Source organism: Sciurus carolinensis (assembly GCF_902686445.1).
Source record: "Sciurus carolinensis chromosome 14 unlocalized genomic scaffold, mSciCar1.2 scaffold_124_arrow_ctg1, whole genome shotgun sequence".
Taxonomy (NCBI): Eukaryota; Metazoa; Chordata; class Mammalia; order Rodentia; family Sciuridae; genus Sciurus; species Sciurus carolinensis.
In genome coordinates this window covers 864888-936976 of record NW_025920109.1, presented here as the reverse complement: position 1 = coordinate 936976, position 72089 = coordinate 864888, and the positions used below count along the sequence as shown (strand labels likewise).

At 39.7% G+C, this 72089-nt stretch overlaps 1 pseudogene; it reads left to right on the top strand.

Annotated features, from left to right (window-relative positions):
• The first annotated feature begins 26934 nt into the window (after positions 1 to 26934).
• Positions 26935 to 68369, top strand: LOC124973321 (inhibitor of growth protein 1-like; annotated as a pseudogene).
• The last annotated feature ends 3720 nt before the right edge of the window (positions 68370 to 72089 follow it).

Below are 72089 nucleotides of genomic sequence, written 5' to 3'. Positions count from 1 at the left end.
AGATAAGCCAATCTCAAAAAACCAAAGGACGAATATTATCGCTAATAAGTGGATGATGATACATAATGGGGGTGGGAGGGGCAGTGTTAGGTTTAGAGTTAGGGTTAGGGAGGGGGGCATGAATGGAGGAAGGAAGGACTGTATAGAGGGAAAAGAGGGGTGGGAGGGGTGGGGGGAAGGGAAAAATAACAGAATGAATCAAACAACATTACCCTATGTAAATTTATGATTACACAAATGGTATGCCTTTACGCCATGTGCAAACAGAGAAACAACATGTATCCCATTTGTTTACAATAAAAAAAGTAATATGCATAAATGAACTTTTAGATTTTAGAGTGTTGATAAACTTTTTAAATTTATCATATAGAGTTTTTATGATAAAATATGTAATTAAAAATTACCTGAAAAACTTTATCTCTACCTTCTACATCACACAATTACCTCTGGCCTCCTGTCCAGTTATCTGGTCTAACATGTAGCATTATGGGCCACCATAATTTTTGGAATTGGAGAATAATTACATATATATCAGTGGAATTAGGTTCTCACACGTATTTGAACTTACCACTGTTCCTTGATGCATATAGCTTGAGAGAGTTTGTTTTCTAAATTTTCTTACGGGTGTATAGTACTTGGGTTTTAGTTACAAATGTGTTCCTATTATCAAAGATATATAGTAGACTTTATAATGTCAAATATAAATGGTAGTTGGCTCCTTTAATGTATTTTGAGTATAGACCAACCATCTGCCTGTGGCCAACATAGAGTATTTCTTTAGACAATCCTTGTCTGTTAGGAAAGACCGACACATCCAGAGGCACTCCACATGGTACCAAGAATGCCATGAGCATGCGATGAACAAAGTGCAGTGGAAGGCAGAGGGGAGGGAGAAGTACATTTTTAATTTTTTTACCAAAGGAGGTCAGTGAGATGCAAGATTCTTTTATAGTGTGATGACTCTTCAGCAGGATTCCAGAAAATAGACAAAATTTTTTGCCAGGAGGAAGGAAAAAATGAAAAGCATTAACAAAAAGATAATTATAGAAGTAGAGGATATGTTCAGAATCCACTGAAAGATTTTAGACAAGGATATGACATGATCTGTTTTGTGCTTTTGAAAGAAAATTGAGGTCAATGTGGAGAATGATTGTAACAGAAAAGTGATTCTCAACTCTTCACTTTTGTTGTGGGCTCTCCAGTGTGACAATGAAGTAAACATCCCCAGATTTTAGATTGCAACATAGATAACCTTTATATTATGCACAGTTCTAGCCAGTCAACTTTGTGACCTCATTATAGCTGTACATCAGAGTGTCTCTTCTGAAATTCTGAGAATGAGATCAGCTAAGAGGCCATTGCAATGTTCCTCTATATTTGACTGTATAGCTTTTGTGTCAGAGTTGACGTATAGGGGAAGGGAAAAAAGAAATTACAGAACAGTGTTTCTCAGATTTTTATGTTAATATGAATTGCCTAGGGAATTAAATGTAGATTCTGATGCAGCAGGTCTGGGGCAGGGCCTGAGATTCAACATTTCTATAAGTTCACAGTGATGCCAATACTCTTTTTCTATGGATCATATTTAAGTAGAAGAGTGAGATAACTTGACTGTGAGTCTCCAATGATTGGATGGTTATGTCATCATTTGAACTGTGGAACATAAGAATAAAGCAAGGTAGGGGAGAATTTGAGGAATCTGAGTCCTTGTGGGATATTTAGGTCAAAAGCTAATGATAACTGGAAATTTGAATATTATGCATAAGGGAAAAATGAGGCCTAGAGGTACAAATTTGGGAATCAGCATTTCATAGCTGGTACTAAAGACTGTGAGAATCAATGGTATGACCTACAAGGAGGAGGTGAAATAATATTAGAAAATATACTTATTCCTGTTTGCTAGAATTTTAATGCTTCATTCAAGTGACTATAAACTACCAATGGGGAAGAAATCAGACAGCTTCTTCCCTGTGAATATTTTTGGCGTAAATTCAGGAATGGGGAATTCTTCTTTGGAAAACAGCTTTCTTCCTTGGTAATGACCCTAAATGAAGTTAAATATTCCATGGATCAGTTTAAGAATGCATTGAAGTGTCTTTTCTTATGAAAATCCATTCATATAAAAATACATAGTAAGCATTGTCAATATGCCAAGCATTCTTTTTGAAGCTCTGACTTAAAATAATAGGAATTAAAATGAATCCCTGATACAGTGGAGTTTATGGGGAGATGGACAAAAGTAATTATAATAAAGTATGGTGAATGCTGTGATAGGGAATGTAGGGTGATATGAGACCTCCTACATCAGGGGCACATGACTCAATGGGAGACATGGGGTTGACCTTCCTAAGGAAGTAGCATTTAAACTGAGACCAGAAGGTTTGAATGGAGGTGACCTACAAAAACAGGAAAAGATGGACTTGCAAGCAATGTCCTATAGGGGATAAGGGCCTGCAGGTTGGTGGAATTCAGTATATCTGACCCATGGGTATGTGGGGTGAGATTGATGAGAGATTATCTTGGAGAAGTGATCAGAGTCCATGCCTGGCAGTGACCCCTGGGACATGGGATGGGAAAGAAAATGATGTAGAAGGAAAAACTATTTTTCTACCTTGGTGTAAAGCAAACAGTAGTCTTATGCATATGATTTTACAAGACTTTTGTGGGCTGACCTAATAATGAAATGGTTACATTGTTTCTATAGGGAAAATGTTCTGGGCTTCAAAATCTGTATTGTAATTTATCTTTCAAACAGTTTTTTTTAAACCATTTGGGAACTGGATAAATGCATGACTAGTGCTTTTTTCTATTTGTGCTAAAAATGATGTGCTTTTACTGGTATTTTAAAATGAGGCTACAGTGTTGATTTTCTCACTCTCTGATGTGGTTGATGTGATTTTATTTTCTTGATAAGATTTAGAAAATATATGAAATATATTTATAAATATTTATAAATTGTTTTTCAAAGTGTTCTAAAAAGTTAAGGATTCTCTCTGTGAACTATATTGTGGGATGTGTTATGTACCAAGAAAGCTGACATTTTTAATCAATAGAAAGTAAAAGATTAGTATGGTTTCACCACTGAAGTCAAGTGTAATGCAGAAAGTAGACAATAAAATGATAAAGTGTCTTGCTTTTTTAAAATACTGAACCATAGGTATTGTTAGCAATATATATTACTTGAATTTTTTAATCAGGAAGACGCTGGTAAGGTCAGTTACTTTGTAAAATAAGTTTATATGAGCTGCATTTTGTTTAAGAAAAATGTAGACTGAAACTGAAACTTTCAAATTCCCATGTCTGCAACATGCAAAGTTAATTTCATCCACATACTTCTCAGGAAAAAAATATGTTTCCATATCAGTTAGAAATGCTCTCAGGGGCAGGTTTAAAAAGAACCAACTGAAAATGAATTCAGTAATAAACATATTTTATTATTTAACTAGATAGATAACTAGAAGATCTGGTTTTATAGTTGTTTCATGCAGCAACTAACTGCTGTCATCAGACTGTGGTACTTTCTGTCTTTCCATTATACAGTCATGGATGAGGTTGCTTTTTGTCTTCAGACTTCTCCCTTCCTGGTCTACAGATAGCAGCTTGAGTTCTAAGAAATTCACTTATATATGAAACTAATCAATATTTTAAGAAAAGAGTATATCTTTTTTTGTTCTTAAAATAGCATTTATTTTTAAAATGTTAATGTGTACATTACAGGAAAAGTAAAAACAGAAGCAAAGAACAAAGTCATCCAGTCACAAGCAGCTTAGTTGGATGTGTCCCTCCAGATTATGCGTATACATACACAATATCCCATTTTGTGTGGTTGAGATTGTAGTGTGTATCATGTTTTCCACACATCATGAATATTCACCAATTTAAAATCCCAAAGCTACATGAGTATTTTTGATAACCAAGAACATGCTATACCAGCTCAATCTGTTATCCTTTCTTGGGGACAAAAATTTCACTGAAGACAGAAATGGCAACTGGCCTCTAGATAGACATATTGGCACAATTACAACTAAAATAATGCATTCCCTTAATGCTCAATTTAAAATGAGACAAAGCAACAGGATACACCAAGCTTCTTTCATTACCAGATTTCTACTACTAAAGTATTAGCAAGAATGCATGTTCCCAATGAATTAAATTATTCCTATAGTACAGCCAGAAAATGCACACACACCAGTGACTCACATGGGAATGTCAATCCTTGAGCACTTGCTCCCATCTTTGAAAAGGGTGTATCTTTGATTTCTTTTTTTTTTTTTTTTTTTTGAGTAAAGACTTTCTTAGAAGCCTTCTAGAAGACTTGATCTCCCTAGCCAAAATTGCATCTCATATGCATCAGTTGCATCTCAGGGACCTGCAAGTCCTGTTTAGCTGAGTCTAGTCAAAATTCATGGCACTCCACCCCTGCCAGTGTGAGCACAGTTAGGTTTCTGTTATTCTAATTCCTCCCAAGGCCAAATTATTTATGCCTGGGCTCTTAATTGCTTTCAGTCTCTTAGAAGATCCTACTCTGTTAATCATTCTTCTTGCCTGAATTTTCAAGTTCTTTTCTTACTCTTTTAAATTCAGTTTTATTAGAAGAAAAATCTACAGATGCCATCTCCATTTTCCTTTCCCATTTTTTCTTAAACTCCCTGCAATTTGGATTCTGCTCTTAATAGAGAATCTCCTTTTCCATAATTTTCTTTTCTTTTTTATTTTCTTTTATTTTTATTTTTCAATTCTACAGAAACTTTAGTGTCAAAGTCAAAGTTCACAATTCCACTTTGGAACATACACAAAGATCAAACAAACCCCCTCCTGCCCATCAATCAAGAAGAACAAACACTGCACGCATATTGACCATAGATGTGTCCACTATTATATTTGACATTAATCACAAAACCATTATTTCTCACAAAAAATTAATCCAAACTATTCTTCATTGTTATAATGAGTAAATATAATTAATGATTCATTTGTTCAGCAAAATAAAGCACATCATCTTTATAATTTTACAAGAACAAAGACTGGTATTAGTTATCAACCATACATGAAAACCTGGCACCTGAAATTCAAAAATAGGTAGTAATATAGCATGGTGATTCATTCTAAATTCTCAGTTGTAATAAGACACAAGATACCAATCCTGTTTGAAATGTACATAAACTATACAAATTACCTCAAAATATTTAAGACTTTTTGAATATAACCTAAAGACACTTCCCTATAAATCCAACACATCTTCCCCCAATATTAAGACAATGAGACATCAGTTTAATTTAGATATTTAAATGGATATTCTATTGCAAGACATTTTATTTGTAATATTAAAAAGCAAAGATAAAAGGAACCATTTCAATCAACACAAGATAATTCAGAGAGAAATTATTTCTCCTCCTGAGTTTGCAGGCAACAAACATTGTTTTAAAAGTTTAGTAAAATACCAGGGTACACTAAAGATTCTATGATTATCCATTGATTAACTTGTTAAGCAAGTTGTTTTTAAAAATAGAAACTCAAGGAAATTCATTCAAAACAAAACAAAAAAAAAATGAAATCACATTTTAATCAAATGATCATCCTAAAGAACAGATAAATTTCCACAGCTTGGTCAAAAACATTAAATATTAATCAGCCAAGTAAAACACTTTCCAGCACACCATTTTCTATTTACTAGCTTTATTTAGGATACTTTACTGCTGGGCAACTGTAAAGGTCAAAGGATTAATAAGGCGGCAACTAAACATATGAGAATTCTTTAAAAAAATTAAAAAGGAACAGAGTGAGAAATTTTTAAGTGTTAGAAATTTTATTAAGCATTTCACGAGGTATACTCAAAACAAATCAAACTGCAAAAAATTCCAAGCATACAAACTACCGTGCTGTCTTCTCCAAAGGTTAAAAATGCACTGGTTTTAATAATACAAAACTCTTTAGAAAATTAAATCCACTGTCCATTTGTGTCAGGTAAGAAACCTATATCTTCATTCATTCATTTCATGGAATCCATGTTAAAAGAACCCTGTCTTGGTTGTATATTAGCACAACACTTCTGTATTAATCCACTTTCATCATTTCCCCATAGTTGCATTACCATCTTGATTTCTCAGTGGTAGGGTCCATTTGAGACTCTTCAAGTTGACTGGGTGCAAATGTTTCCACCAATGTCTACTATATTATATGGGCCCTTTAGATTTTTCAGTCAGGGGAGTCATACTTTAGATTGACTAAAGATTTCCTTAATCCTCAAATATGAAACTGCAATGTCAGTCTTCAAAATGACACACCTGGGATAAAAGAACTGTATATGCTCAGAACCACCAGCAAATTAATTTTAAACTCGTAAGTCACCGGGTATGAGCACAGTCAGTGGCACATTCTGTTCTCCCACCTTAGAGACCCAAAACTGACCTTCTGCACCCGCCCACGCTGGGCCCAAGTGGCTGGGACCCCAGGCGCCTCCACAGCTGCTACAGCAGCCTGACGTTCGGCTTCCTGGGCCCGGCGGTCCTGGGAGCCTTGGCCATGAGCTCCTGCACCGGTGCAAGGCCCGCCTCCTCTCAGCCACGGCCACCCAGCTCCTGCGGGCTTCTGGGCCACCCGAGTACAGCTCCCCGCCAGCCAGTGGGCACCTTGGCCGCAGCAAAACGTCTGACAGCTCGGAGTTCTGCTGCCTCTCTGGCCATCTTGTGCCTTGCGTGTGGTGTCTCTCCCGTCTCCTCTCTGGGGTTTATCCCTCCTCCTCCCCCGCCCCACACACCACACAACGTGGCCTCTTCGCTGCAGCGGTGGCCAGAGCTCCATGGAGCTCCAGCACGCTCCTCTCCCCCACCTTCCCCGCCTCCTGTCTCCATAAGTTTCAGTGAACATCTGATGACCTAATCCTTTGCCACTTTATGTTTTTTCATCAGTTTTCTTCACTTTTGTCTTTCTGTTCTGTATTTCACTTCTTTGTACTATATGCCTTATTATTGCCTTTCTTCTTCTTGCTTAGAGTTAATTTGTTCTTTTTCTAGAATTTTCTCTTCTTTAGATAGCACGATTGGGTTATTAATTTAAATCATTTTTATGGATGTTATTTTGCCTCTGTTTACTCTTTTATTTAGCTGTACCCTATAAATTTTGGTATGTTGCATTTTAGTTTTCATTTTTTGAAGGATATTTTCCCACTTACTTGGTGAATTTCTTCTTTAAAGATGTGGTTATTTAGGTGTATATTGTTTTATTTCTCCTTCTTTGTGAACTTCCCCAATTTCCTTCTGGTATTGATTTCCAGGAGAAAATCATTCCATTCCTTTCCATTCCATTCTTTTATATTATTTAGGATTGTTCTTTATTTAGTGTTCATGGTCCACCACATGGTCTATTTTGGAGAATATTTAATGTGCACTTTAAAAGAATGTCCAATGGATTTGGACACAAAGTATTGTATAAATGTCTAAAGGTCTGTTATCTTACAGTGTTGTTCAAAACATCTTTGTTATTGCTATTTTCCTTATTGATTTTTCTATCTAGTATTGATTGAGGTAAGTTGAAGTCCCTAATTAATACTTTTAATTATTTATCCTTTTACCTTTTTTGCCCCTCTGATGTTAGGTGCAAATTTATTTTTATTTGAAGAAATGACTTGGATCTTTATTGAATTGTATATTTTTCAATTCAAAATCAGAAGTTCATGAGTTGAAGGCTTATCCCCAATACAGCAGAGTTCAGAGTCAGGACCTTTGGGGGTGATTGGATCATGAGGGTTCTTGCCTTATGAGTGAATCAATACATTTGTTGATTAATATCTTAATGGGTTATGTGGAATGGGTTTGTTATAAAAGTGAACTCTTTTCTGTGTCCTGGCTACCACAAGGTCAGCATCTTTCCTTCATCATGGGCTTCTCATTATACAGTGCCTTGCTATTTGCCTAAAGCAGTCAAGTCATGTAACCATGAACTGAAACCATGAACCAAAATAAATCTTTCCTCTTAATACTTTTTGAAATATTTTTCAGTGTTTATTTGGTTGAGTCCATGTACATAGAAATCTGAATAGAGAGGACTTCCTGTATATTTTATAAGAACTTACTTCTGACATATTTATTTTTTGGCAAAAGAGACATTTTCCTCATTTTTCTTTTCATTTCTTCTCTTTTTTGTGCTATTGCTCTATATATGTATGTCAGTAACTCAAAAGTATAAATAATTTTTACTTTATAGAATCATTCCTTTTAAAGAAACTGGGAGAAGAAAGGGGAGCATTTTCATATTCATAGGTAGTTGTATTGATCTTTTTATGTTTCATTCTTTATTCTTTCAGATTTGAGTAAGCTCTGGTATCATTTCCTTTCCCCCATATAACTTATTCACACTTGCTTTTTCTGTCATAATTTATTACTTTCAGCATGTTGAATATTTAATTCCATCACCATCTGACCTTTGTTTCTTACAAGTCAGTTGCTAATTTGTTGTTGGAATTTTCCTTATTTTCAAGAAGTCATTTTTTTCTCAGTCCTATCAGATTTTCTCTTTGATTTTTTCAAAATTTTTAATTTAATGTCTTTGGGTATGTATCTCTATACTTATTCTGTTTGGAGTTTTTTCAACTTCTTTATATATAAATTAATAAGTTTTTTTCAAATTTTGGAAGATTTTAGCCAAAACACTATAATCATTTCTTCACTCCCTTCTCTTTTCTCCTAATGGTATCCCACTTTTTTCCTGAGGTTCAATTCAGTTTTCTTCATTGTTTTTCTTTCAGTTCTTCAAATTATTTATCTCTATTAATCTGTCTTTAAGATCTCTTGTTATGGGTTGTGGCTCAGTGGAAGAGCACTCACCTAGGATGGGTGAGGCACTGGATTTAATTCTCAGTATCACTTATAAATAATAAAATAAAGGTTAATTAACAATTAAAAATATAAAAAAAATCTGTTTCTTTCTTCTTCATTTTATACTTCTCTGCTTTTTTCTTTCTTTATTTGGTGGATATTCACTGTGTTGCCCAGGATGGCCTTATATTAGTGATCCTTTAACCTCAAACTCTCAGGTAACTGGGGTTACAAGGGTGTACAACTGTGCCTGGCTTGATTTGTACTTCTATCATTTTAAATCTGTTATTGGTTTCCTCTAGGTAATTTTTCATTTCAAAACTTATTTTATTTTTCAATTCTAAAACTTCTATTTTTATACCATCTATGTCTCTATGGATATTCTCTGTTTGATGAGATATTGTAATCATATTTTCATTCCTTATATGTAGTTTCTTTTGGTTTTTGAACATATTTATAATAACTACTTTGTAATCTGTATCTGTTAAGTCCAACATCTGTACCCTTTAAAAACAGTTTTTATTGCTTCCCTTTTTGCCCAGTTTATGGGTCACAGTTGACTGTTTCTTTGCACATTTTTCAATTCATGTTGAAAAATTGACATATTAGATAACACAGTGAGTGTAGTTAGTGACCGTACAGATGCCCTTCTGAAAATGGAGGGGTATTGATGTTCATTGGTTGGCCACTTATTAATGAGTTAGTTGAACTGACTTTGTGAAGTCTGTTTCCCCACAGTGTACAATCTGAGATGTCCATGTTCAGATTTCTTTTCTTTTTTTTCTTTTAGCTCTGCCATCCCTTGTTTATCCCTTGATTAGCATAAACCACATATTGGTCAAAGACTATGCTTATACCCTCTGTGTCAATTATATCTTTTTCTCTTTGCTGTTGGATATGTGTGTTTCTTATCAATGTTAACAGAATTGAAGTAATTTTTGTTTTGCCCCATGTTTATATGGAAACTAGTAGCTTGGATTTTTCATTTCTGGTTATACCTGAGAGAGAGCAACCTTGGGCAAACCCATAATCCTCTAGATTGCCAGGGATGTGTGTACTTTTGTTTTAACACCCAGATTCCTAGGTATAATTCTTGCAGTACAATAGCTTCTTGTTCAGCCACTGTTTTATCAAAGGTTTTTATTCATCTCCTAGTGACAGTGAGGTGTCCTTTTATTGAAGATCTGTGTGTGGTTTGAACATATTTTCATGTGCCCCATGAACTGCTTTGATTGTTTTTGAGTTAGTGCAGTCTACCACTTGCATACAATTTTTCCAACTCCCAGGTTTTGCTGTGCCCTGGCTATTCCTTTCCTGGTTCTCTCTGTTAAACTTCTCATTTTTCTACCATTTTGTTGGGTGCTGCTTTTATCATGGAACTGTGAACAACTTCTTAATTGCTTTCCATGAAGATCTTGTTTACAGCATTGTACTTAGGTATTTATTTCCTGAGCTGTCTTGCAGATACTTAGTTCAATCACAACAGAGGAGCTGTTTCCCTTGAGTCTTGCTTCTCTAGTTTGCCTCTCCTTCTAGGCAGAACCCTGTACTACTGCACAAGAAAAAGGATAGTTGTTCACTTCTCTAAGACTGATACCCTTGCTTTACCTAAGGTGGTTGGGAACCTGGGAGCTAGGGCATCCCCTAGTATTGTTGGATTTTTTTCTCTGGTTGTGGAACATTTGCTGTATCAACAAGCTGGACCAGGAGTGATTGCAGCCTAGTATTAGACTGTTGAACCTAAGGTAGAGCTTTCACCCCTCATATGAGGAAGTTGACTGGAGGAAGAGAACTTTAATCCTCTGATTTTGTCATAAAGGTCTGGGAAAAATGAGAAGTGCCAGTGGCCTGCCTTCCCTGAGTGAAATTGTAGCCATAGACTGGGAACTTTCTGTCACCCATGGGGTATGTGTAGTAAGAGATTTCTATGTATTGAAGGTTAATCTTATCATAAAAAGGAAACCCCCTTCCATTAACAAGGAATATCTGTCCTCAGGAACTCACAGTTCACTAATGACAGTTCAAGAATGCCCAAGTCATGTGGTTATCCTGCATTAGCTCACCACTCAAGTTCAAATACAAGCATTGGATGTGGAGTGACCCTCTAGAGTTAAATGACTTGCTTACCTCCATGCCCTATTCTGTTTTTCCCAGAAGAAGCTCCTTCCATTCCCTTTTGATCTGTACTGCTATAAATAAAGCAAGTGCAGCCTCCTTATTTTGTTAGAGTCAGACCCTCTGGATGGCTCAATCAGTCATGCCCCTGCTCTTAAGATAATTTTGTGTTCTGCCTTTATTTCTCATAAATAAATTTTATAGTTTTTATTTGGAAGCCAGCCCATCCCTCTGACAGGATTCCTTTCTGTCACCCATGGGGTATGTGTAGTAAGAGATTTCTATGTATTGAAGGTTAATCTTATCATTAAACATATTAGATGGGTCTAATACATTTCAAGTATTATCATTATTGAAGCTAACATTATTACATCTTTGGTCAGTGCAAGACTCTTGAAATTGACTCCTCAGTCCTGAAATCAGTCATTTCTGTTAGAAGCCCTGTGTAAGGTGTGACATCAGCTTGGTATCTGTTTTTTCTGACAGATGTTAGAAATATGTATTTGTTTAGTCAACTTTTTTGCTGCTGTGACCAAAGGACCTGTCAAGAACAATTTTAGAGGAGGAAAAGCTTATTTGTTGCTCACAGTTTTAGAGATCTCAGTCCATAGATGGCCAACTCATTCCTCAGAGTGTGAAGCAAGGCCAGGCATCATGGCAGAAGACTGTGATGGAAGAAAGTGACTCAGGACATTGAACTAAAATGCAGAGAGCTCTGTTCAACAAGGACAAAATATAAACACCAAAGGCTTGCATGCCACCAGAGACCCATCTCCTCCAGCCACACCCTACCTGCCTTTAGTTACCACCAAGTAAACCCCTACCAGCGGATTAATGTGCTCATTAGGTTCAACCTTTCATAACCCCATCATTTAAACTCTAAACTTTCTAGCATTTTCTCACAAATGAACTTTTGGGAGCACCTAATATCTAAACCATAACAGTGCACATATTTCTAAGGAAAAATACTTCACAGGTTCTTTATTGATACTGAAATTTTGACTTGAGAATATACTGTTTAAACCTTCCATTTCCCCTCTGTACCAAAATTTCTGGTTTTCAAGGCATAAGTGATTATAGAATTAGAAAATCCAATTATTACCTATTCATTTCTATGCCATATTATGCAGGTAACAGTATAATATAGTATACTAATAGAATTGAGTGACAATACTAATACTATTGAAAATATTAAAATACATATTTTTTTAATATACTCTTACCATCTTACTGGTGTTTGTTGCTGAAGATATATTCTGACCATTTACTTCATTGAGCAGCATTCTAGAGCACATTTTTCTGTCTGACTCCTACTGGAAAGAGGATACAAAGAGGAGTAATACACATCCCTGTTCTCCTAAATCTAAAGGTCAGCATTGTTGTTTTATGCAGTATCATCTTGTATAGAAAGATGTGACCATAGAAACTGGGATTCAGTTTTCCTTTAATAGTAATGTTAAACATTTGCTTGCATGCTTCCTAAAATGAAACCCTTTCTGTCACTTTCTACTCCTACCAGGAATGACTTCCTTTTTGTGGAGCTCCTTGATTACTTTTAGTCTCCCTAGTTAGGTGCAGTTCTTCAGAATACCTAGTAAGGTAAATGGATGGATGGATAGATTGATATAACAACAAGGGGGTAGGTTATTTGAAGTAACTGACTCACATGATTGTGGGAGCTGGCAAGTCTGAAATTTGTAGGACAGGCCAGCCGACTGCAAACTCAGGCAAGATTCTTGTGTTAATAGTCTTGAGGCAGAGTTTTTCAGGAAACTTCAATCTTTTCTAATAAGGCCTCACCTTGATTTAATAATTTCCACCATTTATGGAGGGTAATCTTTATTTAAAATCAGTTGAGTGTGAGTTAACCACATCCACAGAGACTCTCATGCAACATCTAAATTAGTGTTAGACTATAGACCTGGGCACCATAACCTTAGCCAAGTTGACACATGAAATTAACCATCACCCCTAGATTGAACACTAAATTTATTGTCCAAATTGAGATTTTTTTTGAGAATAAGGAGTTATGTTATAATTAAATTTTATAATTATATACATAGAGTATTATAGTTACGTGATTTTATTCATTGACCAACTGTTCTTTATTCTTGGTGAACCTACAAAATTATCCTGCTAAGAAAATTATTCTGAAAATGTTAACATTTATCTGTGTTCATTAAAGCAAAACAAAAACTGTTCTGTTGAGTTTCTCAACATTAAAAAGTACATAAATGGAATTATCAGTAAATGGTCACATATATTTAGTATCTTAGCCATTAAATGGGGTATTTATGTATTTCTGAAAAAAATATATTTTAAGAATGTGATTGAATTATTTTTGTCTCATAAAATTGTGTATTTTTTCAAAGTTGTATTTCATGTTTGCTAAATTTGAAAACATTGAAAAAATTTTTTAAAAAATTTAGTTGCCAATTATCTTTTATTTATTTTATTTACTCATGTGGTGCTGAGTATCGAACCCAGGGTCTCACACATGCCAGGGAAATGCTCTACCACTGAGCCACAACTCCAGCCCCCATTGAAAAATTTTTTAAGATTTGTTTTGTTTTATCAACAGCTGCTATCTCTGTGAATTATGACTTTAAAATTTTAGAATAGGCTCTCAAATTATAAATACTCAGGTGCCTGTTGATTTCAAAGCAAATTCTGTCAAATTATTCTAAAATTTTGATATTTTAAAATAGTTTAATATGTAAATATTCCAGCCCAATTACTTTACAGTTATTATCTCTTTTACTCTATTTAGAAAACAAAATTTTTAGAAGGTAAAGCTTGTCACATAAGTTTTATCTATTTTATAGCTTTGGAAAAATTTACCAAATTTATACACTGCTAGTTTTTTAGTTATTCTTAGGTGTATTTTATTCTGTCATATATTATAAACTTGTTTAAGTAAAAAATATCCTCTTTAAATACTACATATTGAATGAAGATTTGGAATGCTATTATAAAATATCATATATTCAAAGACTTAATAAGAAGCAGGCTTTTATTTTTCATAGTTCTTGAGAATAAGAAGTCTGAAGATCAAGGTGCTGGAAGATTCATTGTCTGAAAAGGGCCTGCTTCCTGATTACAGAATTGCTTATATCTTATGTCCTTACATAGCCTTTCCTGTATGTTTTCACTGAGAGAAAGGGAGGATAGGAGAGATAGAGAATGATGTTGTCTCATCATTTTATGACAATAATATCATCATTAGGGATCCAAGTACATGACATAATCTAACTTTAATCATCTCCCACATGCCACATCTACACAGACCATCACATTTAGGTATTAGGACTTCAACTTAAGAAGTTTTTGGTGAGATACATATTTTTAATCTGTAGCTATTTCCAATTGACTCTGAACTGATGGAAAATCATCAGTGCTATTGATTATACCAAGTGGATATTAAAAAATTCAGTTTTCTAAGATAGGAAACAAAAAGAGAACATGCACTATTATGATGAAGTATTTTTTAATTTGACATCATCTTTGTCACCAAAATATTTTAATTCACTTTGTGTGTATAAATTTTCATAGAATTTAGTAGACTATCACAGCTTCTGTGGATGGAATTATTAAATTCCCTCCATTTTTATTAATAGTGATATATTCAAGTTTATATGCTCACAGTTGTGAATTATATGTGAAACACAACTCAAGTAAAATTTGTTTCTGTTCCATAATTGATATTTTTATTGTGATACTCTCTATGCTCCACCAAAATCTGTAGTTGTATTATCACTTTAAAAATAGAGTTAGCTCTTATTTACAGATTTTATTTTTGTGAATTTTTCTATTCTTTTAAGTTTAATTATAATTTCAAAATCCTTATTCATGGAGCTTTTGTGGTCATTCACTGAAATGAATGACTACAAATTACAAAACAGTTATAAAATTGGGATTACTAAGCACACATTTTTAGCTGGACACTTATGTTCTACTTTCTGTTAGCTCTGATGTGGTAAGTGTCCTTTATGTGGCCTGTTTTGTTTTGTTTTTTTTGGTGTTTCTTGTTAGGAATTTTTCTGTTTAATGTTTTAAGTATCAAATATAGAATTGAAGAACTATGTAATTTTCCTAAAGGCAGGAACACTGTGATGTACATTCAGAAAAAAATGTGCATTAGAAAAACTTTATTCAGGGCTGGGAAGATAACTAAGATAACTCAGTCAGTAAAGTGCTTGCCTAGCAAGCATAAGGCCACAGGTTCAATTCCTAGCACCACAAAAAAAAAAAAAAAAAAAAGAAAGGAAAAAGAAAAGTTTCATTCAGATCTGTGTTATAGTTCTGTTAACCCTGAGTTACTAGTGAATCAACAATATTTATTAAATAAGATATCTTAAAACAGAAACATACATAAAACAAGAGTACATTTGATCAGTTGATGAAATTGTGACCAAAGACTGTCAGCCTAACCTTGTATCTCCTAGAAGATGTGGTTAGGTAATGCACTAATTAAGTGGGGTAACATTATAATACTTAACTATTCTGAATAATAAGAACAAGCTATAATTTTATCTTTATTATTGAGCTTTTTAACTGTATTGAAATAGCAATTACAGCAATATCAGGTGTTTCATGTTTTACAGAATGAACATCCAAAACTTTACTATGATTTCATGAATTAAATGGAGCAATCAAGCCATTATTGGAATTGAATTTTCTATTTGACATTGATAGAAAGCTGAAATCATTAAATTGTGAATTTCTCCTGTTAATGGAGCCAACAAAATTATATTCATCACTTTACCTTGACTACTTAAAACAATTTTGAATCAGAACTGAGATTTTTTTAAGTCATTTGATTTAGATGAAAAGTCATGCTTAATAGAGTAACACATAAAACACTTCCTCTACCTTCTTTTATTCCATTGGTGTGTTTGAGCAAGTTAAAGGCAGAGGCAGCAGCATTGGTTATTTTTTCTGGGTACTCTCTTTGAGAGTCAAGTGTCAGTTTTGATACTTATAAAAGGTTGGTTACTGCTAGGTATCTTTCAGATGTAACTACATGTTGAATTGATAACTGGTTTTCTTGTCTGTACTCAAAAATGACTATGAGCTCATGTCAGAGCCTGAATGAAAATTACAGATATGTCACAGCTTATTTCAGTGGGCCCATAAAAAAATCATTGAAAAATGAAAAATCTAGGATACATGATAAATTGATTGGAATATAAGACAGTGGGCATAAGTTGGATTATTTTGGGGAAATTGATACACATGGACATTTTACTAAATGTGTTCTTTCAAAAATCTCCTAACACCAAACTCTTGATTATAGTTTTCCCTTCAAAAATGCTATGCCCCCAATATGATTCACTTGTTTGTGACTACTTAGTAATTTCCACAGCATTATACACTCAGAGAAGAATGTGAGACACATTTCTTAGTTTTATTCACTGTATCATTTATTTATGGGACATTTTCTATTCATCTTAAAACTTTTATACTAAAGTTGCATACTTTCACTTTTAAATTAATAATAATAGTAGTAGTAAGTCATGCAATAATCTTCTCTGAAATTAGTTCTTTTGTTATCTTAATATAAATGCACAATTAAAAATGAAATTTTAAATATAAGGAAAGTAATTTTTATATATATTTGATAAAACTATTATCTGACTCTGATTATATTACTTTATATTTTATTATAGAGTTAATTGACATGATTGTATCTTTTTTTTTATTTTTTTACGTTTACATAGGGTAATGATGTTTATTTTTTTTCCCTTCCCCCCCACCCCTCCCACCCTTTTCCCTTTATACAGTCCTTCTTTCCTTCATTCTTACCGCTCTCCTTAGCCTAACTCTAAACCTAACCCTAAACCTAATGCTAACCCCTCCCACCCCCATTATATGTCCTCATCCGCTTATCAGCGAGATCATTTGTCCTTTAGTTTTTTGAGATTGGCTTATCTCACTTAGCATGATATTCTCCAATTTCGACCATTTGCCTACAAATGCCATAATTTTATCATTCTTCATTGCGGAGTAATATTCCATTGTATAAATATGCCACAGTTTCTTTATCCATTCATCAACTGAAGGGCATCTAGGTTGGTTCCACAATCTGGCTATGGTGAATTGAGCAGCAATGAACATTGATGTGGCTGTATCTCTGTAGTATGCTGATTTTAAGTCCTTTGGGTATAGACCAAGGAGTGGGATAGCTGGGTCAAATGGTGGTTCCATTCCAAGCTTTCTGAGGAATCTCCACACTGCTTTCCAGAGTGGCTGCACTAATTTGCAACCCCACCAGCAATGTATGAGTGTTCCTTTTTCACCACATCCTCGCCAACACCTATTGTTGCTTGTATTCTTGATAATCGCCATTCTAATTGGGGTGAGATGAAATTAGTTCTTTTGTTATCTTAATATAAATGCACAATTAAAAATGAAAGTTTAAATATAAGGAAAGTAATTTTTATATATATTTGATAAAACTATTATCTGACTCTGATTATATTACTTTATATTTTATTATAGAGTTAATTGACATGATTGTATCTTATAAGTACAAGAACCTTGAGAAATAGGAAGTGACAAGGCTCTATTGGAGATTCATTTCTTTATGTAACTTTTCTCTAATACCCTATAATCATAATTTTCCATGGAATTTTGAGTTTATTTTCTATTATAAGTTTGTCTAGAGGTTAGTAACTACTCTTTAACTTGTACTCAACTAGAGTCATTTTGACCCATTTCCCCATCAGCTTATGATATTTGATCTCATGATGTTGGTTTGTAGTTTGAATCACAGCACCAGCCACTCATGATTAATGTGGTTTTAGACTCTAATGGTGTATTTAGCCCTTGGAGGGGGTCGAGGAGTTTAGACTTACTGTCTGCCCTCATCTTGCCAGCTGGAGAATAAAGATGATGGTTCTATCTCCTGCTTTAAGATTGACTCAGTGATTTATTGCAATCCACTTGTTTTACATTAGTAAGATAATGCTGCTTTCTTAATGAAAGCCCAGGCCAGACCTTCCAGTTCAGTTTTTATAAGCATGGAATGAGTGCACATGGACTGAGCAGCTGAGAATCAATCTTGGTGACTGAATATGTTAGGGGATTTTCTTCTAATTAGTTATCTTTGTGGGGAATGGGTGCTGATCATTTATTAACATTATGGTCCAAGAGTACATAAAATATCTTATCTGAAACAAGGCTGTCACATTTAAACCTTTAGTGAATACTACAGAGTAAGTAAGGGAGGAGGGCCCAGAGAGTACTGTGAATCATGAATATTTATGCATCATGATTCTGGAGTTAAGGCATATACATCTTCAGTTTGTTGGGACTGTTGCTTGCACATAAGGGCCTTTTTTGCATTTCAGAGGTTGCACATATGTCCCTTTTGAACTGACTGATCAGCAGAAGGTGACCTCTCTAGGCATGTGCCTCCCTTATTAGGCTGAAAAATCCCCAAGCCAGGGTACATGGTACCAGGGCATGAGTTCAGCCCCTCTCAGTCCCAGTCTGGGCACTTTTGGGCAGGGTCACATGAAGTCCACTTTAACAACTCCTACCCCACCCTCAGGTCTTCTTAGAAGACCCTTATCTCCTCAAAACCCAGAGGTACCCAGAGGCAGAGTGACTGTTGTTTGCCACCTCTAGTAGGTTTACCCTAATGATGCCTGTTTGATCACATTTTTAAATATGTTATTAAGCACTGCTTAAAATATTTTATATAATTAATAATCCAGTTTTATTTGGCAACCAATTATACAGAATTTCAATCAAAGCACTATGTGTATTTGGGGAGCAGAGAAAATGTGTGCAATATAGGATGTTTAGCTGTATACCTGACCTCTTCACCTTAGATGTCAGTAGTCTATGCATAGTCATGTGTGCATGCACATGCACACACACACACACAGAAACACACACTACTTTACTAATGCAATCAGATATATGTACAAAACTTGCCAAATGTATTCTATTGAGAAAAAATGCCTATAGCTGGGGACCACAGCATTGAAACATTTTATAAGATATTGTAGGTTACAGGCAGTATGTTCCATTTGTTCAAATTCATTCTGAATTTTCAAGATTCCATATGTTATCAAATAAATCTACCTTCTTGGAAAAAGTTAAAAATAAATATGAATATGTTTTTTTGAAAAAGGAATAATTCTTTTATGAGTAGGAAATCTTTTCTTAAATTCTCATGAGGAATTTAAATATAATAGTATTGGGTTTGCATGGGCCCACACTGTGAAGTTGTATATTATATAAGTACAATGAAAAATGCAAAGTATATATAATCAGATACATGTACATATATTCATATATATATATATATATATGTGATAGAAAACTACTCATATACATCTGCCCAGAATACTAGCCATGTCTTCTTATTGATAATAGTTTCCTGTCTGCTTACATTCATTGGGCCTCCCCTGCATTGTGGAGCAAGATCATAAAAACAGTGATAGACTTGGCTGGATGTGTCAACCTTGAGAAATGTTCAACCATCAGTGGGAACCATAAGGGTGGTGATGATAAAGTTTATGTTATTGATTGGATCTTGACCATCCCCCAAAGACTATGTGTTGCCAATGTGGTCCCCAACTGATGGCACTGTGGGGAAGTGGTAGAAACTTTACAGATTGGGGCCTGGTAGAAGAAAGACAGGTTGCTGGGGCAATGCAATACTGCATTGAGGCCTCAGATTCAGCCTCTCCCCTCATTGCTTCTCAGGCACCATAAGGAAGGCAACAAGTTTTATTCCACCACGCCCTTGCACCATGATACTCTACCTAACTATAGGGCTCAAATCAATGGGGACAGGTGACCAAGAGTTGAAATCTTAAAAACCATAATCCAAAACAATTGTTTCCTCCTTTCATATTGTTTTTCTTAGGTAATCTGTCACAGTGATGGAACACTGACTAATGCAGTTTATATATCAGAAACAATACTGACGTAAATATATAGAACTTTGCATAAATCTCCATAGGTAGCATATTTTAAGAGACATCAGATTGGGAAAGAAAATATCTGGTGAATAGTATTGCATAGAATGCAATTCGTGATGAAATAAAAAGTTTCAGAGCATGAGTGACAGTATTTTAACAATTTATGGCTAAAAGATATGATTGATTCTTCAATGAAGCATGAAAAACTAATGAAAACTCTACTTAGATACTTGTGAAAGAGTTTACAAACCAGGAGAACTGGCACACACCTGTAAATGAAACTATTCAGGAGACTGAGGCAGGATGATCTCAAGCTCAAGATTGGCTCAGAAACTTAGTGAGATCCTGCTGCCAAAATAAATATGTAAATAAATAAATAGGTCTTGGTATGTGGAGAGTGTTACAGAGGATGGGAGAGCAGTGACCATGTCTGTGGCATGCCTGGTGCCTAGAAATGTTCCTGTGCAAGGGCACAGGGTACTTAGCTGCTGTGATAATGCCCTGCATGACTAGGCTCCGTGCAAGAGTCCTATCAGCTCTGACCTTTATCTCAGACACACAGCTCCTGGGAACAGAGGAATTTCTTTGCTAGACAACCACTGTGCAAGAGTTGGTCAGCTGTGACCTTGATCTCAGGCACATAACTCCTGGGAATAGAGGAATTCCTTTGCTAGACAACAACAATGTTTCACCAGTTTCATTACTCCTGAGTCTGCTTTAAGCAATGCACTTTGCTGAGAGCTAAACAAAGCTCCTAACATCGCACTTTGCATCTGAGGATGGCAATTGCAGAAAAGGTATACAGATGTTATAGTTCCAGTAACTTTCCTGAATACAAAGAATACTGATTACATAGTCATTAACCTGATAATGAGACACATAAATATAAAGATGCTGGTGTAACTCTTTAGATTTGCATCTTCACCAGAGAGAAGCACTCCACCTGACCCCAACTTTATCTTCAAAATCTGTGACTATTTTTCTAATCCCCCTTCTCCCCTCACCAGAATGTGCAAATTTGGCAGTCCTGGTCAAGGCAGTTGGTGGCCCATATGGGAAATGACCCAATGACCTTGGAGATGTAGCTCAGTGATAGGCATAAAACAAAGAACTTACACATATTTGTTACAAGTATACTCATACAGATATGCATATGTGACACAAAGGTTTATGAAAGATAAGAAACAAACATACTCATCTTCTTTTCCCAAATGGCACTTACCTGTTATATTGCCAAGTCCATGGGCTAAATGACTCTGATAGAAAGCAATTGCACCAGAATTGTAGTAATTTTTATTATAAATTCATTTGATTTGTGAAATACTGCAATAAATAATCACTCTCAGTTTGGAAACAAGGGAAATATTTACTCAGAACCCAAGAAAGCATATACAATTGAAATTTCTCTACCTAGGCACAAGCAGAGCCTGCTGTGCTATCATTTACTCACCTTCAGATAAAAGAGAGTACAGTGCTTTCCCAGAAAGCTCCATATATTAATCCATCCATTCCTCACCATGCACCTCTAAGCCATTAATTCATTCATTTAATATTTAACAAATGTTGTCTTTGTACCAGGCATTATTTTTGAAACTTGAGATATGTTAATAAACAAAACATAGTTTTCTATTGCTTTTGAAGCTTATTTTCTAGAAGAAAGTGGTACACACAGGAGAGATACAAGAAAAGTAAAACCAACAATAATGTGCTCTATGTAGCATATATTGTGGTAGTGATAGATGGAATAAAGATACCTTGTATAAAACTCTAAAGTGGGAATATGCATGTTTCATTTTAATGTACTCAACTAAATATTGGCTACTGTATTCCTGAGAAATTAGATTTAGGGGCAATTAACAAAGTTGGTATAGAATCTTAAATGAATTAATGACTTATTTTCTTACACAAAACACATGCATTTGTGTTCTGTACAGTGTTGATGTCACACATCCACAAAACTTTAGACTACTTACTTTCTGTTCAGTTGTTCTTAGAATGTGACTGTTGTCTGGAGTGTCACAGGACAGATACAGGACCTACTTCAGGGAAGAGGAATGGGAAAAGTAAGGGGCAGGAGGACCCCAGACTGCATCCTGCATCAAGTAATCCTTTAAAGGTATTTTATGGAAATGTGATACCATGACTTTTGATATTTAAAGAATGGTTTAAAAACCATGACAGAGGTTGAGGCAGGAAAAACACAGGTTCAAATCCAGTCTCATCAACTTAGCAAGGCCCTAAGCACCTCATTGAATCCCTGTCTCTACATAAAATATTAAAAGGACTGGAGATATCTCAGTGGTTAAGTGCCCCAGGGTTTGAACCCTGGATCCAAAAATGAAGGAGGAGGAGAAGACAACAAAGAAGTAACCTTTTTAGTGAACTTTATACTGCATGCTTCAGAAAATGCTTTCTTGGGCTTCAGGTTAATATGATTGTAAATTGTCTGCAAAAGCAAATGGTTATTACTAGAACTTGGAAATACTAGAAATTAAAAGACTATAGATGCAATTTCTATCTATAGAGGAAGTTGTATTAAATATCTGCATGAAGAGATATAAGACATCAATAAGATTTAGGGAATGTTGTCTGTGCCTTTTTAAGAGTATGTAACCTATTTTTGTTTAAAAAGAGAGCTCACAAATTTGGCCCTGTCTCCTACCTGTCTTGATGACTGTTTTTCAGAGTGCATCTATGTAAAGCATGACACTATGTTGATCAACAGGGATGGATAATAACAGGACTGTAATAATTGTACTGTAAGCATAAAATTAAAATATGAATGTACTTTCTAGTAATTTTACTGTGCCTTTTCTATTGAGGTATGTGTAGGTGCACAGATGTTCAACTAGTGAGTTACCTTGGTGACCTGGTGACTGCTTTTCACAGCGTGCCATGTGGGTGGGAAATGCAGGTGCACAGAAGGCTGTCCTGGGTTTGTGGAGTGCTCCAGATGACCAAGAGGGGAACAAGTATATGGCATTGTTTTTCTCTATGACCTTGTTCTCACCACCAGCTGGCCCATGACTGCTTTCCCCACCTGGATGTGCCTGGGCTTTCCACCCAGGGTTACTGCAGTATGCTTTGCTCTGGCTGGGAATTTGCTATCACTTGTTGGGGGCTGTGCCATGTGGGCTGCCCCGGGATGGCTCCTGGCAGCCAGCTGGAGGTTGTTTTGATAACATAGGCAGTGAGGAGGTTAATTAACATAAGCACACTCAGGTGATTTATCATTGGCCTTATTCAATTAAGTCCACGCACACAACACATGCACAGGTGTTCCCGAGTGCTCCTGCTTGGGCCTGCTCCTTTTAACCTTTGCCGTGATAGGGCAGCTGGCTCCTCGCCTGATCTCAACTGGTGTGGCCCCACCCTCCACCTCCTGGAGGGAATATAAGCAGACAGTAGGCAGAAGGCAAAGCAGCAGCTAGCAGAGAAGAGCAGCAACTAGCAGAGAGAAGAAGCAGCAGTAAGCAGAAGCAGCTAGCAGAGAGAAGCAGCAGCAGTAAGCAGAAGCAAGTAGCAGAGAGAAGAAGCAGAACTCTTAAGAAGAAATAGATCTCTGATAAGTGTAGAAGCCTCTCTTTCTCTAAAACTTTCTCTATAAGCAAAGCCTATCTTTCTTTCAAAGCCTCTCTTCCTCTAAAATCAAGCAAGCTTTTCTTCCTGTATGGGCTAGAGAATAAGCAAGCAAGCAAGGAAGCAGCACAGAAATAGAAGTAGTTTATTTCCAATCCACCTCCGATAAATACCTGCGCAGTTGTTGCCTCGGGCGGCGACAGTCACTGTCCACATTATTAATTGGCTCCTATATATCTTAACCTAAACATTGGCCTAAATATTTGAAATTTTCTTTGGACCCTCAGACTGTGTAGAAACTTGATCTGAAGTTGGACATCCATTGCGGTTGCTTCAAATGATTTCCTACATTGTTAATAATTGCATAATGGTTTATTTATGTTTTCCCTGTGTGTCACACCAATTTGGGGTGAATCTGAAAGTTTGTTGTTCAGGAGACTTAGCTAGGTGGAAGTGTGTTGAGAAACTTTCAGTTCATTGTGCCCATGCAGGTGGAAGCACTGTGACCTTTCTTGTGATTGTCTTTTGCATGCTACAATGGTTCCTTAAGGCCAACAACTGTTAAAAGTGGCTTGTCTGTATTTTATTAGCTGAGTTTGACTGAATCATACTCTCAAGGACATGGGCATAAAGCTTGAGTCTTGTGCTTGTGATTAGAGAGAGTATTTGGGGGAGGTCAGAATGACATAAGATTTGCTATGTAGCTATGGGTAACATGACCTTTGCTCTTACTCTTGGAATAATGGTATAGCTCTGTAAATGTTTAAAAATATTGCTGAACAAATGAGCATTTGACTGTTCATCTAGGAAAACTTTATGGGAGAATCCAAGTTATTTTCTAACTGGAGATTAGGTAAGATAGAGGAGCAAGGCTGCTTTATGCAAACTTTGAATATCCTTTGAAGTTGACTTAACTGAAGGTACCAGGGATTTCTAGGTTCTTAGATGTTAAAGGAATTTTCTTGAAGTGTTAGTTAGTGATAGTTGTAGAATAGATTGTGTAAAAGGAAGTTCAGCAGTGATGTTCAGAATCCAGTGTGTGGAATTTGCTGGGTATTTGAAGATCCCTGGCTCTTAATCTTCCTTCCTAAAGGCTAGTCCTGTCCAATTTGATAGTCACTAGTTACAGGTGGCTCATAAGCACTTGAAATAAGCTGCAGGTGTAAAGTACCAGATTTCAAAGACTAAATGGAAAAATATAAAATATCACAATATGTTTTCTACTTGATTACAAATTGTATTACATGCATTGGATTAAAATAGAATAATTTTACTTTTCACTATTTTTAAAATATCTACCAGGACATTTAAAATGGTGCATGGGACTTGCATTCTGCTTGTTGGACAATGCTACTCTATGGTGTAGGCTGATGAGATGACATAGTTAACCAATACCTCGAGTGATTCTGAGCATACTGTATTAGTATGAAAACCCACTAGCAGCTATTACAGCAATTCTTGATGCTATAGTATGGATATTATATTACCATTAAAGGCCACAGGACAACTATTATATTAGTTTCAGGGAACACAGTATTGATATTATATTAAAATTAAAGGCCTCAGGGAAGTTATTTACTAATTTTAGATGCTATGGTGTAGATAGCATATGCTTATCATAGGCCACATGGAAGTTATTTTATTAGATTTAGATGCTACACTTTGGATATGATATTAGCACTAAACCAAAAGTCAGGCATTATATTTAACTTAGATGCTCTAGTATGGACAGTACATTATTATTAAAGTCCACAGACCAACTGTTAGGATAGGTTAAGATGCTATTATATTAGTTTTAGATTTTATATTATAGATACAATATTACTCTGAAAGGTCATGGAGCAGCTATTTTATCAAGTAAAAATGCTCTACTGTGGAGATTATATCAGTACTAAAGTCCATTGGACAAATATTACATTAGCTTTAACTGTTACAGTATGAATATTATATTAGTGTGAAATGCCACAGACAACAATTTACATTAGTTTTGATGCCACATAAGAGATATCCTCTGTATATGAAAGGTCACAGGTCAGCAAATATATATGTATAAGATGCTATAGTATGGAGATTACTTCAATATTAAAGGGTATGGAACAGTTATTATATTAAATATATTACATGCAATTGCATCGATAGTTCATTGATTGTAAGGGCCACAGTGATGCTATAAATTAGCTTTAGATGCTATACTGTGGATAATACCTTAGTCTTAAAGGCCACAGGGTAGTTATTCTTTTAAATATAATAAAAATTGTTTGTACATTGTTAATAAAATCAGCAAATATGAGAAGTATACATGACTTTGATCTGAAAACCATAGGGCACTGATATTATGATAAAACCTAGTCATGGCACTTCCTGTGACAATAGGCCCATCCCCTTGATGGCAAGGAGTAAGAGAAGAACATTCTCATGAATGTACAACTTTAGGAAGACAAATGGATACATTTTCTATGTTTGAAAATTAGAAAAGAAAATGATTTTCAGAGATTGTTTTTATAAATATATCAGAATTACAAAAAGCAACTGCTGTGTTGTCTCTTAAATAATATAATGATTTAGAGTCCTGAGGAAATTTCATGTAGAGTGGTTTTATATATCATGCCACATTTTAGCTGACATTAAATATATCATCATTCTGCTTCTATCTTCTAAAAAGGATTTGAAAATTTTTCTTAGAATAAAGTCATCCAAATTCAGAAGTTTTATTGTGGTATGCATAAGTGTGTGTGCGTGTGTGTGCGCGTGCACGCAAGCATGCACATGTATTGCTAAGATCCAAGTTAGGGTTTCTCACTTGTTAAGTAAGTGTTATGCCACACTAAAGTGCACACAGTTGACCCACCCTGGGCTGCCTCCAGTAATACCCCACCCCACCCGCCCTGCATTGCCTTGCCCTGACCAGAGGGCAGCGACCTTACCAAGAGAGGGTGCCTCACCGATGATGGTCCCTGCCACCAGGATGGGTTGAGCACGAGGTGTCTCTGGCCTCCCATCCATCTGTACCCAGCCCCCAAGGCCTCCCTGCCCTGGATCCTCGACCTCCAGACCCAGACCCCTAGGGTCAGTCTCAGATCAAGCTCCTGCAGCTACAAGACACACCAACCAGAGTCCCCCACTGAGGGCGGCCTGACCTGAGGGAGGCAGCCTTCCCCTAGGGCAGCAGCCTTACCGAGGTGGCCTTACCTGAGCACGGCGGTAGGCTACATTACCCAGGGCAGCAGCCTTACTAGAGCGAATCTGCCTTTTCCAAGGGCGGTATTCCACAAGGACAGGTGTCTGCCTGATCCAATGGAAATGACTGTGGTCCAGCGAACACAGCAGCACATGGTGCAGGCAACATTTCTCTGCCAACTCTGAAGCAGCCAGACACCAACACTGGAGGAGGCGCTGCCAAGGCCTCCAGAACACTGATGCAAGTGGAGTCGGTGGGTCCAGACCTGCGCTGTGCATTTGCCTGTTTAGCCTGGGCACCACCTGAGAGCATGGCATGCGCAAAAATCACTGGCGACCTGGGCATGCCCCTGTATGACTCCACCCACTGTGGACTAGCCTTGTTTGAGTCCCAAAGGATGCAAGATCTGCTTTGGGGTTGGAGGCGCCTGCAGGGAGGAGATTCCACAAGAGTGAAGTACTGCTTCCGGCCCTCCTGTCCACTGGCAAGCACGTGGACATGGCACCGTCTGGTGAGAGTCACTGTGGAGGTCCTGGGGATGCAGACACCTCCATGTTCCTGCCACCCCCAGGGACAGGGTCTCTGGGTGCCACATGTATTCAGTTTGCCTTCCTGGGTTGGGGACAATTCCTTGCAGGGTGAGTTTCGAGAGGATTTTTTGGATGGTGCTCGCTAAAATGTCTGAAGTGCTCAGGGCTTTAAAATGATGGGGTTGTTTTAAAGTGTCCACTGAGGGGACAAGTGCAGCTCTGCCCACGAGGCTGGGCCCCCCCCTACTCCAGTGCGGAGGCAAATGGCCCTTGACTCTTGACCCTTGACCCACTCTGAGGTGTGCACTATTAGGAGCTGCCTGCTTATCACCCCCACACTGTGCCAGGCTGGCACAGTGAGGGTTCATCTGGGAGCCCCCTCCACCCAGCACACCCGGGCCAGCAAAGTCCATCCGGGAGCCTCCTCCACTCTGCACAGTGTCTGGCCAGTGGGGGTTCATTTGGAAGCCCCCTACTCCATGGTCCACTAGTACATGCTGGGTACTGTGGCCTGGGCAGTTGCAACTGCTGGCCTGGTGAGTGGGGTTCCTGGGAGAGCCAGAGGTCATGGGAGAGAAAGAGCTCTGCATTTTGCAGATTTGATTTTAGGAGGAGGGGTGCAGGAAGCAGAAAGCCATACAGAGTGGAGGGGGCTTCAGTCTGAACCATGCTGAGTCCTGCCAACAGGAAACAGACCTGGTGAACTATGAGGAGGATTACCTGGACTCCATCTACTGTCTGTCTTTAAACCTGAAGAGAAATGTCTCAGTGATGCAGGAGATTGAAGCAAAATGCCAAGAAATCCTGAAAGAACTGGAGAAGAACTATGAGAAGAACTATGAGAAGTTTAAACGAGAGACAGATGGTGCCCAAAAATCCCGTGTTCCCCTGCATCCAGAGAGCAGAGATTTGGAGCCAGGAGCTGGGCAACGAGAAGATTCAGATCCTGAGTCAGCTGGTGGAGCTTGCAGAGTGCCAGACCAGACAAGTGGACAATCACGTGGAACTCTTGGAGGCACCTCAAGAGATCAAGGGCACCACTGGCAACAGCTGCAAAGCTGGCCAAGAGAAGGCAAAGAACAAGATAGTTGCACAGGCAGAAAAGCCAAATTACAAGTGTTCCCTGTGGCCACACAACAATGTGAATCAAGTGATGAATACATCTAATAATAATCATGACCATGATGACATCACCTCAGAAACACCCAAGGAAAAGAACTCAAAGACATCAAAGAACAGGCTTCATGACCAAAGCACAGAAGAAAGCAAACTCTGGAAACCTTTCCAGTGATTAAAATGAGCTCACATATTGTCTGTGCAATCAGGTGGCCTGTGGATAAATGATACCTTGCAGAAATAGCAAGTGCCCCCATCGGATGGTTCCACTTCTCCTACTTGGGACTCACTCACAAGCCAAAGTACAAGTGGTACTGTACCAAGTGTCAGGGCAGAAGTGAGAAAACAATGGGCAAAGCATTGCAGAAGTCCAGAATAAGAAAGCCTATAAGAGGTACTTTGTGGAGATTCTCTAGTAGAACAGAATCAGCCCATGTATGTATTGCATTGCTGCCTATGTTGAGGTATGTAAATTGTCAAATGTATATTTTCAAGAAATGTTAGAAAAGATGTAGTTCCCTTTTTTGGGAGGGCAGTGATTCTCTTGGCCTTTCATTTTCACTGGTCACATGTGAAAGACAGTGTGCAGTGAATCAACATTTTAGGAACTACAAATTATAGTTTTGAATTAAGCACTTCAAAAAAAGTGTCCACATACCTTCCGGAAGTCCTGCCCCCCATGTTAATGGTAAGTGGTTCCTGAGCCTGAGCCTCTCACCTTGGGTTCCTGAATATGGACCTTCAGCTTCCTGAGACCTTGGTCTGACTGGGGGATGGAGCTTTGGACCTATGGGCTTGAACAGCCAATGATTGCATTGCACTCAACAAACTGAAAATGCTGTGCATTCTTAGTGTGCTTAAGCATCCTGCAACACATTACCTGAAGGAAAAACTGTTGAGGAAGAGAGAAAGAATGGCATGTTAATCAGGCATCTAGGAAAGCACTGCCACTACTGATCCTGATTGAAGACTACCCTTACAGGTTTCCTAAGATACATTAGAATTAGAACACCCTCGATGCCCAGGTTACTGGTTTCCATGAAAAATGATCATGTGCAACGTGTTTAGAAAGGACATACTAGTAAGGTCAAAGCTTCAAATCATAAAATAACTTAAGAACCAAATTGCTGGTAAAGTGGCCAACCGTTCGACTCAACATCATTTTGAGTGTAAGAGAGAGCATACCCAGGACTCTGAACTATGCAGATCTCTACTCATTGACTTATTTCATCTTCTAAAATTAGAGCTCTAATTAGACTTTAATGTATATGACCCATGGATAATATTTTCCTAGAGTTCTTCATCCATTGTTAGAGCAAGTCTGGTCCGACCCATAGAGGTAACACTTGCTCTAATTCTTCATATTGAGTGACTTCAATTTTATTATTAAGAAGAAAATATTCCAAGTATGGTATACTTGTTTGGCACTCTGTTGACAGTACTGTGTAAGCAGAAGCCTTGTTATATCAGAAATACTCTTAATTAAATGCATAAGGCATTCAGCCAATGTTCAATAAACTTACCATGTTTAACATATAAATTACTGACATCCTTTGGGTTCATGACTCCTGCAGGTATGACATTAGCACTGCCATGTTTTCTTCAACCTCAAAGATTAGAGGTCTCCATGTGTTGCCAGTATTGCCATAAAACACCTAGTACTTTCCTGACATTTATTTGTTTATTTATTTATTTATTTATTTTTGTGGTGCTATGGATTGAACCCAGGGCCTTGTGCTTGCAAGGCAATCACTCTACCAACTGAACTGCACCACCAGCTTATTATTTTATTTAAAAAAAAAATTATTTAGTAATTTCCTACCACCTGTGCTATGTAGTAGGTTTCAATCCTGGTTTGTAGAGTAAAGCACAGTTTGTTTCATGTCTCTCATTTTGTCCACAATGTCTGGCAGAAACCCCAAGTTAATATCCTACTAAATGTGGAACTGGTTTATTCTGCAGTTTTATTTCTTTGTACTGTTTCATTTGGGTACATCACCTCTACCCATGCCCCAGCCCAAAAAACAAAAATGATAACAAAATGGTGAAACAAATACTACATCTTAAAGAATTATCTTTAATATACTTAATTTTTCTCTATTTGAAAACAAAAACAATATATTAGCATTTCCTTATTAATTTTTTTTATTATTTTTTCCTTATTAATTTTAAAAAACAAATTTAGTTTGTTGAGAAGATGATAATTGTATTAGGCTCTGAAGGTTGCTATAACAAGATACCAAAATCTGGGGACCTTATAAATAAATTTATTTCTAATGGCTATACAAAATAGGAAGCCCAAGATCAAGGGATTCAGTATTTGTTAGGGCTTGCTCTGGTTCACAGACAGCAGTTTCTTACTGTACTCACATGGTGGAAAGGGGCAAGACAGCTCTCCCCTAATGACCACCCAGTGAACACACCTTATACCATCACAGTGGTGATTAGGTTTCAATGTGTGTGTTTTAGGAGAAAAACACCTGCAGACCATACCAGTAAAGTTTTCTACAGTACAATGAGATTGAAAATGAAGGACTAAGTGTAAGACCCCAGATTCCAAAAAAATGATAATTCACCAGGCATCACCTGCCTTTTAGCCCAGTGAATCAGGAGACCCAGGCAGGAGGATTACAATTTTGAGACCAGCCTCAACAACTTAGCTAAAACATAAAAATGACCTGGCTATAGCTCAGTAATAAAGTGCCCCTGGGTTTTATTCCTATTACCAAAATAAACAAGCAATAACCATATGTCTCTATAATTTATAAATTGGGGAAATTAAAAGTGATATTGGGTCAGGCACAGTAGTACATGCCTGTAATTCCATCTACTTGAGAGAGACAGAAGGATCACAAGTTCAAGGCCATCCTGGAAAATTTAGTGAGACCCTATCTCAAAAAAAAAAAAAAAAAATGAGCGTATATCTTGGAGATAGATTGTCCTTGGGTTCACTCCCCATTGCCACACACAAAAAATCTTGGAGTTGACAAAGGCAACAGATAATCTTCTAATTCTTTGCCTATTGTAATTTAATTTTAAATTATAAATGTCTGTTTGGTACTGTTTCATTGTTTTCATTTAAGTGATTACATATTGAGAAACCCTGCAGTCAAAACTAAAGATCAGGAGCTAATGGGATAAGAGTAGATTATTCTCTAGAGAAAAGTGAAAAAGATAACTAAGGCTTTAAACCAAGGTTCTAAGAAATGTGATCTGGGACCAGTGACATCAAATTTCAAAGGAACTAACTAGTACAAATTCTCAGGGCCAAAGTAGCAAACCTGCACGATTCTTATAACATGTTAAAGACCGAGATCCATTAGTTCAAACCACAAAATGTCAAGGGTTTTATTTTTATATAAAATGTGTAATTCACAGATAAGTGTCTGAGTAGAAAATAGGCTTACTTTTGCAAAAATACTCCATTTCAAATATTGTCAATGTCTGTAATGACTGAGGAAATTGTGCTCATTGTTCAGGGACATACTGCAGTATTTCTTGCTCTGTGAACCTTTCTTAACCCTCTGGGTCACAGTATACTGTTGTATTGTTGCACATGTTTCCTGGTGACAGGTGCCTTGTGTGTTTGTGGATGTGACTGAGAAGACTACAGAAGCAGTCCTTTCCCACAGGAAGACTGCCCTGAACTGTGCATCACAGCTGCTGTCCTGGGTCTTGACTGTTAGTAGGTGTTCTTTGATTTTTTCCTTCTGAAACTGCTCAACTGAAATATCAAGTGGATAGCAGACTTTTGTGGTTTCCAAGTATTTTGTAATTATATTATCAGAAACTCCCTAACACTTTCAGAAAATGTGACAAAGTTTATTTAATGTTATTTTACAAAAAGTCTTCAGAAATAGTAACCTGAACTCTAAGTGAATATCACCCTTGGAAGACACCTAACAAGTGCAAATATATACGCTTTGCTGTAACCTACTGCTTCACCCATGACAAGTATTCACTACAAAATGCTGAAGAGCAAAAAAGTTTAATCCAAAGGTTGTTTTTAGCTGCTTAAATTCAGTAACTATTGGAATCTAAGAGATTGCATTGCAATTGAAAATAAATTGTCATTATACTTTTCTAAAATTATTTCATCTTAAATGAGTACTTCAGAAATTTCTGACTTGTTTAATGTTAAAAATAAACATTGGTCTGGAGAGATAGCTCAATTGGTAGAGTGCTTGCCTCACAAGCACAAGGCCCTGGGTTCAATCCCCAGCACTGCAGAAAATAAATTAAATGATAAATAAATAAATAAAATGTATTTGTACAGTTTATATACTATTGGAAATTAACTCAAATATAATCTCTAATAACTTTAAGCCATAGTATATTTGCATATATGGTAAGTATACATAATGTATGTCCTCCTTATTACTTCATCTGACAATACATTATCAAAGACATTTATATGGTTGTTTTCATTCTTGTTCCTCAGTTTGTGAGAATTCAGTTTAAAATACCTTGCCTGATAAAGGATGTTAGCCACTTCTGATGCCTACATCTGCTTTCCCCTCTTCAGCTGCCTAAGTCATTTTAATAAAGAAAGTGTACAGATAATCCCTTTGCTCACTGAAGTCACCAGTTCCTGATTGTATGTTACTGTGGTATTAAATTAGACAAATTATATTTAAAGTGTACAAAATTCATTCTTTTTAAATTTATTTTTCAAATAGTCTAAGAGCTGGGAGGACATGAAGAAGAGAAAGAAAAATTTAAGGCATCTATAACACTTATTCTTCATTTATTCAAATACACATAGGCTAAATTAACCAGTTCTTTTTCTTCTTCTTCTTCTTTTTTGTTTTTGATAGTGCTGGAGATAGGACCCAGGGCTTCACCTTTGCTAGATGATCACCCTATGCCTGGACTACATCTCCAGCCTATTTTTAATTTTGAAACAGGATCTCACTAAGTTGCCTAGCTGACCTCAAACTTGTGATGGTCAGTCCTTCTTATTCTTTGGTATCACCTGCCTGTACTATCTTGTTATTGCTACTCTGACAGCTGTGTTCACATTTAATTTGTGTTGACATTTCTGTCCCAGTAGGTTTTGAGAAGGTTATCAGGAGCATAAAACCTAGGACAGGCACCTGCTGGTGGTGGCTTCTCAGTTGAAAAGTAGTGGGTGGAATTTCCACAATTCATGAACATTCAGGTGAAGAAGGAAAAAGTATAGTTGATTGATTCTGTGTATTACATTGTAGAATGTACTGGGCATGAGGAGAAACAGCAGGTAGTGAGTCTGAAAAGACCCATGTCTTGGAAGCCATATTTTAATAAGCTATATTCAAAATGCAAGATGCAATTAAGGAATACTAATAGAAACTTTGAATTCATTTGGTTAACCCATTATGTTTTATAGGGAGGTTATTCATTGTAACTTGGAAATTATACAAGATTTAAAATTGATGGACTAAATCTTTTTTTTTTTTTTTGCGGTGTTGGGTATTTGAACCCAGGGTCTTGTGCTTTTGAGGCAAGCACTCTACCAACTGAGCTATATCCCCAGCCCACTGGGCTAAATCTTAAATAACTAAAATATCAACAAATTAACCTTTTTACATAACAATAACCATTTCTAATATAATGCCTATGATAAAGAAAATGATGACTCCTACTAAAATTTTGATTGCCCTTCTATGGTTTTAAAAGTATAGATATTCTTTATTATAAACTAAATTTATCAAAACCATAGTAAGGAGGTTGGGATGTAGCTTAGGGTTAGAGTGCTTAGCTGGCATTTGCAGGTCCTGGTTTCAATTCCTAGCACTACCAAATATATACATATAAATGCTTTTTATTTATATAAATTTTAATTTTTGTTTTCTGTATTACTAGGTTATGAACACACTTTGCCACCAAGCTATATCTACAGCATTATTTGTTTTTATTGAGTCAGGGTCTCACTTACTTGCCCCCACTGACCTTGAATTTGTAACCCTCATGCCTCAGTTTTCCCAGTTGCTAGGATTACAGACACACACCACCATACCCAGTTTAAATTAATATTTTAAAAGCAACTCAATTTCAGTAAACATCTCCTGACACTAGATAACAATTAGTGTTTTATATTAATCTCTGAGATAGTTCCTGTCTTCATAAATTAGTATTCAAAAAATGCATGGAGGAAAGTCACTCATGATATAATACTAAGGATATAGATAATATGTGTTGAGAGCAGGGTGGTATCTGTGCTGCTAACTGTCTCAAGGACAAACAGGACTGCTGGGCCCCTGTGCTTACCAAGGTTGTTAAGAGACATTTGTCCGAGGAATGTGCAGTTGCCTGGAGACCTTATCCGTCAAGGACGAGAGCAGGGCCTAGCCCCAACTCAGCTCCTGAATAGTTCACCCCTTCCCTCCCCCCAAACTCAGCTCCTGAATAGTTCACCCCTTCCCTCCCCCCTTCTTCCTCTAGGACCGTCCAGTTCTGGCCCGACCCAATGAAAATCAAATAGATTGACTGGACCCAACCAGGGGAGGTTTAGCTGTTCGAATGTTAGCCAATTAGAAGAACACTGTAAAACTGCTTGCTTTTCCTTATAAAAACCCTGCTGACGAGGGCTCGGGGCCTCTCTCCTAGCGTCGTTGATTAAGGATGCAGAGGACCGAGTTCGAACTCGCTAATAAATGACTCTTTGCTGCTTGCATTGATCGTGGTCTCTGGTGGTCCTTGTGGGGTCTCAAGCCTTTGGGCACAACATATGGGGGCTCGTCCGGGATCCCCAAGCCCACCCAGACACCTGATCATAGAGTCATAAATGACATCTTCCACCGGTGAGTAAGGCATTGCCATGTGTTTTCTGGTCTGAATTGCCTGCAGGCTCTGGTTCTGGGCTGGCACAGTCCTGGCGGACGCGCTATAGGACCCCAGCAGGGTCTCGGGAGACGTCCCCTCGACCCATCTGGTGACATTTGTCACATCTGAGCAGCGGGTGCTGCATTCTGGCGAGTCATCGCATCTGGTGACATTTGTCACATCTGAGCAGCGGGTGCTGCATTCTGGCGAGTCATCGCATCTGGTGACATTATTGTCACATCTGAGCAGTGGGTACTGCATTCTGGCGAGTCATCGCATCTGGTGACATTATTGTCACATCTGAGCAGTGGGTACTGCATTCTGGCGAGTCATCGCATCTGGTGACATTATTGTCACATCTGAGCAGCAGGTACTGCATTCTGGCGAGTCATTGCATCTGGTGACATTATTGTCACATCTGAGCAGTTTGTGCTGCATTCTGGGTAAATTTGTCACTTCTGAGCAGCTTGTGCTGCACTCTGAGCAGTTTGTGCTGCATTCTGGGTAAATTTGTCACTTCTGAGCAGCTTGTGCTGCACTCTGAGCAGTTTGTGCTGCATTCTGGGTAAATTTGTCACTTCTGAGCAGCTTGTGCTGCACTCTGAGCAGTTTGTGCTGCATTCTGGGTAAATTTGTCACTTCTGAGCAGCTTGTGCTGCACTCTGAGCAGTTTGTGCTGCATTCTGGGTGAATTTGTCACTTCTGAACAGCGTCTGCGCTGCTTCTGAGCAGCTTCAGTATTGCATTCGGACGACTGGCCGCATCTGGTTAACTCTTTGTCCCATTTGGGCTTTGTGTGGCACCTGGGAAACTACAAAATACCAGCTAGCCAATTTTTGATTTAGCATGCTACGTGTCTGTCTGTTTGTGTATTGTACTATATGGTCTTTACTCTTGTCTTCTATTAAATTCTTCATTGTGTTAATCTGATCTTAGGCTTAGGGATACTCATTGCAGGGTACTTTTACAGTCCTTCTCCTTGTTCCTGAGAGATTTGTTTACTCCAATCCCCCTAGGCAGAGAGCTCAGCAGCTCCATTCCTCAAAAGTAGTGAGAAATGATGTTTTGTGATCTTCTGCATTCAAACCTAACCTGATTTCTCAACCAGGAAGAAAAAGGGTTAAAAAGTCCTGGGTGATCCCCCCTCCCCTCTGCCTGGCCTTGCCAAAGCCTGCAGCAGTCTCAGCGGGAAGGAGGGAGGGTAACCTGAAGAAAAAAAAAAAAAAAAAAAGGTGTCCGTTTAAACTTCTAGGCTGTACACAGAACTAACTTATTCTCTAGGATTCTTGTTTTGTTTTGTTTTTCTTTAATGCTGTATTTTTGAGCTCATAATTTTGATCTTGCATACCTAGGTTAATGATTTTTTTTGATCAGTTCTATTTTTTATTCAACTAGAGTTTTTGAACATCTGTTACATTGCAATGGAGATAAAGTTACAAGGTCTTATCAAAACTGAGCGCTCCTAAAATTAAAATTTAAAAATGGATCCAAATACTTTTATTCACGTGATTTAAAGGTTCAATTCAAATTGGGTAAACTAATAAAAGTAAAATGTCTTTGAAAATAACTCATAAGTCTCTAGGTGGTCAAACTTATGGAATGTTGATGTTAAACAATGTCTAATATCAATTGTTTCTAGGACTTTTCTTCAACAGGAAAAAGACAGCAAATACTGTTCAGGACACCTGCCTGCTTTCTTGGTTTTTACAAAATAAGTGAATTAGAGTTAACATGTATGGGACTACTCAAATGTGTTTGTTGGTGACATCTGATTAATTTGCAAAATTAAAATGTTCATTGTTAAATAACATCAGGTACTCTTAACTCCTCAAATTCCATGGGGTATCATACTTAAACATTATTGGTGTTTTCATAGGTTGGTAAATTAAAAAGAGTTTAAAATTGCTTTGTGTCATTACTAAAAACAAGGTTATTAAGAGTTATGTTCTAACAGATAAAACCTCAACTCGGAGAGTGAGTGTTCCATCTGCTCCCTTACCACTTCCCCCTGCTCCCCCTCCAGTTCTGCAAAGCTCCAAGGAGCTCTTAGACTTGGATTTAGAGCTACCATCTCCCCTTTCACTGTGTTTCAGTTAGAGTTGTTTCAGAATGTGAACAGAAAGGGGTCAACAGGTAGGAAAGAAAGAATAAAAGGTTCTGGGTTTGGAAATATATTTAATAAAAAGGAAAAAAAAATGTTTCTGGGTAAGAAAGTGCCTGTGTGATGGAATACATGAGGGTCTAAGTAAGTGCTAAGAAAGTCTGTGTGTAAGTAAAGGGCAAGTTTCAACAAGTCTGTGTGTAACTAAGTTGGTTGTGTGTATGTGAGACAGCTAAAGCCATTTAAGATTTTTCCTAAGGTGAAATACTAATGTTCTGATATAAGCCAAAGTTTAAAATATATGGTAAAATAACAAGGATTTCTTAGAAACACTAATTTACTCTTAACTTTGTGTCTATTAAGTTTTATTTTTTAAAACAATTAGTCTTAAAAATTGGGGTTTATACAATTATGGTTAAACAACTGTTAAGAGTATTGTACTGTGTTACAGAGTCTAAATTTTTCTTTAAAAACTGAATTTAGTAAGATTAAAGTGTCAAGGTAACTGTGAAATGGTCACTCCTTGTATATTAAATGTATTCATATTTTCCAGGTATACAAGTTTTTAAAGCAGGAAATCTGTCAAGCTGCTATTCTCCAGAATAAACTTGTCTGTACTGGTAATATTAAACTTAAAGAGTAAATTTTATTGGGGATTTACTTCTATCATTTAATGTTCTATTATGGGACATATTATCAGTAAGGTATATGTAAAATTGGTTACTTATTTCACTGAGATAAAAATTTAAATGTAAATGTATATCTAAGAGTTAGTGACAGCCTGATTTGTTTAAAGGTTCATATTGTAAAAGGTGAAAGCACTTTGCTACACAAAAGAAAAGTTAAAAGCTCTCTCAGCCTTTCTTTGATTGATTCCTGTTCTGGATATAATGTTAGACTGTGTTAACTAATATTCATAGGGACTCAGAAATCAATATATGTAAACTTCTTAAAATGACATTTAAGAAAGAGTATAATGCACAATAGCAAAAATGGGACAACAAAGACTGAGATTGGGGTCCCTGACTTCATGACTGTAGCATGCCTGGTGCCTGAAAGTGTTCCTGTGTAGGAACACAAGATGCCTAACTGCTGTGGCAGTAACCTCCCTGGGGAGGCTCTGTACAGGAGTCCTATCAGCTCTTACATTGATATCAGGCACACAGCTCTTGGGCAGAAAGAAATTGTTTTGCTAGATAACCAGTGTTTCATCAGTTCCCTTCTCTAGTTCCTGCCCACCTTACAGTAACTTTGGACAGTGGACTTATTTGAGAGCTACACAGAGTTCCTAACATTGCACTTTGCAGTTGTGGGAAAAAGTTGCATAGATGGTCTAGTCTCTGTAACTCTCCTGAAAACAAAGAATAATGCTTACATAGTCTTTAACTTAATAATAAGACATGTATAAATGTTGCTAACATAACACTTTAGATCTGCATTTCCATCAGAGAATAAAGCTCCATCTGATCTCAGCTTAATCTTCAAAATCTGTGTTTATAAACCTTTATTTTCTAATACTCCTTTGACCCTCATTGAACTTGAAAATTTGGTCATGCTGGTCATGACAAAAGGGGCAAAAATTAGTTTTAGGATTAGAACATTTTACTTAAGACTTGTGAAGAGCCCTGCCTTATCTGAGATAAGGCTCTGCCTCACCCTGCTACATATTAGAATGACTCCAAAGTAAGCCAGACTTTAACTCATTTAAAGTTGTGCTCAAAAATTTGATGTTTGTTGTAAAGATTACTGTGATCTCAAACAGGGTATATAATGTAGAACTCAGCCAAAATTCAAGATAACTATTATACAAGCTAAATATGTTTTTACTCTTGCTAATTTCATTTTGTAAAACTGTTGCCTGTTACTATTTTGCAGAAGTAGCTGCTTCCAGAACACGCAACCTAGGTAACTTGTGATAATAAGCCATCACCTAACAGATAGTGGTAACAAATACCAGAACAGATAGTAGTAACTTCCAGTACTAATGCAGACTCCAGTTAGATAAAAGGGTAAATAACTGCAAAGTTATGGACATTAAATTTAAAGCCCAGTACTCTTACTTTATGACTGGTGAAACTGGCTTGCTGGATGATTAAGATCAAACTTAGAGATTGGAATTAAATACAGAAGGCAAGATAGGCCAGTATTTGGATCTTTTGTCCTCAGTCAGCCTGAACCCACGAACAAGAGAACTTCTCTAAGGAGCTTTGCAACTCTGTGTCACACAACCTCCTGATCAAGGAGATTGTTGAGACTAGAGGATGAAAATCACTCAGTGCATCTGCTGCAGAGGAGGGTCATGGAAAAAGGGAGACACCCCTTAATGCTTCCAAAGGAAGTCACCTCATCAAGGAGACCCTGCCTAACCAACGGCACTGGTGGAGCTAAGAAGCTGCTCTTAAGTTCTCTACGAGTGGCCCCTGTGGGAACTCAGCTGACTCTTTAACAAGACAGGAACCAGGTCAATTTGACCAACTTGATGTTAGACACCCAGCAAAACAGTTAAAACCAAAATATAACCATTCTTGGGCATTTAAGAGAAATAACAGTTAAATGTAACTTAAGATGTACACTTGTGTTAGTCCACTAAAATAAAAACTGGAAGCTACAAATGAAAGAAAGATTCTTAGGCAAATGTGCCTGATAACTATCAAGGGAAACTGCCAGAGTCAGAAGTTTTTAGTCAGTTTAAGGCCTACAGACCTTCCTAAGCTATACAGGTAGACTTGATCTATGTTTGCTCGTATGATTACCTAGCCCTAAGTAACAGAAGTATAGAGATCTCTACTAAACACAGGTTATACCAAAAAGGGATATTTTACAAAAATCAGATGACATTAAGTAGCTTAACTATATTTTCTGGGGACCTCAATGACATTAAGAGTTAAATATTGTGTTTACATTCCTGATAACTTGTACAATGTTAAAGTCCCCAAATAAAGGCCTTGTCCTCTCCAGCCTTTGCTAGGCCTAGTTATGGGAACAATTTCTCAGTTCTTCCACCTCCTGGTGAGAGATTGACTTCTGTCATTTTCATGATACTCAGTGGCAAGTTTCAGATGCTGCAACATTTACTTTGTACTAATCTCATTTCAGTACTCATGTCTTTTTGTTCTTCTATCATAGAAGCACCCACCCCCAGATGAGTTTACAGCCTGCTCTTCCCCAACCAGACTTCTACCTTGGACCCCTCAGTTGACCCGATTTTAAAAAGGGAACTCCAAACTGCTTGCCCCACGCTGCCCACTTCCAGCTCGAAGAAGTCAGATTGGTCATCGCCCATTTTTCCTACAGCAGTGAAGGAGTTCCTAGTATTAGAGGGGTAAATGAAGTCAGAATAAGGACAGGTAGTTAGTGTAGAAATAGGGAATCGGGTCAAATTGAGGAAATGAAGCCATGAAGCCATCTGCCTTTGGAAGTTGGAGACTGCCCCTGGAAGAATAAAATGTCAAGAATCTCCGGAGCTCATTAATTACCAAATTTACCTGACTTTAAAGACTGTAAACAAGGAGGTCTATGTGCAGCTCTGGGAGAAAAATGTTGGTTTTATGCTAATCATTCTGGAGTAGTGAGGGAATCCATGGCAAAAGTCAGAGAAGGACTAACAAACAGAAAGAAAGAATGGGAAGCTAGTCAGAACTGGTTTGAATCCTGGTTCAATTTTTCCCCTTGGTTAACTACTCTGGTGTCCACTACAGTGGGACCCCTAATATTGTTGTTACTAGCTTTAACTATAGGACCTTGTATAATCAATAAGTTAATTGCTTTTGTTAAAGATAAAATAAATACAGTACAGCTAATGGTGCTAAAGGCCCAATATCAGCCCATTAAGCAGCAAGAATTAGAACAGTAGAGACCCAAGATTGGCTCTCTAAATGTTCTTGGAAAGGGGGGATGTTGAGAGCAGGGTGGTATCTGTGCTGCTAACTGTCTCAAGGACAAACAGGACTGCTGGGCCCCTGTGCTTACCAAGGTTGTTAAGAGACATTTGTCCGAGGAATGTGCAGTTGCCTGGAGACCTTATCCGTCAAGGACGAGAGCAGGGCCTAGCCCCAACTCAGCTCCTGAATAGTTCACCCCTTCCCTCCCCCCAAACTCAGCTCCTGAATAGTTCACCCCTTCCCTCCCCCCTTCTTCCTCTAGGACCGTCCAGTTCTGGCCGGACCCAATGAAAATCAAATAGATTGACTGGACCCAACCAGGGGAGGTTTAGCTGTTCGAATGTTAGCCAATTAGAAGAACACTGTAAAACTGCTTGCTTTTCCTTATAAAAACCCTGCTGACGAGGGCTCGGGCCTCTCTCCTAGCGTCGTTGATTAAGGATGCAGAGGACCGAGTTCGAACTCGCTAATAAATGACTCTTTGCTGCTTGCATTGATCGTGGTCTCTGGTGGTCCTTGTGGGGTCTCAAGCCTTTGGGCACAACATATGCTGTTGCTTCACGGAAGTGCTTCATGTCAAAAGTTAACTCTGAATGGAGATTGGACTTTTGATAGAACTTTTGAATTTCAGACATGATAAGAATTGTCATTTTAGAGATACAGATAGCAAAGAGTAATGCTGACAGATGATTTGTGCTGTGTTTTCAAAGAACAGAATTTAATCTTACTTAGCCAAAACTTATAAAGAGGATAATAGAAACAAAGCCTACAAAAGTAGTCCGGCAAGTCTGGGGTGGGGATTAGAGTGAATGCAGTAGGCAGCAAGGAGATAGAACTCTGTGTTCCTTTTCTAAATTCACATTTGAGTTCTGAATTAAAGGTGATGAATTCCTTGGTCAACAAACCCATCTTTCCTGGTCAGGTTTTAATACACAGTAATAAGGCCAGGCACTGAAGTGAAAAATCTCACTATAAATTCCTCCTGTTCTGAAGGGGTTGATAAGCACAATGATCATGAAGAATTGACTGGGATCAACTGATCTTCAAATAATGTGTTTTTTTTTAATTCCAGTAAATTGAAGAGATTGGTAAAATAATACAAAATATTGGAGCTGTTTCAAAAAATTCATTATTAAGCTAGGACAGAGACTTTTAAATGAAAAATCCTAAAGCAAAAACTTAGATTAATAACACCATTCCTCTTAGCAAAAAATAGTGGATAAATCAGTGTATTTTAAATTCTGTATCCTTTCAAGTGGATATTTACAGAGGTTGTCCAGCACCAAACTTTCTGGACACAGGCAGTATTATTCACTTTGAAGGTCACAGCTCAATGACAAATGCTGCCCAGGAAGCACAAGTGACTGGATCCCAGGGCTCCCAACACCTCTGCTGCCAGAAATAACCACAAGTCCATATATAATGAGCAGCAGGTGTGGTGTCCACCCTCTACTCCTTTCAGTCACCTCAGTAAACTCCCTGTAGGAGTCCACAACTCTGTAGTGTCACACATGCCTTCTCTGCATCATCCTGTGACCTACACTTTCCTTTCCTTGTTCTGCCCTGTGTTTATTAGACCCAGAACTTGCCCAGGACTATGTTAAAAAGACAAGATGATAAAGGAATGCACGACAAAACTTTTTTATATAAACTCAGTTTTATTTCCCTCCAGGAATATTTGTATCTAGACCGCACATAAAATCTCAAACTAAAATTCTTATAAAGAAATTAAAAATTATTTACCATCATTTATAGGTATGTTGAACCTCCATGGTAAGGTATAGCTGAATTTAAAAGCAGGGATTTTATTTCCCCAGTTTCCCTCCATTACTAATTAAAAAACTGACAGATGAGATATACCTCTGAAGTTTTAATTTAGGCTTCTATTCCATACCTTTTACCTTTCCCTTAATCCATTTTAGCAGGTGTGTTAGTCAGCTTTTCCACTGCTGTGACAAAATAACTGAGGTAAATCAACTTAAAGGAGACAAGATTTATTTTGACTTCTGGTTTCAGAAACATTTTCATACTTGGCCCCATTTCACTGGGCCAATGGGAAGGCACAACATGGCAGTGAGCACACAGCAGAACAAAACTGCTCACTTCATGGTGGCCAAAAAGAAGAGAGGCCAGGTACCCAGTATAGCCTTAAAGGGCATACCCTAAATGTCCCATTTCCTCCAGTTATGCCCCACCTCTAAAGATTCCACCACCTCCAATAGCCCATGAAGTTGTAAAATCACCAGGGCATTAATTCATTTTGAGGTCATACCCCCAGTGATTCAGCCACCTCCTGAAGACCCCAGCTCTGTACCCTGCTGCATTCAGGACCAAGTCTTCAAAAAAAAAAGATTTGGGGATAATCCAGATCTAACCACAGTAGCAGGTAACCGAGTTGTGTGATTTATCACCTGGGAGAAGATTCCAAGTTTTCAACGTGGAAGAAAGCAAATCTTTTATCGTACTGGCCCCCTTTCCCTCCTCAGCTGGAAATGTAAGAGAAGATTATGGATGCATTGAGTACCAAAACCTCTTTCTGTCAATGGGTTGGAAGATGTGCCCTCTGTCTCCAAGTATGTGAAAAGAACTCAGGAAAATGTGCTGTTTCCAAACAAGTGAGAAGACCTCAGGAAGGTGTGTTCTCTTCTAGCATGTGAGAAGAACTCAGTGGGGAGAGGTGCTTAGTTCACCTAGGGATGCAGGAACTTCAGATCTGGGGTTTCTGGGTTTTACCACATTTCTTCATACCCTAATATAAAATGGAATTCACAGGATCTCCAGAAGTGCAGGATTCTCATCACCTGGGATAGTGGATCTTTCATAACATCTTACTCCTGACCAACAGTCTCTTCCATGATTTGATCATATGTGAGAGCCCAAATCACCCCCATCACAATCCTGGCTGTTGAACCCAGGGCCTCACACCTGCCAATCAAGCTCTGTGACATTGAATTTCTTCCCTTTATTATTTTATTTTAAGACAAGTTCTTGCTGAGTTGTTGAGACTGTCCTTAAACTTGTGATCCTCCTGCCTCAGCCTCCCACATAACTGGGATTATAGGCATGTGCCCCCATTCCTGTTCTGTTGCATTTTCTTATGCCATCACATAAGTGAAATTGCATAGACAAGTCATGCATGCTTCTGCCCACAACTCATGATCCAGAGCTTTTCCAGTGGCTCAGTCTATCTGAAAGAGGACAGGTACTTGTTTATTTTCCAAGAATAAAAGCATTAAATCTCTGGTGGATATTCAAACGAGAAGTCAAATACCAAGGAGGTTATTTATTTTGGGGATTATGGAACAAACACAAATGCACAGGAATGTTCCTTCATTCTCACTACCTTCATGTTTAGTCACAATCTTGGTAAAAACTCTTAAGAGGACACCAATTTAAAACTGTGCTTAGGGTCAGGAATCTTAAGTTTCATCACTAAAGAGAATCACAATACAAGAAAAAAAATTCAAAATATGATTCAAGATCCTTTCTGTCTAATAACATAACAGTAAAAAAATTAAAAATCATTAATGCATCATTTATAAATAGATATCTGTCTATCTGGAGACAGGGGCACTCACTTGCAATCCCAGAGAATTGGGAGGTTAAGGCTGAGGAATGCAAGTTTGAGGCCAGCCCCAGCAGTTTAGTGAGACCTTAAGCAACTTAGTAAGACCCTGTCTCAAAATTTCAAAAAGTCATGTCGGAGGACTGGGAATGTAGTTCAGTGATAAATCACCCCTGAGTTCAATCCTCAGTACCAATAAGAAAATTGTATGTGTTTATCTTACAGCTATATATCTTAAATATTAGTCAGCAATTAAGAGTCTGAATGTTTCATGCAAGCACATTAATGGACTACTGGCATATTGTGAAAATTATTTGTCATGGCTCTAGAGAGAAAGATTATATTTCATTGTAAAACTAACACTTGCAGGCTAGGGGATTCTGTTTTGGCTTGTTGTCTCTGAGCTATTTTTCAATTCTGTAACCTGCCTAGTTCTGCTGCCTACCTGAAAATAGGACTGGATTCTGCTCTTTCTCACATTTTATGAGTTCTTACCAAATTTTCAGTTCTTTTCAATTCCTGCTCTGTTTGAGTTAAATGCTCATGTGTCCAACTTTTTCCCCACATTCCTGGCTTAAACCTTTCAGCCACTGGGAATAGCAGCACCTGCCTAATAATTCCAGCTACTCAGGTTGCTGAGGCAGGGAGATTGCAAGTTTCAGGACCTCTTGGAAAATTTAGTAAGACCTGTCTCAAGTTTTTTGTGTTTTCTTTTTATTTGTGTGTGTGTGAGAAAGAAGGTGTAGAATGCTGGGGATGAAGCTCAGTGACAGAGTGCTTGCCTACTAGGAATGAAGTTCAATCCCCAGTGCCATAAAATCAAGCAATTAAAAGCTGAATCTTCACTTCTTGCTTGTCTCTAAGTTGTTCTGTAGCTGACTTTTCCCCTGAATCTGAAGAATCCCTGAGAGTTGAGGCTTGCTTCTAATCATATCACAGTCATCTGGATCAATGACAGATAGTGTGCATGCTGTGCCCAATTCTCTATTATTGCCACTGTGGTGAGGAACACCAATTCTGGCAAGATGGTATTTTTCAGGTTTCCTCAGAGTTGAACAGTGGTTGGTGAGGGTGATCAGTTTATTTCACTTTTCCCAGTACCACAGCACATCCTTTTTAGTTTGCATTACAGGCTGGAGCCCAGAGATGATGACCTCCAGAGACTTGTTTTTCTCTGCAGCACCATCTTCCTCCCTTAAGTATGGAAGGGCCCCCAAACAACTGCAGCAGCTAACATGGCCAGAAAGCTAGGGAAAAAAAAGCTTTATTGCCTTTGAAAATCCATCTTAGTTGCTCATTTATTTTCTTTCCTTTTTCCCCATATATTTTATTGGTGTACTGTAATTATACATAATAGAGATTTTTTTTTTCAGTACTGGGCATTAAACCAGGGATGATTTTCACTGCACTTTTTATATTTTAATTTTTTTTTTTTTTTTTTTGTATTCCTGGCGTTTGAACTCAGGGCCTTGTGCTTGTGAGGCAAGCACTCTACCAGCAGAGCTATCTCCCCAGCCCTTTTATATCTTACTTTTATATTTTATTTTTACTTTTATATTTTATATTTTATTTTGAGGCAGGGTCTCACTAAGTTACTTAGACCTTACTAAAATGCTAAGACTGGCCTTGAACTTGTGATCCTCCTGCCTCTGCCTCCTGAGTCACTGGGATTATAGGTATGCAGCACTAAAACTGGATTATTTCCTTTTTCCTCCTTCCTTTTTCTGTGGACATGGATATTGAATCCAGGAGCACAATCCCACTGATCTACTTCTCTAGATCTTTTATTATTATTATTATTATTATTATTATTATTATTATTTCTTTTATTATTATTATTATTATTTATTTATTTAAATTGCCCAGGATGGACTCAAACTCATGATTCTCCTTCTTTAGCCTCCTGAGTAGTTGGTATTCCAGGCATATACCACTGTTCCTGCATCACTCCAGCTCTTTCTAACACAAGAACAACAAGCATGCCTGTTGCCCTGTACTCCTAACACAAAGGTCAGTTTATCTTTCAGGGCACCCTGGGGCTCCCACACAGGAAATCACTTCCTTCTGTACACTGCGGATGACATGCTGTTGAATCTTACCTCTTCAGAAGTCTTCCCCAACTTTTTCAATCAAGGCTGCCGCTTCCCCAGTGTGGTCCTGGGACAAGATCCCAGTCCCTCATTGTTGTAGTTTGGATCTGGAATATCCCCCAAAAACTACTGTGTTGAAAGTCTGACTCCCACTGCAGTGATGTTCAGAGGTGAACTTTTGAGGTCTCTGATTTTATCAGTAGATTAATCCATTGATGGAATGATAGCTGAATGAACTATAAGGAAGTGGTGAGAACATAGGGCGTTGAGCTGGGTACAGTGGTACACACCTGTGATCCCAGTGATTTCAGAAGCTAAAGCACGACTACCACAGCACCTTCAGCCTCAGTACCTTAAGCCCTATCTCTATTAAATAATTAATTACTTAAATAATAATCTGGGGGTATAAGTGGGTGGTAAGATACCCCTGAATTCAATCCTAGAACAAAATACAGAAAAAGAAAATAAAAGCACTCGAGGAGAAGGGACTGTTGAAGGGAGTGTGTTCTGGGGGTTTGCCCCTGGGAACTATACCTTGTCCCTGGCTTTTTTCTGTTTTCTAGCTGCTGTGAGCTGAGCAGCTTTGCTATGCTCTCCCATGTTCTTCCTTCCTCTCCTCTCACAGATCCAGAAGCACTGGAGCCAGATAACCATGAACTGAAATCTCTCATATCCTCACCTCTGACATTCACAAAATATCCTCCTGTAGCCCCTCAAACTCACATAATATCCTCACTATGCCTCTGACACTCATAATATACACTCCTGTGATAACTGCCACTCACATAACATTCTCACTGTGACTTCTGCCACAATCACAATATTTTTAGTGTGACCTTTTAAAATCACATAGTATCATCAATGGGGCCTCTGATACTCAATTAATACAAGCACTGTGGCCTATACTCACCCAAATCACTCACTGTGTCCTTCGACACTCACAAAACACCTTCCCTATGTCCTTTGATAATCACATACTATCCTTACATGGGGTTTGTCACTGACAAAATATATTCCTGTGGCCTCTGGCTCTCACATTGTATCCCCACTTTGCTTCTGACACTGACATAATACCTTCATTATGGGCTCTTATGCTCATTAAATGCCCACAGTTGCCTCTGAGTCTCACAAAACACTCTTACTGTGACATCTGCCATTCATATAATATCCTCATTGTGACAGTAGGCATTCACATAATACCCTCTTATGGTCACTGACACTCTCATAATACCCTAAATTGGCCTCTGGCCATAAATAATATCCTCAGTATGATTTCTGACAGTTACTTAGTAACCCATTGTGACCTCTAACACTCAAAATGTCCTCAGTGTGACTTCTGACCTTCATAATTCACTCACTCTTTCCTCTGTCCTTCACTGAATATCCTAATTCTGGCCTTTGACCTTCACAAAATATCCTAATTCTGGGCTCTGGCAATAACATAATTCCCTCACTGTAGCCTCTGACACTGATATATTACCTTCATTGTGGGCACTCACACTCATAATGACTACATTGTTGCCTCTAAAACTCACAAAATACACTCAATGTGACCTGTGACATTCATGTAATACCCTTGGTTTGACCACCGGCACTCACATAATACTCTCCTGTGGTCACTGCCTCTCATAGTAATAACCTCAGTTACCCCTGACCTGCATATAATATCCTCATTTGGCCTCTTACACTCAAATAAAACCCTCACTGTTGTCTAAAACACACACATAATATCTTCAATGGTGATTCTAATACTCATTATGCCAATACTGTGACCTCTAACATTCACAAACTCTACTCACTTCAGATTCTGACTCTCATATAATATCCTGAATTTGAGCTCTGATGCATTACACCCTCATTGTGACCTCTCCCATTCACATACTATCAATATGCCTGTTGATTCTCATTTTAATTCCTCACTATGTCCTCTGAAACTCACATAATAACTACAATGTACCTTGTGACCATCATTTAATATTCTCACATGAGCTTTGACACTGACATAATATCTTCCTATGTCCTCTGATACACAGTTCCCTTCCATGGCCTCTGACACTGATATAATACCCTCACTGTGTACCCTGATAATGATACAATACCCACACTGTGAGCCTTAACACATAATGAAAGAATGAACGGAGACTTGTGAAAGAATGAACAGAGACTTGCTGCCAGGAGGGGGGGCATTTTTATTAGAAAAGTTTGTTGCCTTATATACAGCCTCTCAAGGGAGCTAATTATGCTATCTGCATATTGCCAAGGAGGCATTTGCCTATATGTCGGATAGGGCCCAGGGTGGGGGTGTTGATACCTAATTGGGTGGCTAAATGCACTGGCAGGAAGCAGACTTTCAGGAAGAGAAGCCTGTTGAATGACATTTTAAGAAAAGGGGGAGGGGCGGGGAAAAATAGGGAAATAATGAGGTAAATGGAGTCAATATTCCTCCCTTTTTGTTTCTTTATGAGTGGGGTCGCCAGTCTCTCTGGTTGCTTCCTGCTGAGTGGGGGTGATGTGGGGGGGTAGGGAAGAAGAGTTGACTGCATATTTCCAAGAAAAGGACTGCGAACCATTTGAGGGCATCGCGCATCAGATTAGGGAACGTCCCTTGCAGGAGTAGCATTTGTATTGCCTTGGACCAGTCTAGGTGGGAGCATACAGGAGGTACGAGCCAGGCATCCACAGGGAGCTCTGTCAGGAAGTACTTCCACTGATTATACATGGAGAGGGTTGAAGCCAGAGCTGGAGACATCTTCGGAAGGGAGGGGGTGATATTCCTTTAAGAGAAGCTAGTTGAAAGTTTGATTAGTGATTTTCTGGAGCTGGCCTTGAAGGAACCTTATGATACAGGGCAGGAAGGAGCAGAGGAGGAGAAGTCCAAGGAAGGGCCCTAAAAATGGGAGGACATAGGTGAGGAAGGGTGATGGGAAGAAGTCTGATAAAGGTCTAGCAGCGGTTGACTTCGTTATTTGAGCAGAGAGATCCTGTAGTTTAACAACATTCTGCTCGATAAGGCCAGATTCATTAACATAGTAGCAACATTCTTCCTTCAGGAAGAGGCAAGTTCCTCCCTTTTCTGCAGTGAGGAGGTCGATAGCCCGTCTGTTTTGTAGGGTTACCTGAGCAATGGAGGTTACTTGCCGCTGGAGTGAACTTAAGGACTCCACCGTGGCATCCAGAGCTGATTGCAGTTTCTCTTGGAGGTCTCTGGATGCCCAAAGGGAGTGACGCAGTGCTCCTCCTGAGAGACCCATTCCTGCTAGTGAAGTTGTGAGGGTGAGGCCAATAAGAACCAGCAGGAAAATAGCCCGAGGGATGCGAGGATGAGGAAGGAGCTGTTGAAGTTCAGAGGAGGAGTATAAGGAGAGCTGAGGGATTACTGTGACTAGGAAGCAAGTACCAGTAACACTGGCAGTGGAGGAGAACAGAGAGCCATGGCACCAGAGGAAGTGCCCTCATTGAACAAATTTGGGTGTTGTTGGTATAGGGTAGCTAGTGGCGCAGAGGGAGGGGGAAGGGGTGTCAGACAGGGACAGGCAGATGAAGGGGAAGGGAGTGTCTTTTGAGAGGAAAGTCTCTTAGAGAGGGAGATGAGGGATGAACACAGGTTGACCAGAGGAGGGAAAGTTGTCAGTGGAGGGAATGGAGCTACTCAGGGATTTTATAGACTGGGATGGGAGGGGGTCCTGTTGAGTGACAGGTAGGTGTAAAGAGTCAGTGGAACTTTCCATCCACCTTGCTGCTAACTTTCTGGTCACCTTTGGCAGGCTGGTCTTTGTTCCAGCCGCTCAGCTTTTTTGTTACGACTGCTCAGCTTTGCCCCCTATAGTCCCCTAATTTCTGACCTAACATCCTGACCTTTTTGGTGATATAGGGCACCAGAGTCTGGCTGCTTCCTGCATGTTAGGGGCTCCTGGGGAGAAAATGGTTCATGTTCTAGGTTGGTGGGGAGGCAACCATAAGAGTGTAGGAACATCTGGTTGTAGGTCACCCTGGCAACTTCACTTATGTGGTTCCGGGCAAACCTGAGAAGACAGGGAGCAATCATTAGCAGAAATTCTATCACAAATAGGGGAGTAAGGGTAGGGGTCATCCAGGTGACAAGAGTGGAATTCAGCCATCCTGGCCAGGGGTCATTTGATTCTTCTTGCTTCAGCCTTTTATTTAGACATTTGAGAGTTTTGACATTGCTTTCATTAGACCAGTTTCATTGAAGCAGCAACAACATCCTTCTCTTAGGAAGAGGCATGTTCCCCTTTTGTCTGCTGTCAGATCTAGTGCTCAATGGTTCTGCAAGGAAACCTGAGCAATAAATGTTATTCATCTTTGCAGGGATGTCAGGGGGGCAGCAGATGCCTCTACTGCCTTCTGGAGTTGCTGTTCTAGCTTTTGTTTGGCAGTGACTGCATAATTAAGTTCTCTTGTTGGTATAACCTGTGTTTAGTAGAGATCTCTTTATTCCTGTGACTTAGGGTTAGATAATCATACTAGCAAGCATAGATTGAGCCTACATATGTAGTTTAGGAAGATCTGTAGCCCTTAAACTGACTAAAACTTCTGATTCTGGCAGTTTCTCTTGATAGTTAGCAGGTACATCTGCCTAAGAATTTCTCTCTTGTAGCTTCCAGTCTTTATTTACTTTAGGGAGGTTAACACAAGTGTACATCTTAGGTTGCATTTGACTATTGTTTCTCGTAAATGCCAAAGAATGGCTATATTTATGTTTTAACTGTTTTCTTGTGTGTCTAAGATTATGCTGGTCAAATTGACCTGTTACTGACTTTTCTTGGCCTCTGTATTTAATCTCAATTTCTAAATTTGATCTTAACCATCCAGCAAGTTAGTCTTACCAGTCATAAATTAAGAGTGCTGGGCTTTAACTTCAATATCCATGACTTTACAGTTATTTATCCTTTTTTTATCTAATTGGGGTTTACATTATCTGTCCTATTGGTGATGCCTTACCTTCAAGTTAATTTACAGTGTTTGCTCTTGAAGCAATACTTTTGCAAAAATTAATCCAGCAACAGAGTTTACAAGGAAAATACAAAATGGAATCACCAACAGTAAAACATTCAGTTTGTGCAATAGGTATCCTGAATTCTGACTGAGTTATTCATTATATCCCCTGTTTGAGATCACAGCAATCTTTACAGCAAACATCAAACTTTTGAACACAACTTTAAATAAATTAAAGTCTGGCTTATTTTGGAGCCATTCTAACATGCAGCCAGGTGAGGCAGAGCCTTATTTCAGATAAGGTGGGGCTTTTTCACAAAACACAGATTTTGAGATTAAACAGAGATCAGATGGAACTCTGTTCTCTGTTCTCTGATGGAAATGCAGTTCTAAAGAGTTACATTAGCAATCTTTATATATGTCTTACTATCAGGTTAAAGATTACATAAGCATTATTCTTTGGTTTCAGGAAAGTTACAGAGACTAGGACATCTATGCAACTTTTCACAGCTGGAAAGTGCAATGTTAGCAACTATGTGTTGCTTTCAGGCAAGTCCCCTGTCCAAAGTTACTGTAAGGCAGGCAGGAACCAGAGAAGGGAACTGAGGAAACACTGGTTATCTGGCAAAGGAATTCCTTCCTGCCTGAGAACTGTGTGCCTGAGATCAGTGTCAGAGCTGATAGGATTCTTGTACAGAGCCTTCCCAGTAAGGGTACTGCCACAGCAGTCAGGCATCTTGTGCCCCTACATTCCCAGGTACTAGGCCACAGCCTGTCTAACGTACATATAACCAACTTAGTTATATGCAAATTTGTTGAAATTTGCCCTTTACTTACACAGACTTTCTTAGCACTTTTACCCTCATATATTCCCTCACACAAGAACTTTCTGCCTTAGAAACATTCTTTTACTTTCTACTGAATACATTCCCATACTTAGAACCTTCTGTTTTTCTTTCCTATCTGGTGAGCACTTTGTGGTGAAAAATTCACACTCCTTCCATATAACTCAATGTGAGTGAGCAATCAATCAGGAAGGCATATTTGGAATCTGTGTAGATGTTGACCTGTTTACCTATGGATAAAATTCCTGATCAGAGCAAAGAGTTCAGCCTTTTGGGAAGTGGTCCCTTCTGGAAGGCAATTGACTTCCAGAACTGAGGTGGTTGGTGGTGACAACTGCGTAAAGTGGCTCTACAGTGTCCGTCAGGGCCCAGCACAGAACTGCCATCTACAAAAATGATTAGGTTAGGTGAGAGGAGTGGGTAATTGAAGAGGTCTTCAGGAGGTGAATGTAGCATCTCTAGCACCTGTGGGAGTGGAAGGAATTTATGGTTTAAAAGGTTCTGCAGTTGATGGGTGGAAAACAGTTACTGGTTGAAGTAGGGTGAGTTTTAGAGCTTCCTTAGTTAATTCAACTGCTGTCGCCAGTGCTCGGAGACATGAACTGTGGAATCAAGCTTCTTGGAGAGATGCCACCAGTCTGTGAGAAGGGCCAGTTGGTTGTGCGAGGAAGCCAGTGGCAACACCCTGCTTTTCATCCGTGTAGAAGTGGAAAGGACAGTTAGGGTTGGGAAGAGAGAGCAGGGGAGGATATAAGAGCTTCCCTGAGCTTGTAAAAAGAGTTAGTTATCATCTCAGAGGAGGTAAGGGGCTTATGTGGAATCTCCTTTGTTGCCTGATATAGGGGTTTGGCAAGGAGTGCAAAATTAGGGACCCAGTGTCTGAAAAACACCAGTTAAACCCAGGAAGGAGAGAATGTAATCTGCTGTTTCTGGCAGCTGTAAGTCATGCAGGGCTTGGATTCTGTCTGTTGTGAATCTCTTAGAGGTAGGAGTGAGGAGTATGTCCAAATATGTGACTGAAGGGGTGGTGAACTGGGCTTTGGCTGGAGAGGCTTGATAGCCTCAAGATCCCAGGTAGTTAAGGAGCTAGGCAGTGTGAGTCCGGGAGGCCTTGAGGGATGGGCTGCATAGGAAGAGGTCATCCAATATTGTAGGAGTGTACTACTTCCCAAATCACAAGTAGCCATTAATTAGAGGTCCTGGACCAAACGATAGGGTTTATGTACTGGCAGTATGGGTTGTTACAGGGGAGTCAGTAGGGATAAGGATTCCCTGAGTAAGCAACTGGTCTACAATGGGTTTAAGTCCTTCCCTGTGAGTATGGGAAATTGGAAACTGGGGACATGAGGGAAACTTAGATTAAGGTTTCAGTTGGATAAGGACTGCTTGTGGTGGGAGGCTATGACTGGCTTGGAAGTGTTCCAGACTTGGGGGTCAACCAGGTCTGGGACAATGGTAGGGTAGGTGGTGTGTGAGCACTAGAAAATGTATGAAACAGAGGTAAAAGAAGGTGAATACTAGCAGTGTGCCTGGGAAGAAGCTGTAGGGTGGATCCTAGGGGTTGGAGAATATCTCTTCCTAGGAGGGGGACTGGACAGGAGGGAATAACTAGGAGCGAGTGTGTACAAGGATGTCCCTCTAGGGCACAGGCTAATTTAGCTATTCTGCTTGGGAAGTAGGGTTTTCCATCAATTCCCATAACCGAAACCTGGGAAGGAAATAAAGACTTAGAGTGGGCAGGCAGGACAGAATAGGTGGTCACCATGTCCACCAGAAAAATTATCAACTTACCGATTACCTGGAGCTTTTACCCTGGGCTTGGCTAGGGTATAGGGGTCCTCCAGTCTGGGCTCCTTCATTCTTCTGTGAATCCCAAAAGCTCATGAGACGGGATCGACTGGCTGACCACACCTCTGCGTAGAGACGCTGGGGAAGGACCGGCCATAGGGCAGTCATTCTTCCAGTGTCCTGCTTGTTTGCAGGTGGGACATGACCTGGTGGGGTCCGTGGGTTTGGACACTGATGAGCCCAGTGACCTTCATGTTTGCATTTGAAGCAGGCCCCTGGTGGAGAGGATTGCTATCTCCCCTTTGAAACTCTTGCTGGAGCCATAGGCCGCAGGGCAGTTACCAAGGTTTGGGATTGGAGTGTCACCTTTTTTCTGTAAAGAAGCTTGCCTGGCCAATTTTTTGGACATTACAGACTTTAAAGACCATTTTCACCAGATCTGGGATAGGGGTTTGAGGGCCTCCTCAGCTTGCTTGAGCTTTTTCTTATGTTAGGGGCTGATTGAAAAATGAAGTAGGTTGCTAGCACTGTAGCCCCAGAGGGAAATTCAGGGTCCAGTTTAGTATATCTAGTAAGGGCCTCTGTAAGGTGGTTAAAAAATAGAGCTGGATTCTTATCTGGATTCTGGGTAATCTCCCTCAGTTTATCAAAGTTTACCACCTTATTGGAGACTACTTGAATGCCTGCTATGAGGTATTGGACCATGCAAGCACGGTAATGGTGACCCTGCTGGCCTTCCTGGTAGTTCCAATTTGGTTCAGTTATTGGAACCTGCTTCTCTGGGTAAAGTTTGCCAGTTAAATGGGCTTGGTCAGCATGGTCCTGTGTTGCCTGTTGGATACTGGGAGTGGAAGAAAGGATATTAAGACTATAAGTTTGGGAAAGATACTTAAATTCCTTAATATAAGTAGAGGAATCAGCAGAGAAAGACCCTAAATGAGAATGGAACTTAGATTTGCATAACCCTTTTGCCCTAGCTATTTCCCGGAGAGGATAAAGAAGCTCTGGGTTAGGCAGAGGGAGAGTCTGATAAAGTTGTCTGTTAGTGCTGACGGGAGGAGGGAACAGACTAGGCAGAGAGACTTCTGAAGGAGGAGGTGGGAGGGAAAGTGGAAGGGCCGGAGGAGGAAGGGGGGAGGAGTAGCATCTGCAGGAGGAGGGGTGTTCCATCCAGCGGAACCGGCGCAGAGAAAGGAGACATCACCAATCTTTAGTTGACCAGATTTATTGCATCCTCCCTGTTTCTCTGCCTCCTTTGTTCTGCTACTATCTCCCTTCTTCTTCCCTCTCCCTCTCTCCTCCCCCAGGCTCCTAGCTTATCAGCCAATTATAGCAAAACTTTCTCTCACACAGGAGAGCATGCAGAGGAATGTCAGCATAGCACTATATGAATCACGAGCTGTCTACACGCGGCATGATATTAGCCAATCCTTGAGCCTGGCGTCAACACGTCATAAGTCTCCAAGGAACTAGTAGGCAAGCAACCTTTATGGGTACTTTCTTACTTTGGTACCCAGTGCCCTTTAGCTCATTGCCAGGTGCCATCTTGTCCAAGACGGCCCTCAACAGCTCCCACTTTTGGTTATAAAAAGAAAAGGACAGTGATTGTGCCTGTCTTAGGTGCCAGAGTCAGACTTTATCCTTAGCCGTCATTGGGAGTCAAAGAGCTGTTGGCATGCTTTGATCCCTGTCTTAGGTTGGTATAAAGTCCACCCTGTGCTTACCCGTCATTGACTATCAGTCCTGTAATTGGGAGAGCCAATCTGAGGATCAGAGCCTTGGTCCATGGCCATAAGGGCTTGCCGCACCACTAAGGCTTGCCGTCTTTGATGACTCCTTAGAGACAACAGATATCTGAGCAGCAATAATAACAGCAAGAACAACAATCCCATCATAGCAAAACTTCCCATCCATTGTTACCAAATTGTAATGCTGACTGTAAGAAACTAATGGTTTCTGGCATACCCGGGACCTTGACCTGAGTACTATTTACCTCAAATATAGAATTTCTCAATAGGGTAGTCAAATTAGTAAACTCTTTAGTCCATGTCCCATTAAGCATGCTACCAAGCTGTTTGGACAGATTGGCAGCAGCAGTAATATTAGAATAGGGTATCGGGTAATGCATAGTGCTTGGACGTGCACTAGACAGCTCATCTGTGTGTTAACAGTCAACATGTCCACTTGTTCTTGTAGTAAGTTCACTCTTTGGTTAGAATCAGGATTCCCATGGCGAGATGCGCATTGATGTTTTCCTGCACTGTCAATGCTTCGGCAGTGGCTTGTGACAGATTGTTGAGCAGTGAGCAGTAGGAATAGCAGTTCCTAGGGCAAGTCCAGCAGCAGTGTCAGCAGCTGCTGCAACCGCCGCAGCAACAGTGATGGCTATAATGGTTGAGATACCAAAATCTCTTTTTGCTTTCACGGGTAGGAAATTCCACTCACTATGTATTAAGGTCACTGGGACTGGAATGAATTTTGGAATCCTGGCAATCACAGCCAGAGGAAATAGTGAAGCATCCCAACAACTAGACACATAACACTCTTAACACATAACACATAACACATAACACATAACACTCTTAACACATAGCACAGTTAAGGACCTCAGTATCATTATCATTGTTATTAGTAATGTTAATATTAAACATAGAACTGTTAGAATGAACACAGAGACATGACACATTCTGGAGTAGGGGGGAAAACCTGATAAAAGGAAGAGTAATTGGCCTCGCACCCTGTATAACTATAAACAGGTGTATTACTTCCCTTTATATAGGTTTGCTTTAGACTGTACCTTTAATGAATGAGAGAGAGATTGCCTCCCTGTATTATGGTGGTTTCTGAGGTGGCTAACCAGAGGAAGCAAAGACTACCTCTTAACTTGAAGTTTAGACTAGTAATAAGTGACTATACAGTGGAACCAGCTGGTAGGTAAGGAATACCTAGAAGTTCTGTACTAGGAAATAATTGAGGGAAAATTTGTGTGCCATGAGTGATATATCCCCAAAAGTTTTAGGAAGAGCTAAGAACAGCAGGCTTACCACCATCACCATCATTTTGTGTTTCGGTGCCATTTTCTTTCTTATGGAAAGTTCTTACCAAGCGCCCGGGACACAGATAGGTTTTTGTTGGTCCTGAGGAAAAACACAAACAGATCCTCTCCCCGAAATTAATATTGGGTCAGGTCTTTTCCAGGACCCAGTCAAGTTGTCTTTCCACATTGCTTGTGGATGGTCACCAGACTTTTCACTAAAATGTCTATCAGCCGCAGTACAGCCCATAGCATCCAAAGTTAAAAAGTTGAGGGTGAATAAAGCAAGGTTAAGTCTGTTCTTGGGAGGGACTAATGCCCCTATTCCCCCTTTTTGTCGGGGTTTCGGCCGGACCCCTGGCCCTAGGTGTGGCAAGGCTAAGATGGCGCCTGGCAGTGAGCCAGAGCAGTTAACTTTTGCACAAACAACTGACATTATTTTGAGGAAGTTCCAGGGATTGGCTGAGCTCCCTGATGGACAGTGCAGGTCCACTATATGCCTGCCTTTGCTGCCTGTATATGTTAATGCTCTCCCCTCGTGCAAAAAGGCTGATTGGTTACAAGTACTATATATATTGGAGTGTAAGTTCCTCAAAGAGGGAACTAAGAAAGAGAACAAAGAAAGAACTATGAGGAAGAAGCACGCAAAATAAAGAGCTCAAAAGAACCAGGCCTGTGTCTTATCTCTCTGCGGGCAGGGAGTGCGATAGGTGGCGCCGAAACCCGGGAATCTACAGATAAAGTAAAAGGTAATTATTTATTTTCATTTATGACCTTGAGTCCGTCATTGGTATTTCATTTATGACCTTGAGTCCGTCATTGGTAGTTCATTTATGACCTTGAGTCCGTCATTGGTATTTCATTTATGACCTTGAGTCCGTCATTGGTAGTTCATTTATGACCTTGAGTCCGTCATTGGTATTTCATTTATGACCTTGAGTCCGTCATTGGTAGTTCATTTATGACCTTGAGTCCGTCATTGGTAGCTGGCAGTGAAGGGTAAAGAACCCAGAAAAAATTGAGTCTACATAGATAGATGCAGTGGTACCAAATTGTGTGTGTGGTGTGTTATTTTTGTGTTTGTTGTGTGGCTTGTTTGTGTGCTTGGAGCTCTTAGTGCTGTAAGATTTAATCATAGGAACAGAACTGTCTAAGACTGGAATGCAGCAGCCTAACAGCTTGAGCATTCCTTGATACCATAAAAAAGGTCTCTCCGTGGTTTTTAGATAAGGGTTGTTAAATATATTCCTCAGTGGAAGCACCTGGGAGAGGATCTACACATAACAAAAAAGCAAAAGCTGTTACCTGTTGGAACTTTAGCCATTTGGTCCCTGATTAAATCTTGCTTACAACATAAAGATAAACAAAATCTAAAGGGACCCCTGGAAGAGGGAAGTCAGGTTTTAGAAGAGATTAAAGAGAAACGGTTCTGTTCTCAGAACTCAGAAAGAAATAATAACTCAGAAGGGGAAGATTCAAAAGAGGAACTTTCAGGGGAGGAGCTAGAAAGGACATTTGGGAAGCTAACAATGCAGTCTAAGCGCCCTATTAATGATGACATTGACACCGGTGAAGACTCGAGACCTGTGGGCAATAGTTAAAAAAACACTCTTTTGTGGAGCCTCTGACTGAGGGCAGTCAGGTTTTGGAGAAAATATAAGAGAAAAGGTCTAAAACATCAAAAAGGGCATCAATAAGATCAGGGACAAACAAAAATAAAAATGAAAGTGGGTGTAAGGAACAACTTGTTAGAAAGAGGGAAATCAGTTTAGGGGAGGGTCCCCCTAGGCAGAGAGCTCAGCAGCTCCATTCCTTAAAAGTAGTAAAAAGTAATGTTTTGTGATTTTCTGCATTCAAACCTAACCTGATTTCTCAACCAGGAAAAAAAGGGTTAAAAAGTCCTGGGTGATCCTCCCTCCCCCGCCACATTGGAATGTAACTACAGCGTCTCAAGGAGAAAAGGGGGGTAACCTAAAGATAAGAAGAAAAGAAGAAAAAAAGTGTCCGTTTTAAATTCCTGGGCCGCTGCATAAAACTGACTTATTCTTCAGGATTCTTGTTTTGTTTTGTTTTTTTTTCTTTAATGCTGTATTTTTGAGCTCATAATTTTAATCCTACATACCTAGGTTAATGATTTTATTTTTGATCAGTTCTATTTTTTATTCAACTGAAGTTTTTTAAACAGCTGTTTCATTGCAATGAACATTCACCTATAAATTACAAGGCCTTTGATTTTGTGTTATTTGTATGTCGTACTGTCTGGTGTTATGTCTTATCTGCATCAAAACTGAGCGCTCTTAAAATTAAAATTTAAAAATGGATCCAAATACTTTTATTCACGTGATTTAAAAGGGTTCAATTTAAATTGGGTAAACTAATAAAAGTAAAATATTTTTAAAAATAACTTACAAGTCTCCAGGTGGTCAAACTAATGAAATGTTAATGTTAAACAATGTCTAATATCATTTGCTTCTAGGACTTTTCTTCAGCAGGAAAGAGGCAACGGATCCTGTTCAGGACACTTGTCTGATATCTTGGTTTTTATAAAATAAATAAATTGGAGTTAACATGTATGGGATTACTCAAATGTGTTTGTAGAGACGTCTGGTTAATTTACAAAGTTAAAATGCTAATTGTTAAATAACATCAAGTACTCTTAACTCCTCAAATTCCATGGGGTATCATACTTAAACATTATTGGTGTTTTCATAGGTTGGTAAATAAAAAGGGGTTAAACTTGCTTTGTGTCATCACTAAACTAAAAACAAGGTTACTAGAAGTTATGTCCTAATAAGTGGAATTCTATATATAAAGGGTCCCAAAAGTTTCAACTGTGTTTCAATTAAGAGTACTATAAACAACAAAATATTTAATCTTATTAAAATAGGGTGATTTATCTAAATTCAGAAATTTCATAAGAGTTGTTTCAAAATGTGAACAAAAAGGTGTCAACAGATAAAAAAAAAAAATAAATAAATAAATAAATAAATAAAAGTTTCTGGGTATAGAAATATATTTAGTAAAAGGTAAAAGGAAATGTTTCTGGATAAAAAAAGTCTGTGTATAACAAAGGATAAGTTTCAACAAGTCTGTGTGTAACTAAGTTGGTTGTGTGTATGTAAAACAGCTAAAGCTATTTAAGGTTTTTCCTAAGGTGAAATACTAATGTTCTGATATAAGCCAAAGTTTAATCTATATGGTAAAATGACATGGTAAAATGGCAAGGATTTCTTAGAAACACTAATTTATTCTTAACTTTGTGTCTCTTAAGTTTTATTCTTTAAAACAATTGTCTTAAAAATAGGGGTTTATACAATTATGGTTAAACAACTGTTAAAGATTGTACTACGTTATAAAGTCTAAATTTTTCTTTAAAAACTAAAATTGGTAAGAACCAATTCCTCACTAAAATTAAAATAACTCTAACCACAGATGTACCTTATAACCCACAAAAACAAGGTATTGTTGAACATACACATCTCACCCTCAAAAATGTTCTTTATAAACAAAAAGGGGGAATAGAGGAGACCTTCAGGTCCCCTAAAGATAAACTTTCTCTTTGTCTCTTTGTTTGGGGTTTTTTTTAACTCTGGGTAATAAGGGTAACTCGGTGCTTTACTGGAGCTGCGGCTCAGTTTGTGTGTTTCCACGGAATAAACTAACTTACTACCTCTTTTTAGTCTCTTAGGAGGAACAGTTCAACTATGTAACTAAACAACTGCTTCTCTCAATTGTACTTCAGATTTGTGCTATCCCTCAATGTTAAAATGCTTCTAGGTTCCTGCTGGCAGACTTAATGTGTGTTCCTACCTTCCTACCAGTCCCAGTCTCTGTTACAGATGCAAAATTGCCAGTGTTGCTATCAAGAAACAGGAGAGAATTTGACATCACAGCGGCTATGGTCACTGCAATAGTGGTTTCTGCAACAGCAGCACTAGCAACTGCCATACCTACAGCAACAGCAGTCAATCACTTGGCCGAAAATATAGCTGCAGCCTTACAGACTAAAGAGACCCTAAACCAACATCTAACAGCAGGCATACTCCTTATGAACCAGCGAGTGGACTTACTTCAAGAACAAATGGACATTTTACAGGAACTGTTAAACGTGGGATGTATTTATCATCTGGCGGGACTGTGCGTTACACCTGTAGCTTACCATAACTTCAGCTATGCAGCAAACTTGTCTAGAATCTTGTCTGCTCAGCTACAAACAAATTGGTCTTATACATTTGATAATCTTACTACTATTCTTAGATCTCAAATGGTTAGTCTCAATGCTACTAGAGTTAATGTAGCCCCTATGTCCGAAGTGCTAAGTTGGCTATCCTCCTCTTTCAGCTTTGTAAGCAATGGGCAGGTATGGGAGCCTTTTGTATGTTCATGGTTATTACTGTTATCTCCCTCACACGCCTTATCATGCGCATGCGCCGAGATCAAGTTAGAGATCGTATCATCTTCCATCAGGCCATAGCTGCCCTAGAGGCCGGCAGTTCCCCACAAGTATGGCTCACGAGGCTGGATCGCTAGCCAGACGGGTAAGGAAGGAGGTGACCACTGTACCGACCTAAGACAGGAGCTGTAGCATGCTCTGCAGTTATCCGATAACGGGTAAGGACGGTGGTTGACCACTCCGCCTAAGACAGGCACGGTCCCGAGCTTTCCTTTTCTTTTTAAAATATAAAAGGGGGAACTGTCGGGGTTTCGGCCGGACCCCTGGCCCTAGGTGTGGCAAGGCTAAGATGGCGCCTGGCAGTGAGCCAGAGCAGTTAACTTTTGCACAAACAACTGACATTATTTTGAGGAAGTTCCAGGGATTGGCTGAGCTCCCTGATGGACAGTGCAGGTCCACTATATGCCTGCCTTTGCTGCCTGTATATGTTAATGCTCTCCCCTCGTGCAAAAAGGCTGATTGGTTACAAGTACTATATATATTGGAGTGTAAGTTCCTCAAAGAGGGAACTAAGAAAGAGAACAAAGAAAGAACTATGAGGAAGAAGCGCGCAAAATAAAGAGCTCAAAAGAACCAGGCCTGTGTCTTATCTCTCTGCGGGCAGGGAGTGCGATACCTTTTTGTTTAGATAAGCAGACTTTCAAATGTTTGATTAGCCCTTTCCACAATAGCTTGTCCTTGTGGATTGTGGGGCAATCCTGTAGAATGATAGATATTAAACTTTGAGCAAAACTGTTGAAATGAAGAAGAAGTATATGCAGGCCCATTATCTGTTTTAAATGATTTTGGCCTTCCCATAGCAACAAAGGCTTGAAGGCAATGACTGATTACATCTTTTATCTTTTCCCCTTTATGGGTTGTAGCAAATATATATCCTGAATAGGTATCTACAGTTACAAGTACAAATCTTAAAGTACTAAATTCAGGGATATGGGTGACATCCATCTGCCATAGATGATTTGGAAGGAGTCCTCTAGGATTGACTCCAAAATGAGGAACAGATAAATGAGGCACACAGGCAGGACACTGTTTTACTATATTTCTGGATTGCTCTTTTGTAATGTTATATTTTATTTTGAGAATAGTAGCATTGACATGAAAATCTTTATGGAAATTAATTGATTTTTGTACAATGTTAAATGCATGAGGATCTCGAGTAGCTGAGTCTGCAGTAGAATTTCCTTGAGCTAAAGGCCCAGGTAAGCCTGAATGTGCTCTGATATGGCCTCTATATAAAGGTTCTTTGCAAGCCCACAGAAGAGTTTATGCTTGATGAAAGCATTGTTGTAAGGTAGATATAATTGCTTCTAGTTCAGTTTTTTTTTAGCAGACTTATGAGAAGTAATAATAGTTTGTACTATGTCAGAAACTACTGTAGCTGTGCCAGAGGAGGAGCCATCTGTAAAGATTGTATTTGTTGCTGTGATAGGTTGAGCCTTAACAACCTGAGGGAAAATAACAGGATGTTTTTTGAAGAAGCTGACAATAGGTGAACTTGGCAAGTGATTATCAAAGGTGGCCATGGTGGAACAATAAATTGCCCAATCTTCATTACTGTTAACTAGTATTTCAATCTCTTTTGTCGAGAATGGGACAATAACTGTCTGAGGATGAACTCCAAAACTCGAAGGGCTGTCTTAAGTCCTAATGTAACTAGATTTGCTACCATCACAGGATATGGGGAAACAACATATTTGGGGGATACTGGCAAATGGATCCATATCAGAGGTCCAGTTTGCCACACCAGACCTGTAGGAGTATATTCAGAATCTAACACTATGAGGCTAAAAGGCAAGGATAGATCAACTCTATCACTATGAGCATTTTCTAAAGTTTGTTTTACTAACCTTAAGGCTTTTCTATCTTCAGGAGTTAAAATTCTGGGGGATGTAGGGTCTGAATATCCTTGGAGAATATCAAACAGAGGCTTAAGTTGACCAGTGGTGATTCCCAAATTTGGTCTTACCCAATTTATATCACCTAATAAATTTTGGAAATCATTTAGAGTCTTAAGCTTTCCTGTGGCTAATTTAATTTTTTGTGGCCTAACACAGGTATCTAATATTTGATGTCCTAGAAAGGTAATAGGGCTGTGGGTTTGCACCTTTTCTGGGGCCACATGTAATCCCCATCTTTCTAGGGTTTTGATGATATCATCAAATACCCTTAATAAGGTCTCCTGTTCCTTATGAGACAAAAGAATATCATCCATATAATGGAGACAATAAAGCCCTTTGCAATTTTGTCTAATCTGTGATATAGTCTGGCCAACATATATTTGACACATAGTGGGGCTATTTGCCATTCCCTGGGGAAGGACCACCCATTGGTATCTAGTATTAGGTCCTTCATTATTCAAAAAGGGAATGGAAAAGGCAAATCGAGGACTATCCTCGGGATGCACAGGAATGGAAAAGAAACAATCTTTTATGTCTATAGAAATGATATGATAATGTTTTGGAATAGCAGCTAATGAGGGGAGACCCAGTTGCACTGGGCCCATAATCTGCATACTGGAATTTATGGCTCTCAGATCTTGCAAGAGTCGCCATTTCCCAGACTTCTTTTTTATGACAAAAATGGGTGTATTCCAAGGGGAAGTGGAAGGAATGATATGATTTTTCTTCAATTGTTGATTAACTATTTCCTGGGCTGCCTCTATTTTTTCTTTAGAAAGGGGCCACTGGGGGACCCAGATAGGATTATAGGACTTCCATTTTATCTTTAATGGTTCAGTGGCCCCTCCAGAAAACCCAGACCCTTAGTCCCTGCAGACCTTTATATATGTACTTAAATCTTTATTTTTCCATGGTCTTATAGCTTCTTTACACCATCTATTTGCTTGCTCATAAGCTAATTGTTTTATTAAGGGCATAGCTTGTTCTGAATCCCCAAATACTCTAGCAGCCGTTTGGCGTAGTCTGTCAACAAAATCTGCAAATGGTTCCTTACTCCCCTGAATCACCTTAGACAACTGCCCCTGTAAATTTCCTGTCCCTTGAATTAACCTCCAGGCTTTAGTGGCAGCAGCAGCAGCATTTTGTGCATACACTCCAGGATCATAAATAATCTGCTGTTGAATACCTTCATAGTTTCCTTCCCCTGTTAACATTTCTACATTTCTTTGAGGAAAGCCTGCGGCAGCGTTACAATGTGCCGTTTCTAATGAGGCTTCCTGCCATGCCATTTTCCACACTAGGTACTGTCCCCCTGATAGCACAGCTTTACATAGCCTTTTCCAATCTTCCGGCACTAGATTTAGCCCCGCTACTGATTCCAACATACTAATTGTAAATGGGGCCTGTGGACCGTACGTAGCCACTGCTTCCTTAAAGTTTTTTACTGTTTTGAAATCCAGAGGTTGGTGGGAATCTTTGTCTATTTTGGTCCTCTAGCACAGGGAAGATTTTTGGGACTGCCGAGGTTTCCTTAAGGGGGGTTTCTTCTCCCCATGGTGAAAAACCCATCTGATTTACAGCATGAGATAACTCCTCCCAAGGGTACTTTGGAGAATATAGGGGACAGGCTGCTTGAGGGGGAGCGGCTGCCTCCAGGAAGGGATTGGTATTCCTTCCCGATATAACTGATGGGGGCGACTGTGTCCTTGATGCTCTTTCTAATTCCTCCCTAGTAAGCCTCTCCTCCTCTTCTTTCTCTTCAGGAGAAGTTACATTTAGTTGTTCCTTTATCTCTTCCAGACACATATTTCCTTTTTTAACTAAAGTTATTATTTTACCTTTTTTAGATGTTAGACATTCCTTAATGAGCTGCCACATGGGAAAAGTACCTCTAGGTAATGTGGATTGTTTTTCTGCTTTAATAAGATTCTCTATATGATGTTCCCATTGTGGAATATTTAGGATTCCCTCTTCCAAAAACCAAGGACTAACCTTGGCCAGTGTAGTTACATATGCTGTTACAGTATATCGTTTTACAGCAGTTCCATTAGCCTTAAGTACATCTTGTATGATTCCTATCATATGATTTCTAGACACTTGTGACCCCATCCTGGAGCTATGAGACCTCCCTTATCGGGGCTGTGTAGACTCCCTTCACCAGGGTTATGTGGCCTCCCTTTACCGGGGTTATACAGACTCCCTTCACCGGGGTTATGTGGCCTCCCTTTACCGGGGTGATACAGACTCCCTTTACTGGGGTTATGTGGCCTCCCTTTACCGGGGTGATGTGGCCTCCCTTTACCGGGGTGATACAGGCTCCCTTTACCGGGGTTATGTGGCCTCCCTTTACCGGGGTTATGCTGCAGTTTTCCTACAGCTTACCTAAAGTTACTTAGTTTTCCTATAGCTTACCTAAAGTTACTTAGTTTTCCTATAGCTTACCTTAAGTTACTTACATGGGAGGACGCAGAAGGAGGAAGAAGTTCCCCATCTGGGCCACCACGTTCCATCCAGCGGAACTGGCGCGGAGAAAGGAGACATCACCAATCTTTAGTTGACCAGATTTATTGCGTCCTCCCTGTTTCTCTGCCTCCTTTGTTCTGGTACTGAAAGATAGAGACACCGGCTTCCCCAAATTGCCCACAGCCCTGCTCTTCCGCACCTGTATAAACACAAGCTTTCCCAAACTGCCCACAGCCCCGGTTGTAAAAATGGTAAAGAATGTATAAACACAGACCTCTCTCATCTTATCTGTGAAGGCCAGGGGAGCTGACCTGAGAACAAACCTTGCTAACGATAACCCTCCTCCCGGAGGTCAGAGCGACTCAGAACTTAAGATAACTTGCTTTACAATTGTATATGTTAGCTAATTCGGAAGAACACTGTATAACTGCTTGCCTTTTATTATATAAACCCTGCTAACAAGGGCTGGGGGGCCTCTCTTAGCGTCACTGGTTAAGGACGCAGAGGACCAAGCTCGAGCTTGCTAATAAATGACTCTTTGTTGCTTGCATTGATCGTGGTCTCTGGTGGTCTTTGCGGGGTCTCGAGCCTTCGGGCACAACATATGGGGGCTCGTCCGGGATACCCCAAACCCACCTAGACACCTGATCATAGAGTCATTCAGCCAGTGAGTAAGGCATTGCCCTGTGTTTTCTGGTCTGGATTGCCTGCAGGTTCTGGTTCTGGGCTGGCATAGTCCTGGCAGACGCGCTATAGGACCCCAGCAGGGTCTCGGGAGATGTCCCCTCGACCTGTCGGGCGACTTTGTCGCATTTTGGTGACTCTGGCATCTGGGCAGCTGTGCTGCATTTGGGCGACTTTGTCGCATTTGAGTAACTCTTTGTCCCATTTGGGCGTTGTATTGTGCCTGGGCAACTCTTTGACACGATCGGAAATTGTTTTTGTTGGCTAGCCAATTTTTGATTTAGCGCACTACGTGTCTGTCTGTTTGTGTTTTGTACTGTGTGGTCTTTACTCTTGCCTTCTATCAAGTTCTTCATTGTGTTAGTCTGTTACAATTCACCACCGTTCCTCACTCCCAACTCCTCTTCCAGCGCTCCTGTGGTGGCGGCAGCAGCGGCAGCGGTGGTGGCTCGGGGCAGGCGCCAGCCATGTCCCCTGGCCACATCCCCCGGCAGCGGCGGCGGCTGCGCACCGTTCCTCACTCTCAAACTTCTCATCTCCAATCTGGAGGAAGACGGGTCTATAGATCTCCTGATAGAAAGGAGCAATACTAATCAATGGTCAAATTCATTTCATCCTTTTGGAATTATACAGGAAACAGGTTTTCAACCGGATAGATGACCAGCGGCAGCTCTCTGCTGTGACGACATTTCCAATCCACATCGGCGTCGTCTGGCCCGGTTTCTTTTTTACCTAACCCTTACATCTCTTCTCCTCTCAATAGTTGGATATCTAATTGTTATAGAGATGGGCCAAACTCAAAGTACCCCTTTGACTATCATGGTCAGCCATTTTGAGGAGGTTCAAGCCAGAGCATGTAATTTGTCAGTTGAAATCAGTAAAAGAAAACTTGTAACTTTTTGCAAGTCAGATTGGCCCACCTTCCAAGTGGGATGGCCCCCAGAGGGAACCTTCCACCTCCCAACTATCCAAAAGGTCAAAGATAAAATCTTCCAATCAGGAAAAATTGGCCACCCAGATCAAATTCCCTACATTTTAACCTGGGAAAACTTGGTAGATAATAACCCTCCAACCTGGCTTTCTCCCTTCCTACCATCACCGCCCTCCCCCACAACTAAGATGCTTGCCCTAAAGAAGTTAGATTCGTCAGAAAAGCCCACAGCTCCCCACCCTATTCTCCCGGAGGATGATCCAGGCCCCCTTCTTGTTAATCCTCCCCCTTATACTCAAGCCCCTATTCCTCCTCAGGACCCAGGACCGGAGGCTACAGAAGAGAGAGAAGCGGCTACGACCGAAAACGAGGAAGAAAGAACTGGCTCGGGAGGGCTGGCAAGGCGAACGCGGAGCCGAGCTCAGCGGGCAGCCGGCCCCTCCCGACCAGAAGCTCCAGATTCCACGGTCGCTCTGCCGCTCCGAGAAACTGGGCCGCCAGACAATGCTGGCAATCCCTGGCTTCAATATTGGCCCTTCTCTACAAGCGATTTATATAATTGGAAAAATCAAAATGCTAAATTTTCCGACAATCCTAAAGACTTGATTTCCCTTTTAGATAGTGTCATGTTCACTCATCAGCCTACTTGGGATGACTGTCAGCAGCTACTCCGGATTTTGTTCACAACCGAGGAACATGAAAGAATCCAGATGGAAGCCAGAAAGTTGGTCCCAGGAGACGATGGACAACCCACTGTAAACCCTGATTTAATTAATGCTTCTTTCCCCTTGTCCAGGCCTCCGCAAGATGAATGGAACTACAATACGGCTGAAGGTAAGGAGAGACTCCAGGTTTATCGCCAGACTCTAATGGGGGGTCTCCGAGCAGCAGCTCGCAAACCCACTAATTTGGCCAAGGTGTATTCAGTCATGCAAGAAAAACAGGAATCACCTTCAGCTTATTTAGAAAGATTGATGGAAGCATTTAGACAGTATACTCCTATGGATCCAGAGTCCCCAGAGAATCAGGCAGCAGTAGTAATGAGCTTTGTTAACCAGGCAGCACCGGACATAAGGCATAAGCTACAAAGAATAGAGGATTTGGAAGGGAAAAGTATTCAAGACTTAATGAGAATAGCCCAGCGGGTATTCAATAACAGAGATGCACCAGAGGAAAAGCAGCTTAGGGCTACTAGGGAGATGACCAAAGCATTAGCAGTAGCAGTGCAGGGAGGGAGAGCAGAAAAAGAAGGAAACAGACTCCCGAGTAATCGACCACCACTTGGGAACTCCAGAGTGCATGATCTGGGTCAGAATCAGTGCGCCTACTGTAAGGAGGAAGGCCATTGGGCTAAAGATTGCCCTAAAAAGAGGAACCATAGAACCAGAGATGGTAAATGGACAACTAGGAGACCATCAGTCCTGGTCACCCGAGATGAAATGCATGATTAGGGGCAACGGGGTTCGGAACCCCTCCCCGAACCTAGGGTAACTCTGAAAGTGGAGGGGACTCCAGTGCAGTTTTTGGTGGATACAGGAGCTCAATATTCAGCCTTGACTGACCCTCAAGGAAAGATATCAACAAGCACCTCATGGGTGCAAGGGGCTACAGGGATTAAAAAGTGCCCTTGGACAACCAAAAGAACAGTAGACTTGGGAACGGGAAAAGTGTCTCACTCGTTCTTAGTCATACCTGACAGCCCCTATCCCTTGTTGGGAAGAGATTTATTAACCAAAATCGGGGCTCAAATTAATTTTCACCCTGAAGGTGCCCAGGTAACCGATGGGCAAGGAAAATTGCTACCTATGCTAACTCTTACTTTGGAGGATGAATATCGGTTACACCAGCAGCCGCGATCCCCTGATAAAAACATTGAAGACTGGGTACGGCGGTTTCCAGATGCCTGGGCAGAGACTGGGGGAATTGGGTTGGCTAAACATCGGCCCGCCCTCTATATAGAAATAAAACCAGGAGCTAACCCCGTTAGGGTTAAACAATACCCCATGCCCAGGGAAGCTCAAATAGGAATAATCCCCCATATCCGGCGACTGCTGAACCAAGGAGTACTACGTCCTTGCCGATCGGCATGGAACACCCCCCTGCTTCCAATACGGAAGCCTAACTCAAATGAGTACCGCCCAGTTCAGGACTTAAGAGAAGTAAACAAAAGGGTGGCAGACATACACCCTACTGTGCCTAATCCGTATACACTTCTGAGTGCGCTTCCCCCTTACAGACAATGGTATACAGTGCTGGATTTAAAAGATGCCTTTTTCAGCCTGCCTCTAGCCAAAGAGCCAAGAGCTATTCGCCTTTGAATGGACAGACATTGATGAGGGTATAAATGGACAACTTACCTGGACGAGATTGCCGCAAGGATTCAAAAATTCTCCCACCTTGTTTGACGAAGCTCTACATGAGGACTTGGGTGAGTTCAGGCAAAATCATCCCAACCTAACTTTGTTACAATATGTAGATGATCTCCTTATAGCTGCTGAAAACTGGGATGAATGCATCCAAGGGACAGAAGATTTACTCCAGACACTGGGCACCTTGGGATATCGGGCGTCAGCAAAGAAAGCTCAAATCTGCAGACCTGAGGTAACATACTTGGGCTATCTCCTAAGGGAAGGCAAACGATGGTTGACACAAGCCCGCAAAGAGACTGTTCTAAGAATCCCAAAGCCCCAGTCCCCACGTCAAGTAAGGGAATTCCTCGGGTCGGCTGGCTTCTGTCAACTCTGGATCCCAGGGTTTGCAGAATTAGCCAAACCACTGTATGAGGCCACAAAAGACAAGCAGCCTTTTAATTGGACAATAGAAGCAGATACAGCATTCCAACAAATCAAGGATGCCCTCTTGTCAGCCCCAGCTCTGGGGCTTCCCGATGTCGTTAAACCATTCTTCCTCTATATAGATGAAAGTAAAGGGATCGCAAAAGGAGTTTTGACTCAATACCTAGGCCCCTGGAGGAGACCAATAGCATACTTGTCAAAAAAACTGGATCCGGTGGCTGCGGGCTGGCCCCCATGCCTACGTATGATTGCAGCCACAGCCCTAATGGTAAAAGATGCTGATAAATTGACAATGGGACAAGAATTACATGTGGACACTCCACATGCTATTGAGGGAATCCTGAAACAACCTCCAGATCGATGGCTCAGTAATGCTCAGCTCACACATTATCAGGGCTTATTACTTAACCCTCTCAGGATTATTTTTCAGGCACCCTCAGCGCTCAACCCTGCTACACTGCTTCCTGACCCTGACCTGGACACACCCATACATGACTGCTCGGAAATCCTAGCCCAGGTTCATGGGCTCAGAGAAGACCTGCAAGATCATCCGCTGCTTGATGCAGATGCAGTATGGTTCACAGATGGGAGCAGCTTTCTACATCAGGGTCAAAGGTATGCGGGTGCAGCAGTAGTGACTGAGACAGAGGTGATTTGGGCTGAGCCCCTACCAATAGGCACCTCTGCCCAGAAGGCAGAACTGATAGCCATGACTAAGGCCCTAATGATGGGAAAAGACAAAAAATTGACTGTATACACGGACAGTCATTATGCCTTTGCAACTGCCCATATTCATGGGGCTATTTACAGAGAAAGGGGAATGCTAACCGCAGAGGGGAAATCTATTAAATACAAGGAAGAAATTGTGTCCCTGATAGACGCCCTCTGGTTACCCAAGAAATTGGCTATCGTACATTGCCCTGGGCATCAAAAACCATCTGATCCAGTATCCAGGGGCAACTGCTTAGCAAACAAGGTGGCACGTGAAATAGCCCTCCAGAGAGACTTGATCACGGTTGCTCAACTCCCAGACTCTGGCCCACAAACCCTCCCAAAAGACCCAACCTACACGGAAGAGGACTTATCATGGATTCGCCAGCAACCACTAGCCCAATGCTCAGATGGATGGTGGAAAGAATCTGAAAACCGGATAATACTTCCAGAGCTGATGGGGCAGAAAGTGTTGTGCAGGCTCCACCAGACCACCCACATGGGGACAAGAAAATTACAGGACTTGATGCTGCAAGCAGGAATTAAAATTAAAGGTGTACAATATAAGATAGAACAGATTGTCAAAAGTTGCAGGGTTTGTAAGTTAACAAATGCAGGATATAGCAAGGGGGAATCCGGAAATAGATTAAGGGGGGATAGGCCAGGGGCATATTGGGAAGTTGATTTCACTGAAGTAAAACCTGGAAGGTATGGGTATAAATATCTATTATTTTTTGTAAATACTTTTTCAGGATGGGTTGAAGCATTCCCCACCAAGCGGGAAACGGCGCAAATAGTGGCTAAAAAAATTTTAGAGGAC